The sequence below is a fragment of the Triticum urartu genome, chromosome 1A, assembly GCF_056163025.1.
Source record: "Triticum urartu cultivar PI428250 chromosome 1A, HENAU_Tu73, whole genome shotgun sequence".
In the NCBI taxonomy this organism is placed as follows: domain Eukaryota; kingdom Viridiplantae; phylum Streptophyta; class Magnoliopsida; order Poales; family Poaceae; genus Triticum; species Triticum urartu.
This window is the reverse complement of record NC_141873.1, coordinates 502328136-502399785: the sequence shown is the minus strand read 5'-3', so window position 1 is coordinate 502399785 and position 71650 is coordinate 502328136. Positions and strand designations below refer to the sequence as shown.

Sequence of the window (71650 nt, the reverse complement as noted above, 5' to 3'; positions counted from 1 at the left end):
GTCTCCTGGATTGTGTTTGTTCCAAAAACGATTCTCCCAAAGGTTTCATTACGTTTGGACTCCGTTTGATATTCCTTTTCTGCGAAACACTGAAATAGGCAAAAAACAACAATTTGCACTTGGCCTCCGGTTAGTAGGTTAGTCCCAAAAATAATATAAAAGTGTATAATAAATCCCATTAAACATCCAAAACAGATAATATAATAGCATGGAACAATCAAAAATTATAGATACGTTGGAGACGTATCAGTCAACGGGTCTGGCACATTCAGATCCGTATGTATTTTGCAAATCTCTATGTCTCCCTCCTTGACTTGATCAAGGATGGAGTTGAAGCGTCTCTTGATGTGTTTGGTTCTTTTGTGAAATCTGGATTCCTTCGCTAAGGCTATTGCTCTAGTATTGTCACAAAATATTTTCATTGGACCTGATGCACTTGGTACTACACCTAGATTGGATATGAACTCCTTCATCCAGACTCCTTCATTCACTGCTTCCGAAGCAGCTATGTACTCCCCTTCACACGTAGATCCTGCCACGACGCTTTGCTTGGAACTGCACCAACTGACAGCTCCACCATTCAATAAAAATACATATCCGGTTTGTGACTTGGAGTCATCCGGATCTGTGTCAAAGCTAGCATCAACGTAACCATTTACGACGAGCTCTTTGTCACCTCCATAAACGAGAAACATATCCTTAGTCCTTTTCAGGTACTTCAGGATGTTCTTGACCATTGTCCAGTGATCCACTCCTGGATTACTTTGGTACCTCCCTGATAGACTTATAGCAAGGCACACATCAGGTCTGGTACACAACATAGCTTACATGATAGAACCTATGGCTGAGACATAGGGAATGACTTTCATTTTCTCTCTATCTTCTGCAATGGTCGGGCATTGAGTGTGACTCAACTTCACACCTTGTAACACAGGCAAGAACCTTTTCTTTGACTGATCCATTTTGAACTTCTTCAAAACTTTATCAAGGTATGTGCTTTGTGAAAGTCCAATTAAGCGTCTTGATCTATCTCTATAGATCTTGATGCCCAATATATAAGCAGCTTCACCGAGGCCTTTCATTGAAAAACTTTTATTCAAGTATCCATTTATGTTATCCAGAAATTCTATATCATTTCCAATCAACAATATGTCATCCACATATAATATTAGAAATGCTATAGAGCTCCCACTCACTTTCTTGTAAATACAGGCTTCTCCAAAAGTCTGTATAAACCATATGCTTTGATCACCTCATCAAAGTGTGTATTCCAACTCCGAGATGCTTGCACCAGTCCATAAATGGATCGCTGGAGCTTGCACACTTTGTCAGCACCTTTAGGATCGACAAAACTTTCTGGTTGCATCATATACAACTCTTCTTTAAGAAATCCATTAAGGAATGCAGTTTTGATATCCATTTGCCAGATTTCATAATCATAAAATGCGGTAATTGCTAACATGATTCGGACAGACTTAAGCATCGCTATGGGTGAGAAGGTCTCATCATAGTCAACTCCTTGAACTTATCGAAAAACTTTCGCGACAAGTCGAGCTTTGTAGACAGTAACATTACCATCAGCGTCAGCGTCAGTCTTCTTCTTGAAGATCCATTTATTCTCTATGGCTTGCCGATCATCGGGCAAGTCCACCAAAGTCTATACTTTGTTCTCATACATGGATCCCATCTCAGATTTCATGGCCTCAAGCCATTTTGCGGAATCTGGGCTCATCATCGCCTCCTCATAGTTCGTAGGTTCGTCATGGTCTAGTAACATGACTTCCAGAACAGGATTACCATACCACTCTGGTGCCGAATGTGCTCTGGTTGACCTACGAGGTTCGGTAGTAACTTGATACAAAGTTTCATGATCATTATCATTAGCTTCGTCACTAGTTGGTGTAGGCATCACGAAAACGGCTTTCTATGGTGAGCTACTTTCCAATTCGAGAGAAGGTACAATTACCTCATCAAGTTCTACTTTCCTCCCATTCACTTCTTTCGAGAGAAACTTCTTCTCTAGAAAGGATCCATTCTTAGCAACAAAGATCTTGCCTTCGGATCTGTGATAGAAGGTGTACCCAATAGTCTCTTTTGGGTATCCTATGAAGACACATTTCTCCGACTTGGGTTCGAGCTTATCAGGCTGAAGCTTTTTCACATAAGCATCGCAACCCCAAACTTTAAGAAATGACAGCTTAGGTTTCATGCCAAACCATAGTTCATACGGTGTCGTCTCAACGGATTTAGATGGTGCCCTATTTAAATTGAATACAGCTGTCTCTAATGCATAACCCCAAAACTATAGTGGTAAATCGGTAAGAGACATCATAGATCGCACCATATGTAATAAAGTACGATTACGACATTCGGAGACACCATTACGCTGTGGTGATCCAGGTGGCGTGAGTTGTGAAACTATTCCACATTGTTTTAAATGAAGGCCAAATTCATAACTCAAATATTCGCCTCCCCGATCAGATCATAGAAACTTTATTTTGTTGTTACGATGATTGTCCACTTCACTCTGAAATTCTTTGATCTTTTCAAATGTTTCATACTTGTGTTTCATTAAGTAGATATACTCATATCTTCTCAAATTGTCTGTGAAGGTCACGAAATAACGATACCCGTCGCGAGCCTCAACACTCATTGGACTGTTGGAAATATGCCCTAGAGGCAATAATAAATTGGTTATTATTATATTTCCTTGTTCATGATAATCGTTTATTATCCATGCTATAATTGTATTGATAGGAAACTCAGATACATGTGTGGATACATAGACAACACCATGTCCCTAGTAAGCCTCTAGTTGACTAGCTCGTTGATCAATAGATGGTTACGGTTTCCTAACCATGGACATTGGATATCGTTGATAACGGGATCACATCATTAGGAGAATGATGTGATGGACAAGACCCAATCCTAAGCCTAGCACAAAGGTCGTATAGTTCGTATGCTAAAGCTTTTCTAATGTCAAGTATCATTTCCTTAGACCATGAGATTGTGCAACTCCCGGATACCGTAGGAATGCTTTGGGTGTATCAAATGTCACAACGTAACTAGGTGACTATAAAGGTGCATTACAGGTATCTCCGAAAGTGTCTGTTGGGTTGGCACGAATCGAGACTGGGATTTGTCACTCCGTGTAAACGGAGAGGTATCTCTGGGCCCACTCGGTAGGACATCATCATATGCGCAATGTGACCAAGGAGTTGATCACGGGATGATGTGTTACGGAACGAGTAAAGAGACTTGCCGGTAACGAGATTGAACAAGGTATCGGGAAACCGACGATCGAATCGCGGGCAAGTACAATACCTCTAGACAAAGGGAATTGTATACGGGATTGATTAAGTCCTTGACATCGTGGTTCATCCGATGAGATCATCGTGGAACATGTGGGAGCCAACATGGGTATCCAGATCCCGCTGTTGGTTATTGACCGGAGAACGTCTCGGTCATGTCTGCATGTCTCCCGAACCCGTAGGGTCTACACACTTAAGGTTCGGTGACGCTAGGGATATAGAGATATTAGTATGCGGTAACCCGAAAGTTGTTCGGAGTCCCGGATGAGATCCCGGACGTCACGAGGAGTTCCGGAATGGTCTGGAGGTAAAGAATTATATATAGGAAGTGCTATTTCGGCCATCGGGACAAGTTTCGGGGTCACCGGTATTGTACCGGGACCACCGGAAGGGTCCCGGGGGTCCACCGGGTGGGGCCACCTGCCCCGGGGGGCCACATGGGCTGTAGGGGGTGCGCCTTGGCCTATATGGGCCAAGGGCACCAGCCCCAAGAGGCCCATGCGCCAAGAGAAGAGAAAAAGGGGAGAGTCCTAAAAGGGGAAGGCACCTCCGAGGTGCCTTGGGGAGGATGGACTCCTCCCCACCCTTGGCCGCACCCTTCCTTGGAGGAAGGGGCAAGGGCTGCGCCTCCCCCTCTCCCTTGGCCCTATATATAGTGGGGGAAAAGGAGGAGCAAACATACCTGAGCCCTGGCGCCTCCCTCTCCCTCCCGTGACATATCTCCCTCCTCCCGCAGCGCTTAGCGAAGCCCTGTTGGAATCCCGCTACTTCCACCACGCCATCGTGCTGCTGGATCTCCATCAACCTCTCCCTCCTCCTTGCTGGATCAAGGCGTGGGAGACGTCTCCGTTCCGTACGTGTGTTGAACACGGAGGTGCCGTCCGTTCGGCGCTAGGATCATCGGTGATTTGAATCACGACGAGTACGACTCCATCAACCCCGTTCACTTGAACGCTTCCGCTTAGCGATCTACAAGGGTATGTAGATGCACTCTCCTTCCCCTCATTGCTGGTCTCTCCATAAATAGATCTTGGTGATACGTAGAAATTTTTTGAATTTCTGCTACGTTCCCCAACAGTGGTATCAGAGCTAGGTTTATTGCGTAGATTCTATGCACGAGTAGAACACAAAGTAGTTGTGGGCGTTGATTTTGTTCAATATGCTTGCCGTTACTAGTCTTATCTTGATTCAGCGGCATCGTGGGATGAAGCGGCCCGGACCGACCTTACACGTACTCTTACGTGAGACTGGTTCCACCAACTGACATGCACTAGTTGCATAAGGTGGCTAGCGGGTGTCTGTCTCTCCCACTTTAGTTGGATCGGATTCGATGAAAAGGGTCCTTATGAAAGGTAAATAGCAATTGGCATATCACGTTGTGGTCTTTGCATAGGTAAGAAACGTTCTTGCTAGAAACCCATAGCAGCCACGTAAAACATGCAAACAACAATTAGAGGACGTCTAACTTGTTTTTGCAGGGTATGCTATGTGATGTGATATGGCCAAAAGGATGTGATGAATGATATATGTAATGTATGAGATTGATCATGTTCTTGTAATAGATGATCATGGAGCCCCAAGATGGAGATCAAAGGAGCTACATGATATTGGCCATATCATGTCACTATTTGATTGCATGTGATGTTTATCATGTTTATACATCTTATTTGCTTAGAACGATGGTAGTAAATAAGATGATCCCTCATTAAAATTTCAAGAAGTGTTCTCCCCTAACTGTGCACCATTGCTACAGTTCGTCGTTTCGAAGCACCACGTGTTAATCGGGTGTGATAGATCCTTACGTTCACATACAACGGGTGTAAGACAGTTTTACACAGCAAAAACACTTAGGGTTAACTTGACGAGCCTAGCATGTACAGACATGGCCTCGGAACACAAAAGACCGAAAGGTCGAGCATGAGTCGTATAGAAGATACGATCAACATGAAGATGTTCACCGACGTTGACTAGTCCGTCTCACGCACAGATCGGACACGGCCTAGTTGACTCAGATCATGTAATCACTTAGATGACTAGAGGGATGTCTATCTAAGTGGGAGTTCATAAGATGAACTTAATTATCCTGAACATAGTCAAAAGGATTTTGCAAATTATGTCGTAGCTCGCGCTTTAGTTCTACTGTTTAGTTATGTTCCTAGAGAAAAAATTAGTTGAAAGTTGATAGTAGCAATTATGCGGACTAGGTCCGTAGACTGAGGATTGTCCTCATTGCTTCTTAGAAGGCTTATGTCCTTAATGCACCGCTTAGTGTGCTGAACCTCGAACGTCGTCTATGGATGTTGCGAACATCTGACATACACATTTTGATAACTACGTGATAGTTCAGTTAAACGGTTTAGAATTGAGGCACCGAAGACGTTTTGAAACGTCGCAAAACATATGAGATGTTTTGAGGGCTGAGATTGGGATTTCAGGCTCGTGCCCACGTCAAGAGGTATAAGACCTCCGACGATTTTCTTAGCCTGCCAACTAAGGGAGAAAAGCTCAATTGTTGAGCTTGTGCTCAGATTGTCTGAGTACAACAATCATTTGAATCGAGTGGGAGTTAATCTTCCAGATAAGATAGTGATGTTTCTCCGAAGTCATTACCACCAAGCTACTAGAGCTTCGTGATGAACTATAATATATCGGGGACATGTATGATGATCCTTGAGATGTTCGTGATGTTTGACACCACAAAAGTAGAAATCAAGAAGGAGCATCAATTGTTGATGGTTGGTGAAACCACTAGTTTCAAGAAGGGCAAGGGCACGAAGGGATACTTCATAAAACGGCAATTCAGCTGCTGCTCTAGTGAAGAAACCCAAGGTTGAACCCAAACCCGAGACTAAGTGCTTCTGTAATAAGGGGAACAACCACTGGAGCAGAATTACCCTAGATACTTGGTAGATAAGAAGGCTGGCAAGATCGATAGAAGTATATTGGATATACATTGTGTTGATGTGTACTTTACTAGTACTCCTAGTAGCACCAGGGTATTAGATACCGGTTCAGTTGCTAAGTGTTAGTAACTCGAAATAAAAGCTACGGAATAAACGGAGACTAGCTAAAGGTGAGCTGATGATATGTGTTGGAAGTGTTTCCAGTGTTGATATAATCAAATATCGTACGCTCCTTCTACCATCGAGATTGGTGTTTGTGTTGAGCATAGACATGATTGGATTATGTCTATCGCAATACGGTTATTCATTTAAGGAGAATAATGGTTACTCTGTTAATTTGAATAATACCTTCAATGGTCTTACACCTAAAATGAATAGTTTATTGAATCTCGATCGTAGTGATACACATGTTCATGCCAAAAGATAGTAATGATAGTACCACCTACTTGTGGCACTGCCACTTAAGTCATATCGGTATAAAACGCATGAAGAAGCTCCATGTTGATGGATCTTTGGGCTCACTCGTTTTGAAAAAGTTTGAGACATGCGAACCATGTCTATTGGTGTATATGCATGAAGAAACTCCATGCAAATGGACCGTTTGGACTCACTTGATTTTAAATCACTTGAGACATGCAAATCATACCACATGGGCAAGATGACTGAAAGCCTCGTTTTCAGTAAAATGGAACTAGAAAGCAACTTGCTGGAAGTAATACATTTTGATGTGTGCGGTCCAATGAGTGCTGAGGCATGTAGTGGATATCGTTATGTTCCTACTTCATAGATGATTTGAGTAGATGTTGAATATACTTACTTGATGAATCACGAGTCTGAATTATTGAAAGGTTCAAGTAATTTCAGGGTGAAGTTGAAAGATCGTCGTGACAAGAGGATAAAATATCTATGATATGATCATAGAGATGAATATCTGAATTACGAGTTTGGCACAGAATTAAGACATTGTGGAAATTGTTTCACAACTGATACAGCCTGGAACACCATAGTGTGATGGTGTGTCCGAACATCATAACTACACCCTATTGGATATGATGCATACCATGATGTCTCTTATCAAATTACCACAATAGTTTATGGGTTAGGCATTAGAGACAACCACATTCACTTTAAATAGGGCACCACGTAATTCCGATGAGATGACACCGTATGAACTATGGTTTAGAGAAACCTAAGCTATCATTTCTTAGAAGTTTGGGGCTGCGACGCTTATGTGAAAAGTTTCAGGCTGATAAGCTCGAACCCAAAGCGGATAAATGCATCTTCATAGGACACCCAAAACAGTTGGGTATACCTCCTGTCTTAGATTCGAAAGCAATAAGGGATTGTTTCTAGAATCGGGTCCTTTCTCGAGGAAAAGTTTCTCTCGAAAGAATTGAGTGGGAGGATGGTGGAGACTTGATGAGGTTGTTGAACCGTCACTTCAACTAGTGTATATCAGGGCACAAAGAGTTGTTCCTGTGGCACCTACACCAATTGAAGTGGAAGCTTATGATATTGATCATGAGACTTCGGATCAAGTCACTCCCAAACCTCGTGGGATGACAAGGATGCGTACTACTTCAGAGTGGTACGTAATCCTGTCTTGGAAGTCATGTTGCTAGACAACAATGAACCTACGAGCTATGGAGAAGCGATGGTGGGCCTGGATTCCGATAAATGGCTTGAGGCCATATAATCCGAGAGAGGATCCATGTATGAAAAAAAAGTGTAGACTTTGAAAGAACTACTTGATGGTCGTAAGGCTGTTGAGTGTAGATGGATTTTAAAAGGAAGGCGGACAATGATGGTAAATGTCACCATTAAGAAAGCTCGACTTGTCGTTAAGATGTTTTTCCGACAAGTTCAAGGAGTTGACTACGATGAGACTTTCTCACTCGTAGCGATGCTAAGAGTCTGTTGGAATTATATTAGCGATTACTGCATTATTTATGAAATCTTGCAGATAGGATGTCAAAAACATTGTTTCCTCGACGATTTTCTTGAGGAAAGGTTGTATGTGATACAACCGGAAGGTTTTGTCAATCCTGAAAGATGCTAATAAGTATGCAAAGCTCCAGCAATCCTTCTGAGGACTGGAGTAAGCATCTCGGAGTTGGAATGTATGTTTTGATGAGATGATCAAAGATTTTGGTATATACAAAGTTTATGAGAAACTTGTATTTCCAAAGAAGTGAGTGGGAGCACTATAGAATTTCTGATGAATATATGTTGTTGATCGGAAATGACGTAGAATTTCTGGAAAGCATATAGGTTTATTTGGAAAGTGTTTTTCAATGGAAAGCCTGGATTAAGCTACTTGAACATTGAGCATCAATATCTATAAGGATAGATCAAAATGCTTAATGGTACTTTCAAATGAGCACATACCTTGACATGATCTTGAAGCTGTTCAAGATGGATCAGTCAAAGAAGGAGTTCTTGCCTGAGTTGTAAGGTATGAAGTTAAGACTGAAAGCTTGACCATGGCAGAATAGAGAGAAAGGACGAAAGTCGTCCCCTATGCTTAAGACGTAGGCTCTACAGTATGCTATGCTGTGTACCGCACCTGAAGTATGCCTTGCCATGAGTCAGTCAAGGGGTACAAGAGTGATCCAAGAATGGATCACAGGACAGCGGTCAAAGTTATCCTTAGTAACTAGTGGACTAAGGAATTTTCCCGATTATGGAGGTGGTAAAAGAGTTCGTCGTAAAGGGTTACGTCGATGCAAGCTTAACACCTATCCGGATAGCTCTGAGTAGAGATACCGGATGCATATAATGGAGCAACAATTTAGAATAGCTCCAAGTAGAACAGTTATTTGGAATAGCTCCAAATAGAGCGTGGTAGCTACATCTAGGAGATGACATAGAGATTTGTAAAGCACACACGGATCTGAAAGGTTCGGACCCGTTGACTAAAACCTCTCTCACAAGCAACATGATCAAACCTAAAACTCATTGAGTGTTAATCACATAGTGATGTGAACTAGACTACTGACTCTAGTAAACTCTTGGGTGTTGGTCACATGGCGATGTGACCTGTGAGTGTTAATCACATGGCGATGTGAACTAGATTATTGACTCTAGTGCAAGTGGGAGACTGTTGGAAATATGCCCTAGAGGCAATAATAAATTGGTTATTATTATATTTCCTTGTTCATGATAATCGTTTATTATCCATGCTATAATTGTATTGATAGGAAACTCAGATACATGTGTGGATACATAGACAACACCATGTCCCTAGTAAGCCTCTAGTTGACTAGCTCGTTGATCAATAGATGGTTACGGTTTCCTAACCATGGACATTGGATGTCGTTGATAACAGGATCACATCATTAGGAGAATGATGTGATGGACAAGACCCAATCCTAAGCCTAGCACAAAGGTCGGATAGTTCGTATGCTAAAGCTTTTCTAATGTCAAGTATCATTTCCTTAGACCATGAGATTGTGCAACTCCCGGATACCGTAGGAATGCTTTGGGTGTATCAAACGTCACAACGTAACTGGGTGACTATAAAGGTGCATTACAGGTATCTCCAAAAGTGTCTGTTGGTTGGCACGAATCGAGACTGGGATTTGTCACTCCGTGTAAACGGAGAGGTATCTCTGGGCCCACTCGGTAGGACATCATCATATGCGCAATGTGACCAAGGAGTTGATCACGGGATGATGTGTTACGGAACGAGTAAAGAGACTTGCCGGTAACGATATTGAACAAGGTATCGGGATACTGACGATCGAATCTCGGGCAAGTACAATACCGCTAGACAAAGGGAATTGTATACGGGATTGATTAAGTCCTTGACATCGTGGTTCATCCGATGAGATCATCGTGGAACATGTGGGAGCCAACATGGGTATCCAGATCCCGCTGTTGGTTATTGACCGGAGAACGTCTCGGTCATGTCTGCATGTCTCCCGAACCCGTAGGGTCTACACACTTAAGGTTCGGTGACGCTAGGGATATAGAGATATTAGTATGCGGTAACCCGAAAGTTGTTCGGAGTCCCGGATGAGATCCCGGACGTCACGAGGAGTTCCGGAATGGTCCGGAGGTAAAGAATTATATATAGGAAGTGCTATTTCGGCCATCGGGACAAGTTTCGGGGTCACCGGTATTGTACCGGGACCACCGGAAGGGTCCCGGGGGTCCACCGGGTGGGGCCACCTGCCCCGGGGGGCCACATGGGCTGTAGGGGGTGCGCCTTGGCCTATATGGGCCAAGGGCACCAGCCCCAAGAGGCCCATGCGCCAAGAGAAGAGAAAAAGGGGAGAGTCCTAAAAGGGGAAGGCACCTCCGAGGTGCCTTGGGGAGGATGGACTCCTCCCCACCCTTGGCCGCACCCTTCCTTGGAGGAAGGGGCAAGGGCTGCGCCTCCCCCTCTCCCTTGGCCCTATATATAGTGGGGGAAAAGGAGGAGCAAACATACCTGAGCCCTGGCGCCTCCCTCTCCCTCCCATGACATATCTCCCTCCTCCCGCAGCGCTTAGCGAAGCCCTGTTGGAATCCCGCTACTTCCACCACGCCGTCGTGCTGCTGGATCTCCATCAACCTCTCCCTCCTCCTTGCTGGATCAAGGCGTGGGAGACGTCTCCGTTCCGTATGTGTGTTGAACGCGGAGGTGCCGTCCGTTCGGCGCTAGGATCATCGGTGATTTGAATCACGACGAGTACGACTCCATCAACCCCGTTCACTTGAACGCTTCCGCTTAGCGATCTACAAGGGTATGTAGATGCACCCTCCTTCCCCTCGTTGCTAGTCTCCCCATAGATAGATCTTGGTGATACGTAGAATTTTTTTTAATTTCTACTACGTTCCCCAACATGGACCGCATACATCGGTATGTATTATTTCCAATAAATCAGTAGCTCGCTCCATTGTTCCGCAGAACGGAGTTTTAGTCATCTTGCCCATGAGGCATGGTTCGCAAGCATCAAATGATTCATAATCAAGTGATTCCAAAAGTCCATCTGGATGGAGTTTCTTCATGCGCTTTACACCAATATGACCTAAACGGCAGTGCCACAAATATGTTGCACTATCATTATCAACTTTGCATCTTTTGGCATCAATATTATGAATATGTGCATCACCACGATCGAGATTCAACAAAAATAGACCACTCTTCAAGGGTGCATGACCATAAAAGATATTACTCATATAAATAGAAGAACCATTATTCTCTGATTTAAATGAATACCGTCTCGCATTAAACAAGATCCAGATATAATATTCATGCTCAACGCTGGCACGAAATAACAATTATTCAGGTCTAAAACTAATCCCAAAGGTACATGTAGAGGTAGCGTGCCGACAGCGATCACATCAACCTTGGAACCATTCCCGACGCGCATCGTCACCTCGTCCTTACCCAATCTTCGTTTAATCCGTAGTCCCTGTTTCGAGTTACAAATATGAGCAACCGAACCGGTATCAAATACCCAGGCACTACTACGAGCATTAGTAAGGTACACATCAATAACATGTATATCAAATATACCTTTGTTCACTTTTCCATCCCTCTTATCCGCCAAATACTTGGGGCAGTTCCGCTTCCAGTGACCAATCCCTTTGCAGTAGAAGCACTCAGTTTTAGGCTTAGGTCCAGACTTGGGCTTCTTCCCGGGAGTGGAAACTTGCTTGCAATTCTTCTTGAAGTTCCCGTTCTTTCCTTTGCCCTTTTTCTTGAAACTAGTGGTCTTGTTAACCATCAACACTTGATGCTCCTTCTTGATTTCTACCTCCGCAGCTTTCAGCATTGTGAAGAGCTCGGGAATAGTCTTCTCCATCCCTTGCATATTATAGTTCATCACGAAGCCTTTATAGCTTGGTGGCAGTGATTGAAGAACTCTGTCAATAACACTATCATCTGGAAGATTAACTCCCAGCTGAATCAAGTGGCTATGATACCCAGACATTCTGAGTATGTGTTCACTGACAGAACTGTTCTCCTCCATCTTGCAGCTATAGAACTTGTTGGAGAATTCATATCTCTCAACTCGGGCATTTTCTTGAAATATTAACTTCAATTCCTGGAACATCTCATATGCTCCATGACGTTCAAAATGACTTTGAAGTGCCGATTCTAAGCCGTAGAGCATGGCACACTGAACTATCGAGTAGCCATCAACACGCGACTGCCAGGCATTCACAATGTCCGCAGTTGCTGGAGGGGGTGGCACACCTAGCGGTGCATCAAGGACATAACTCTTCTATGTAGCAATGAGGATAATCCTCAAGTTACGGACCCAGTCCGTGTAGTTGCTGCCATCATGTTTCAACTTAGCTTTCTCTAGGAATGCATTAAAATTCAAGGAACGGTAGCACGGGCCATTGATCTACAACATAGATATGCAAAAACTATCAGGACTAAGTTCATGATAAATAAAGTTCAATTAATCATGTTACTTAAGAACTCTCACTTAGATAGACATCCCCCAAGTCATCTAAATGATCACGTGATCCAAATCAACTAAACCATGTCCGGTCATCATGTGAGATGGAGTAGTCTTCAATGGTGAACGTCTCTATGTTGATCATATCTACTATATGATTCACATTCGACCTTTCGGTCTCTAGTGTTCCGAGTGTTGGGGAACGCGGTATTTCAAAAAAAATTACCTACGATCATGCAAGATCTATCTATGTGATGCATAGCAATGAGCGGGAAAGTGTGTCCACGTACCCTCGTAGACCGAACGCGGAAGCGTTAAGTAATGTGGTTGATGTAGTCGAACATCTTCGCGATCCAACCAATCAAGTACCGAACGCACGGCACCTCCGCGATCTGCACACGTTCTGCTCGGTGACGTCCCTCGAATTCTAGATCCAGCTGAGGCCAAGGGAGAGTTCCCTCAGCACGACGACGTGGTGACGGTGATGATGAAGTTACCGGCACAGGGCTTCGCCTAAGCACTACAACGATATGACCGAGGTGGAAATCTATGGAGGGGGGCACCGCACATGGCTAATGAAAGTGCAACTATCCCTAGGTGGTTTTGGTAATTCATAACAACATATAGCTCATTGAGCTAATGCTGTTCCAAGATGATTATTTCAGGAAAGCTCAATGATTGGCATGGCATGGATGTTGAAAGTGGATCCCTCAAAATGCTAAGGACAAAGGATTGGCTCAAGCTCAAAGGCTCAAGACTCTTCATTTTATATTTTAGTGATCCAAGATCACATTGAGTCTTTAGGAAAAGCCAATACTATCAAGGAGGGATGAGGTGTTGCTTAATGAGCCTCTTGCTTCATGTGCTTAGTGATATGCTCCAAAACCCTCAACTACTTTCCCATATCCACATTTGACCTAAACCCAAAGCCAAAATCGGCCCTACCGATTCTTTCAACCCGGCGCCACCAAGTTTCACTTGTCATAGCCATTGCTAAACCCTAGCAAATCGGTTCTACCGATAGGGATCTCGGTCTCACCGAGATGGGATTGCAAACTCTCGGTTTCCCTTTCGTAACTTTTCGGTCTCACCGAAAGAGCGGATCGGTCCCACCGAGATTGCAATGTAAACTCTCTGTTTCCTTTTTGTAACATTTTGGTCTCACCAAAAGAGCAAATCGGTCCCACCGAGTTTACGTGACCAACTCTCTGGTTAGCTTATTACCAAAATCGGTCTCACCGAGTTTGTGTAATCGGTCTCACCGAGATTACGTTATGCCCTAACCCTAACCATATCGGTCCGACCGAGTTGCATGTCAGTCCCACCAAAAATCTCTAACGGTCACTAGGTTTACTATTTCGGTCTGACCGAGTTTGTTGATTCGGTCCCACCGAGATTGGTAAATTGTGTGTAACGGTTAGATTTTGTGTGGAGGCTATAAATACCCCTCCACCTCCTCTTCACTCATGGAGAGAGCCATCAGAACACATCTACACTTCCAACTCATATGTTCTGAGAGAGAACCACCTACTCATGTGTTGAGACCAAGATATTCCATTCCTACCATATGAATCTTGATCTCTAGCCTTCCCCAAGTTGCTTTCCACTCAAATCTTCTTTCCACCAAATCCAAATCCTGTGAGAGAGAGTTGAGTGTTGGGGAGACTATCATTTGAAGCACAAGAGCAAGGAGTTCATCATCAACACACCATTTGTTACTTCTTGGAGAGTGGTGTCTCCTAGATTGGCTAGGTGTCACTTGGGAGCCTCCGACAAGATTGTGGAGTTGAACCAAGGAGTTTGTAAGGGCAAAGAGATCGCCTACTTCGTGAAGATCTACCGCTAGTGAGGCAAGTCCTTCGTGGGCGATGGCCATGGTGGGATAGACAAGGTTGCTTCTTCGTGGACCCTTCGTGGGTGGAGCCCTCCGTGGACTCGCGCAACCGTTACCCTTCGTGGGTTGAAGTCTCCATCAACGTGGATGTAGGATAGCACCACCTATCCGAAGCACGGGAAAAACATCCGTGTCTCCAATTGCGTTTGAATTCTCCAAACCCTTCCCTTTACATTCTTGCAAGTTGCATGCTTTACTTTCCACTGCCAATATACTCTTTGCATGCTTGCTTGAATTGTGTGATGATTGCTTGACTTGTCCTAAAGTAGCTAAAATCTGCCAAGAACTAAAATTGGGAAAAGGTTAAGTTTTTATTTGGTCAAGTAGTCTAATCACCCCACCTCTAGACATACTTTGGATCCTACAAGTGGTATCAGAGCTTTGGTCTCCATTTGCTTTGATTTCCATAGCTTTTGGTGGTCATAGCCTTGGTTTCACAACCTAGGAGAGTATGGCGTCTAGCGAGGGAAATTATCACCGTAGAGGTCCTTACTTTGATGGTACTAATTTTGCTAGTTGGAAGCATAAAATGAAAATGCATATTCTTGGACATAACCCCGCCGTTTGGGCTATTGTGTGTATTGGTTTGCAAGGTGACTTCTTTGATGGGAGAGAACCAAACCGTGAAGCTACCGCGGACGAGTTGAAGATGTTGCAATACAATGCTCAAGCTTGTGATATTCTCTTCAATGGATTGTGCCCCGAAGAATTTAACAAAATCAGCCGTCTTGAGAATGCAAAGGAAATTTGGGACACTTTGATTGATATGCATGAAGGTACTGACTCCGTCAAGGAATCCAAATTGGATGTGCTTCAAAGTCAACTTGACAAGTTCAAAATGAAGGATGGTGAAGGTGTCGCTGAAATGTACTCTAGGCTTGATCTCATCACAAATGAGATTGCCGGCTTAGGGAGTGAAGAGATGACCGATAGATTCATCCTCAAGAAGATTCTAAGAGCCTTGGATGGAAAATATGATACCGTGTGCACATTGATCCAAATGATGCCCAATTACAAAGGTCTCCAGCCAACGGAGGTAATTGGAAGAATTGTTGCTCATGAGATGTCACTTAAGGATAAAGAGGAACTTCACAACAAATCAAGTGGTGCCTACAAAGCCTCATGTGAGGCCCCTACATCATCAAGTGAGAAACAAAACTTCAATGAAGAATTGAGCTTAATGGTGAAGAACTTCAACAAGTTCTACAAGAGTAGAAGCAAAGATAGAAGCTCCAAGTCAAGGTCCTACAATGACAAAAGATCTTCTAGTTGAGAGCGAAACTGCTACAATTGTGGAAGACCCGGACACTATTCCAATGAGTGTACGGCTCCCTACAAGAGAAGAGAAGACTCTCCAAAAATAAGAAGCAAAAGAGAAGAATCACCACCAAGAGAGAGAAGGAGTAGAGATGATCGTTATGAACGAAGATACTCACGGAGAAGCAAGGATTCGGCAAGGAAGGAAAAATCATCAAGAAGCTACATAAAACGAAGACATCAAGCTCATGTTGGTGAATGGGTATCCGGCCCTGACTCCGACGACCACTCCGAGAGAAGTTATCACTCCGACTCCGAATATACTCAAGATGAAGGTGTTGCCGGTCTAGCACTTGTGACAACCAACTCCTACGATATATTTGACTCACCAAATGAAGGAATTGGAAGATGCTTCATGACCAAAGGTCCTAAGGTAACACACCCCGAGTATGTTGATTTTAATAGTGATGAAGATGACTTGTTAGGTGATGATGATTTACTTGTTGACAACTCTAGTGATGAATACTATGATGAAACATCAATTAATCATGCTAATCAAGATAAAACGAATGACAATGATAAGGAGAAGATTGAGGCTCTAACTAAAGAACTAAACACTCTTAAGTTAGCTCATGAAACTATCTTCGAAGATCATCGAGAACTTTTAAGAGCTCATGAGAAGTTACGCTTTGAAAAGCTCAATCTTGAGCAAGAGCATGAGTTTTTAAAGGCAATCAATGATGATCTCCGCAAGAAAAGTTCTTCTTACATTGCCAAGCGTTTACTCTTATCCACTCACATGCCTCAAGTCAAGTCTAGTAATAAGAACAAGAAAGATTCTTCCTCTAGTAGTAACGATGATCATGATAAATCCAATATTGTTGCTTCTAGTAGTTCTCTTGATTCCACTAATGATTCTCTTAGCCAAGTTACACTTGAGCAAGAAAACAGCTTATTGAAGGGAATTATAGAGAAAGGAGTGTACAAAAGCCTTGCCGGGAGTAAGCAATTCGAGGAAATTGTGCGCAAGCAAGGAATGCACAGGAAGAATCAAGGTGTTGGTTTTGAACGAAAGTTCAATGCCAATGGAGTTGAGTGGGAAGAAGATCAATACCCCAAGACAAAGTTTGTTCCTCAACAAGAGAAGTATCCTACTTCCTTCAAGGGGACACAAGCTCAAGATGATCTTCCACCACAAGACTACAAGCAAAAAGGCAAGGCCAAGCTTCAAGAAGAAATTGATGCATTTGAAGAAGCTCCTAAGACCTTAGTCAAGTGGCTTCCCAAGACCACTTCAAGTTCCACTTCATCAAGTACGACTACAACTCCAAGGATTCCCATCAAGATGGTGTGGATCCAAAATAAGAAGAACTAGAGAGTTCTTGAGGGTGACTCCGCCAACATACTTCTCTCTTATCATTTTGGCAAGAACAAGTGCAATCAACTTCCACATCTTGCACTAGTTCAAGGAGTCACAAACCCTCTTGTTGGTAAGACAAGGGACAAGGTAACCTAAAAGTTTTCATGGACATCATCTTGTGTGTGCATCACTCTATGTCTATGGATATCCTTGTTTGTTCCTTGTGGGACTAACCCATGTAGGTATTGAACGTGCAATTCACTCAAATGGATAGCTCCAAGTGATCTACATCAACATTGAGCATCCACATCTTCAACATCTACATGAAGTCATCATCGACAAAACCCAAGGTTAGTTCATCCCTCTTAGGGGGGATATCACATCTAGGGGGAGCTTTACTCTAAGACTTGAGCTAAAGCAACTCTAAAGATGTGAACACAACAATGCTTTATGTAAAAGTGGTAACCCCACTTGATCTTAAACGATGAGTATGACCTATGATCAAGTGTTCTCACTTGACTCCTAAGTCAATATACTCATATATAGATGACCTAGTCATCGCCAATTGCTTGATAGATGCTAGAATTGGTTGTGCATGCTTTGTCACATATTTCAATTGCCATTTTATTGTGTGAGCATGTTGGTTGCATATTTTACTCATTCGAGGACATCCACTTGTTGTTTTGATTGTTTGGTTTTATTTCCTTTTGCCAAGTGGATGGACAAGAATGCCTAAGAACCTCCTCTAGCTATCTATGCTTTTCTCGTATCAAACTCTATTCATGCTACATCACAAAATTTGATCAAGTCAGATTCGAACCACTCTGTGTGAGGAGCACTCGGAGTCCCCGATTCGTCATAGACTTAAACTTCCAAAACCTCTTTATGATTCTCGGTCTGATCGATATCCTACTTTCGGTCCTACCGAGATCATTAAGTTGATCTGAATTTTCGATCTTGGTGCAACCGACTTGAACCATTCGGTCACACCGAGTTGCAATAACTATATACAGTTTTGCATCTCGGTGCCACCGAGTTGTTCCACTCGGTCACACCGACAGGGTTGGGCTATATATAGTCACGGGCAAAAATTTGGAAATTTCTCCGAACCCCTTGGCCTGCGCGATAGCTCGCTCTGCCAATGTGGTCTCCGGATCATCTCCTCGCCGCCAGCCGCCTCCAGTCGCTGGTCTCCATCGCCGTCAACGGAATTCTACCCCGCCGTTGCCGCCGTAGTGAGTCTCGGCCGAACTAGGGTATGGACTCGATCTTTGTGCTATCCCCAATCTGATTCCTAGCACATTGTGATCATATTGATTCTAGCCACGATTGAAACACTCCTATCCATTCAATGCGTTCGTAGAATAGGATTGATTCGAAAATTTTAGGGTTAGGTTTCCGCCGAAACCATCTCGGACCCACCAAGTTGAAAAACTCGGTCCCACCGATTTGGCTCATGCCATTGCACAAGTAAGACTCGGTCTGACCGAGAATTACTAATCGGTGTGACCGATTTTGGAACTTTGTGAAACCCTAGCAGTCTCGGTGCCACCGAACTGTGACTCGGTCTGACCGAGTTCACTAGTTTAGGTTCCAAAACTGCTTCGGTATCACTGAGTTTAAAAATCGGTAGATCCGAGATGATTTCTGTGGGAAACTAAAACTAAGATTTTGAGTCATTCTTTTGCAAAAATCTCTGCATTTTGTGATGCTCATCTATTCTACCTCATCTATAAACTGTTCACAGGGTCAGCAGTCAGCTTGTTCATCATGTCTGATTAGAGTGACAGCCAGAATGTGTTAGAACAGCAAGTGCACATGAGTGAGGGCACTAGTCCCTCCAGTTTTTCTGATGAAGGCAGCAGGAGCACCCCTAGCAATCTGCCAAAAGCTGCCACCAGACAAAGGAAGAAGAGAACCTCAGACTCAGAGGATGAGGACTATGTGGCAGAAGAGGAAGCTACTTCCAAGAAAGTAGTGCTCAAGAAGGAGTATGGCTCAGCTCAAGGCACAAAGCCAGGATTGAAAATCAAAAGGCCAGCAGGTAGACAGCCTAGGCCAAAGGCCAGAGCTTCAACTCAGATTCCTGAAAGGCCTGCACCCATAGAGCCAGTTGCTGCTGAAGGGAAGAAGAGGAAGGAAAGGGTCAAAAAGACCACTGCCAGAGTGCTTGGGAGATCCTCAATCATGAGAGACTCGGAAGAGGAAGAGGAAGAAGAGGTTGCTGCACCAGCACCTAAGGCACCTAAGCTTATGGGTGATGCTATCAGGACAGGGGCTGCTGCATCCAAGCCCAAAGAAGCACCCAAAGCTGCCTCCAAGCCCAAGTCAGCTCCAAAGAGGAATACAAGGAGCATACCAGCTGCTGAGAAGAACAAGGCCCCAGTGCCTAACATTGCTGAAGAAGAAGAAGGTCAAGTGCTCAGGAAGCTTAAGCCCAAGATCCCAGACCACAATGATGTTCATCCTGTGGCTGAGGACATGAAAATCAGAAGAGACTCAGGGCTAAGGAAGTGGAGAGAAGCAAATCCATATGCTTCAAGGAGAAGAACTGCTGTTGATTATAGGTTCCACACTAAGGAACAGCAGGACTTCTATTAGATAGTTTTGTTGGACAAGAAGCCCATTGTTTGTGACATGAGATGGGTCAATTGGGAGTACATCAAGGACAATGAAGAACACTATCCTGGAGTGTATGACAGCTTCAATGCTTGTGGAGTAGCAGACTTTGTTGGGCAGAAGCTCACAAAGTGGAATGAAGAGCTCATTATGCAATTCTACTCCACAGCACACTTCTACCCAGATGGAAGGATCACATGGATGTCTGAAGGTACAAGGTACCAATCTACAGTTGCTGAATGGGCTCAGTTGATCAATGCCCCAGAAGAGCAGGAAGATGACTTGGATATCTATGCCAAGAACAAGATGGACCACAACTCTATGTCCAATATGTACAAGGAAATTCCAAACGAGGCACTTGATACTTTCAAGTTTGGGTCTGTGCATTATCTTCTGTCAGGGCTGCCAACCATTAACTGGATCCTTAGGCACACTCTGTTGCCCAAGTCAGGTGATCACAAGATGATCAGAGGCCATGCAATCAATTTGCTTCATGTATTTGATGTGCCACAAAAGTTCAAGGTGATGAGCCTCATGGTAGAGACCATTAAGAGGACAGCAGCTGATCAGAAGAGGAGCTGTGGATATGCCCCACAAATTCAGGAGTTAATCAACTCGAAGATGGGCACAGGCACATACTTGCTGGACAAAGAACACCTGCCCATCCATCCAGATTTTGAAGATAATTAAGTTGTGATGAATGAGAATGAACCATCATCTACACAAGCACAAGCAAAGAAGGAGAAGGCAAGGAAGGAGAAAGCTGCCAAGATGCCAACTCAAGAGGAGGCATCTGAGTATTTCTTGAAAACCAAACAAGAGCAGCTTGGTTACTTGATTGCATCCACATTGAGGATTGAGCAAGGACTAGCCACCCTCACTCAGAATCAGCAGAGCTTAGAAAGAATCATGGAACAAAAGTTCTATGACCTAGATGTGAAGGTGACAGAATCATGGAACTATCCCCAGGTGGTTTTGGTAATTCATAACAACATATAGCTCATTGAGCTAATGCTGTTCCAAGATGATTATTTCAGGAAAGCTCAATGATTGGCATGGCATGGATGTTGAAAGTGGATCCCTCAAAATGCTAAGGACAAAGGATTGGCTCAAGCTCAAAGGCTCAAGACTCTTCATTTTATATTTTAGTGATCCAAGATCACATTGAGTCTTTAGGAAAAGCCAATACTATCAAGGAGGGATGAGGTGTTGCTTAATGAGCCTCTTGCTTCATGTGCTTAGTGATATGCTCCAAAACCCTCAACTACTTTCCCATATCCACATTTGACCTAAACCCAAAGCCAAAATCGGCCCTACCGATTCTTTCAACCCGGCGCCATCGAGTTTCACTTGTCATAGCCATTGCCAAACCCTAGCAAATCGGTTCTACCGATAGGGATCTCGGTCTCACCGAGATGGGATTGCAAACTCTCGGTTTCCCTTTCGTAACTTTTCGGTCTCACCGAAAGAGCGGATCGGTCCCACCGAGATTGCAATGTAAACTCTCTGTTTCCTTTTTGTAACATTTCGGTCTCACCGAAAGAGCAAATCGGTCCCACCGAGTTTACGTGACCAACTCTCTGGTTAGCTTATTACCAAAATCGGTCTCACCGAGTTTGTGTAATCGGTCTCACCGAGATTACGTTATGCCCTAACCCTAACCATATCGGTCCGACCGAGTTGCATGTCAGTCCCACCGAAAATCTCTAACGGTCACTAGGTTTACTATTTCGGTCTGACCGAGTTTGTTGATTCGGTCCCACCGAGATTGGTAAATTGTGTGTAACGGTTAGATTTTGTGTGGAGGCTATAAATACCCCTCCGCCTCCTCTTCACTCGTGGAGAGAGCCATCAGAGCACATCTACACTTCCAACTCATATGTTTTGAGAGAGAACCACCTACTCATGTGTTGAGACCAAGATATTCCATTCCTACCATATGAATCTTGATCTCTAGCCTTCCCCAAGTTGCTTTCCACTCAAATCTTCTTTCCACCAAATCCAAATCTTGTGAGAGAGAGTTGAGTGTTGGGGAGACTATCATTTGAAGCACAAGAGCAAGGAGTTCATCATCAACACACCATTTGTTACTTCTTGGAGAGTGGTGTCTCCTAGATTGGCTAGGTGTCACTTAGGAGCCTCCGACAAGATTGTGGAGTTGAACCAAGGAGTTTGTAAGGGCAAGGAGATCGCCTACTTCGTGAAGATCTACCACTAGTGAGGCAAGTCCTTCGTGGGCGATGGCCATGGTGGGATAGACAAGGTTGCTTCTTCGTGGACCCTTCGTGGGTGGAGCCCTCCGTGGACTCGCGCAACAGTTACCCTTCGTGGGTTGAAGTCTCCATCAACGTGGATGTAGGATAGCACCACCTATCCGAACCACGGGAAAAACATCCGTGTCTCCAATTGCGTTTGAATTCTCCAAACCCTTCCCTTTACATTCTTGCAAGTTGCATGCTTTACTTTCCGCTGCCAATATACTCTTTGCATGCTTGCTTGAATTGTGTGATGATTGCTTGACTTGTCCTAAAGTAGCTAAAATCTGCCAAGAACTAAAATTGGGAAAAGGTTAAGTTTTTATTTGGTCAAGTAGTCTAATCACCCCCCCTCTAGAAATACTTTCGATCCTACAGCTAAACAATCAACTTGTGTGTCTATGGGGTGCCCCCGTCCTCGTATAGAAAGGAGGGAGGGAGGAGGAGGCCGGCCTAGGAGGAGGCGCGCGCCAAGGGGGGGCAATCCTACTCCAAGTAGGTTCCCCCCTTTCCTATTCCTATTAGGAGAAGGAGGAAAGAGGAGGAGGGGAGAAGGAAAGGAGGGGCCGGCCCCCCAAACCCTAAACCAATTCGGTTTGGGTCTGGGGAGCGTGCCCCACACCTTGCTTGCTACCCTCTTTCTCCACTAGGGCCCAATAAGGCCCATAGACTCCCCAGGGGGTTCCGGTAACCTCTCGGTACTCCGAAAAATACCCGATACACTTCGGAACCCTTCTGGTGTCTGAATATAACCTTCCAATATATCTACCTTTATGTCTCGACCAATTCAAGACTCCTCGTCATGTCCGTGATCACATCCGGGGCTCCGAACAACCTTCGGCACATCAAATCACATAAACTCATAATAGTAATCATCATCGAACGTTAAGCGTGCGGACCCTACGGGTTCGAGAACTATGTAGACATGACCGAGACACCTCTCCGGTCAATAACCAATAGCGGAACCTATATGCTCATATTGGTTCCTACATATTCTACGAAGATCTTTATCGGTCAAACCGCATAACAACATACGTTGTTCCCTTTGTCATCGGTATGTTACTTGCCCAAGATTCGATCGTCGGTATCCTCATACCTAGTTCAATCTCGTTACCGTCAAGTCTCTTTACTCGTTCTGTAATGCATCATCCCGTGACTAACTCATTAGTCACATTGCTTGCAAGGCTTATAATGATGAGCATTACCGAGAGGGCCCAGAGATACCTCTCCGACAATCGGAGTGACAAATCCCAATCTCGATCTATGCCAACTCAACAGACACCATCAGAGACACATATAGAGCATCTTTATAATCACCTAGTTACGTTGTGACGTTTGATAGCACACTAAGTGTTCCTCCGGTATCCGGGAGTTGCATAATCTCATAGTCATAGGAACATGTATAAGTCATGAAGAAAGCAATAGTAGTAAAACTTAACAATCATAATGCTAAGCTAACGGATGGGTCTTGTCCATCACATCATTCTCTAATGATGTGATCCCGTTCATCAAATGACAACTCATGTCTATGGCTAGGAAACTTAACCATCTTTGATTAACGAGCTAGTCAAGTAGAGGCACACTAGGGATACTCTGTTTGTCTATGTATTCACACATGTACTAAGTTTCCGGTTAATATAATTCTAGCCTGAATAATAAACATTTATCATGAAATAAGGAAATAAATAATAACTTTATTATTGCCTCTAGGGCATATTTCCTTCAGTCTCCCACTTGCACTAGAGTCAATAATCTAGTTCACATCGCCATGTGATTTAACGCCAATAGTTCACATCTTTATGTGATTAACACCCATAGTTCACATCGCCATGTGACCAACACTCAAAAGGTTTACTAGAGTCAATAATCTAGTCCACATCGCTATGTGATTAACACCCAAGAGTAATAAGGTATGATCATGTTTTGCCTGTGAGAGAAATTTTTAGCCTATGGGTCTGCAACATTCAGATCCGTATGTATTTTGCAAATTTCTATGTCTACAATACTCTGCACGGAGCTACTCTAGCTAATTGCTCCCACTTTCAATATGTATCTAGATCGAGACTTAGAGTCATCCAGATCGGTGTCAAAACTTGCATCGACGTAACTCTTTATGACGAACTCTTTTGTCACCTCCATAACCGAGAAACATTTCCTTATTCCACTAAGGATAATTTTGATCGATGTCCAGTGATCCACTCCTAGATCATTATTGTACCCTCTTGCCAAACTCATGGCGAGGTACACAATAGGTCTGGTACACAGCATAGCATACTTTATAGAACCTATGACTGGGGCATAGGGAATGACTTTTCATTCTCTTTCTATTTTCTGCCGTGGTCGGATTTTGAGTCTTTACTCAACTTCACACCTTGCAACACAGGCAAGAACTCCTTTTTTGACTGTTCCATTTTGAACTACTTCAAAAACTTGTCAAGGTATGTACTCATTGAAAAAATTTATCAAGCATCTTGATCTATCTCTATAGATCTTGATGCTCAATATGTAAACAGCTTCACCGGAGTCTTTCTTTGACAAACTCCTTTCAAACACTCTATGCTTTCCAGAAAATTCTACATTATTTCCAATCAATAATATGTCATTCACATATACTTATCAGAAATACTGTAGTGCTCCCACTCAAATTCTTGTAAATACAGGCTTCACCGCAAGTCTATATAAAACTATATGCTTTGATCATCTCATCAAAGCATATATTCCAACTCTGAGATGCTTGCACCAGTCCATAGATGGATCGCTGGAGCCTTGCACACTTTGTTAGCACCTTTAGGATCGACAAAACCTTATGGTTGCATCATATACAACTCTTCTTTAAGAAATCCATTAAGGAATGCAGGTTTGACATCCATTTGCCAAATTTCATAAAATGCGGCAATTGCTAACATGATTCGGACAGACTTTTAAGCATTGGTACAAATGAGAATATCTCATCGTAGTCAACACCTTGAACTTTGTCGCAAACATTTTTGCGACAATTCGAGCTTTGTAGATAGTAACACTACTATCACCGTTCGTCTTCCTCTTGAAGATCCATTTATTCTCTATGGCTTGCCGATCATCGGGCAAGTCAACCAAAGTCCATACTTTGTTCTTATACATGGATCCTATCTCAGATTTCATGGCCTCAAGCCATTTCGCGGAATCTGGGCTCATCATCGGTTCCTCATAGTTTGTAGGTTCGTCATGGTCAAGTAACATGACCTCCAGAACAGGATTACCGTACCACTCTGGTGCGGACCTTACTCTGGTTGACCTACGAGGTTTAGTAGTAACTGGATCTGAAGTTTCATGATCATCATCATTAGCTTCCTCACTAATTGGTGTAGGAATCACTGGAACTGATTTCTGTGATGAACTACTTTCCAATTCGGGAGAAGGTACAATTACCTCATCAAGTTCTACATCCCTCCCACTCACTTCCTTCGAGAGAAACTTCTTCTCTAGAAAGGATTCATTCTTAGCAACGAATATCTTGCCTTCGGATCTGTGATAGAAGGTGTACCCAACAGTCTCCTTTGGGTATCCAATGAAGACACATTTTTCCGACTTGGGTTCGAGCTTATCAGGTTGAAGCTTTTTCACATAAGCATCGTAGCCCCAAACTTTAAGAAACAACAACTTAGGTTTCTTGATAAACCACAGTTCATACGGTGTCGCCTCAACGGATTTAGATGGTGCCCTATTTAACGTGATGCAGTTGTCTCTAATGCATAACCCCAAAACGATAATGGTAAATCGGTAAGAGACATCATAGATCGCACCATATCCAAAAAGTACGGTTACGATGTTCGGACACACCATTATGCTGTGGTGTTCCAGGTGGCGTGAGTTGTGAAACTATTCCACATTGTTTCAAATGAAGACCAAACTCGTAACTCAAATATTCACCTCCACGATCAGATCTTAGAAACTTTATTTTATTGTTACAATGATTTTCCACTTCACTCTAAAATTCTTTGAACTTTTCAAATGTTTCAGACTTATACCTTCGTAATCTCCTCACGCCCTCGCACAATGCAAGATGTTGTGATTCCACTAAGGGGCCCTTGAGGGCGGTCACTGAACCCGTACAAATGGCAACCCTTGGGGGCGGTCACCAAACCCGTACACTTTGGCAACCCTTGGGGGCGGTCAACGGAACCCGTACAAATTGCTCGGGGCAATCTCCACAACCTAATTGGAGACCCCGACGCAAGCCCGAAGCTTTACACCACAATGATTGAGCTCCGTAGCACCACCAACTGTCTAGGGCACCCAAGCACCCCAAGAGGAACAAGCTCTAGGCTACTAGGCACCCAAGAGTGATAAGCTTCTCAACTTTCACTCCCACGTATCACCATGGAGAACTCAAAACGATGCGCCAAATACAATGGCAAGGGAACATGGAGTGCCCAAGTCCTTCTCTCCCAAATCCCACCAAAGCAACTAATGCTATGGAGGAAAATGAGAGGAAGAACAAGAAAGATAACACGGAGAACTCCAAGATCTAGATCCAAGGAGTTCCCCTCACATAGAGGAGAAAGTGATTGGTGGAAATGTGGATCTAGATCTCCTCTCTCTTTCCCCCACACCCACCCCCCCCCCCTGAAAAAACTAGCAAGAATCCATGGAGGGATTGAGAGTTTGCAAGCTCAAAGAAGGTTAACAATGTGGGGCAAACACGATCTCTAGAGATAGGGACCATTGGGGAAGAAGACCCCTTAAATAGGCACCCCCCGAATCCAACCGTTATTCCCACAAGTCATGCACAAGCAGTACTACCGCTTGGGGAGGGGTACTACCGCTTAGCATGGTCCAAACAGCCCAACGAGACAGAAAAACACAAGTTGTCGATCTGCTACAGAGGTAGTACCGCTCGGGGGAGAGGTAGTACCGCTTGAGTGGTAGTACCGCTTGGCGGAGAGGTACTACCGCTTATGAGAGGTACTACCGCTCGCTATTACCGCTCTACTACTGTGAAATTCGTGACGACTTCCAAAGGTATAAATATAAGCAGCGGAAGTAGCAGGCCGGTAGTACCGCTTAAACGCGGCACTACCGCTCTACTGCCACTCTACTACCGCTTAGAGCTGAAAACCCGCCCAAGCAAAACAGAAGGATGCTCCAATACTGAAACGGGTATAACTATTGCATATGAGCTCCGAATTGAGCAAACTCAAGCTTGTTGGATAGATGACGACAAGTACTATCCAAACAGCGAATGGTTGTAGTAAGAAGAGGCAAGGGGGTATGCCTAAGATATAGAGGAGTGAAACCTCTATCGGTGAAGAACTGTCAAAAACTCCAGCATCGAAATCATCATAGAAAATGCATACCTGAACTCTGTTTTCGATGGACTCAAGCTTGTCATGAAGATGAACAAAAACTCTAAAACTCACACAGAGAAAAACCAAGAAAGAACCAAGAAAGATGATGCAAGGATGCAATGTTTTGAGCTCTCTACATATGGTACGATCAAGCTACTTACTTGAGAGCCCCTCTTGATAGTATGGCAATCGATCCTATAACCCGGTCTCCCAGCTACTACCAAGAGAGTGGTAAAATAGAAAACCTATCAAGGGCAAACCTTTGCCTTGCACAAAGTCCACTTGAGCTCGATGATGATGATCTTGACTTTCTCAGGTTGGACCACCTTTCTTGATTGCATTGGCTCGGTGAAGACTAGTTGATTTCTCCCCCATACTCCACTATGGGTGAGCCACTCTTCGGCATATATTCACAAGTCTGTTGTCACCGCAATGGACAGCAAGCTTCAAGCATGATCTCTTCGTGATGCTCCACTTGAACTTGCACTTCACAACCTTGATGACGATCACCACTTGGTGTCATCCTCCATGGGTTGTATTAGATCTTCCTCTTGACACAAGCCCATGGGAAACACACCTAACCCCACATTGAACCTCGCGTAGAAAATGGGTTAGTACACAAAGCATAATGGACAATGCTTACCATACCATGGGTCACTTGATCCCACTCGGTACATCTTCTACGATTTGTGTGTTGATCAACTTGAATCACTCTCTATACTTAGTCTTGATCAACCTTGAATCTTTCCAACTCTCTTCATTAAGATGATGTCTTGAAGAAAAACATGAATGTTCACACAATCTTCTTCTTCAAGACATGCTTGCAATGAGCTCAAGTCTCGCATGACCAATCTTTGGATAATTCCTTGAAAAGCACCTTTGCCAACACATAAACTCCTTGAAACCAACAAATGGACTTCAAGAAAAGCCTATGGACAAAACCTACAAAAATAACTCAAGGCAACCACTAGTCCATAGAGAATGTCATCAATTACCAAAACCACACATGGGGGCACCACATGTTCTTTCAGTAGCGACGAAGAGGAAGGAGCAGGGGTGAGGTGGGGTACACGATGGCTAGGGTTCATTGCCTCCTCAGTTACCCCTAGCGGAGAGATGTGAGAGTAGGGAGAAAGGTTATTAGAGATCAATTTGTCCATGTTGATGCTCGCTTGGCATATAGTTTCAAGTAAACGCCTACCATTCCCCCTTCACGCTCATTCCTCGCCCCACCGTCCTCATTCCTCCTGCAATGATGTCCTCCGCGTGATACTCATTCCTACTATGCCCACTCTGCACTCCTACTCATCTTGCGCCCTTCACGCATCACCATGGACCGACCACTCACTACATCCGTGAGCACATTGCTCGTCTTGCCGGCCTACAAGCATCATCTGATCATGTTGCCCCGTGCCCGATGTCACGTCGCCGAGACGTGTCGCCACTCCAGTTTCCATCCCGTGCCTCCCCACCACCATCGTCAGCATGGAAGGTAAATTCTTTTTATAGGTTTGAATGAAAATATGTAGATATCAATTTGTTAATGTTTTGTAAATTGTATTATATCAATGCAAATGCCAATTTAGTCATTTTCTATTTCAATGTCAATATAATTTTGCTATGTCAATTTTTTATGCCAATTAAATGGGAGGCGATTACATGGAGCAGTACTTTAAATGAGGCCATGTCCGTCTCCTCCACCAAAGTGAAGAAGTCCTCCTCCAACAAGTACCCAGAAAGATATCCTCATCTGATGACATGGACGTGAACATGACCATTGATGATGATGAATAGAAGATGTCCTCACGTTGTGCCCCCACCCTCGACCCCGAGGTTGGGCCTTCACCTTGGGACATCCCCGCATGGTACAGAGGTAGACAATTGATACCCTGGGTGATTAGCACACACAATAGGGGAGTATAAGAGCATCTACAACAGTGGTCACCTACTTTATGGCCCTATACACCACGGACGCGTCCTAGCACATCTGCTAGAAGTGACCGAGAAGACCCGTTTTGTCCCGCTTTACAACCACAACCCCCATTTATCCACCCCAAATCTGTACAAACCCATGCAAACTACGTAGATCATCATATAACACATGAACATAGCAATCCAACTTAGATAGAGCATATAAACATATCAATCCGACATAGATAGGGGACTAAAAGTTATTATAGTATGATCCAAAAGGGCCTCTCGGAGTTCGTCACTTAACTAACGATAGATAAAGTTTTAAATTGGGAGAGAGAGAGAGAGAATCTCACCACTTCCTTGTTGTACACTTCCCCTTGGGGGTCTCGGGAGCGATGGCATTCCTTAGTGTAGGTGTTGGCGGTGGGTAGAGTGTCATCATCCGTCATGTCGTTGTCCGAGGAGGAGGAGGAGCTGATGATCCCCACCATGCGCCAGACGGTGTGGTCCTGCTCTGCCATGAGCCGCACACCTCTCTCCGCCGCCGCCACCACCACCGCCTTCTGCATCGCCAACTGTTGGGACTTCTCGAGACCGATGTGGAGCGTTGTCGCATTTTTACGGTGACGTTGGCGGGTGTCTGTCTCCCCAGACCTGTAGAAGCGATGGATGTCATCGCAGAGGGCCTCCTCATCGTCACTGTCGTTTGCGGGGGGGCGCTCCAGAGCGGATCTACAAGACCCGCACTTGGAGCGACTCGCGACGCCTCCTGTGCCCTCTTCCTTACGCATTGATACTCACGGCCCTCGGACTCCAGCTCCCTTGTGGGCGCGAGCACCCAACGATGCTCGGGAGGAGCAGTTGCTGGTGGTGTCGAACGCCACTGGTGCCCCTGCCGCCTGTCTGAGGAAGGCAGGGACCACATCGTGCATCCGCGAGGCGCCATAGAGCTGCAGTTGCCCACCGGGCTGCCATTGACACCATGGATGAGTAGCCCCCGCCCCGGTCCATGCACGAGTGGTGGTGGGTAATGCAGAGCGCTATCTCCTCGTTGTCCGGTGTGGACGAGCTCGAGGAGACCGCAACAAGCTTCTCCCAGTCGATGGAGTCAGAGTTGCCGCCGGATCCGTTCTCGACCATGGACGAGGGGATGGGATAGGCCAGAGAGAGGAAGGGGAGGAGATGGAAGTGAAATGGAGCAGAGAGGTTGAATAGGATTTGGTGGTCCGACTTTGGGTGTTTGTGGGAACATGATGGGGACGACGTGGGCCATAGTGGGCTGGTCCGACGTGGCAGACGCGTCCACGGCCACCTATGGGGCCATGAGCCCCTTGTGGTTCGGCGGGGGAGGGGGTGAGCACGTTGGACAAAGAGTGGAGAGCGCCGGGCAGCACGGTAGAGATCACACAAGAAGTTTTACCCAGGTTCGGGCCGCCGTGAGGTGTAAAATCCTACTCCTGCATTGGTGGATTGATGGTGGATTGTGGTGGAAACACAACGCTCTAGCCCGGCAGGGTCGCCTCGGGGCGAGAGCAGCTACACGCGTACGAGTGTACAAGGGTCCGAATCCTTTCTATGGTTGCCATGGGCCTCCTTTTATAGATCATGGGGTCACCATAGTGGCAAATCAGTCATTGTGTACTGATTAGATAGCAAACAGTGCTATTATACCTAACTCTGCGATAGGGCAGAGCGCATTAAATTCGCCGCTTAGTGTCACATGGCCTGCCCGGCAAGCCTTGTCGGGTTGTTCGGCCACCTTCTCTCATGTCTGCATGACACGTCGCTGGACAGGTGTCATTTGGAGGTGATTTCCATAGGAAGTGGCTGCCATGTGGCAAGATATAGCCACTTAGTCACTTGGGGGCTTGACACCGCACTGATTGATGACTTGCATCGCTGCGAGGTGGTGCGGTGGAGCCTTGGCGGGGTAGTTTGTCTTCGTAGGGCCTGGCAGGCCTGCTGGGACGGTCTCGAGGCTTGCTTCCGGAGTAACCTTGACCTCGCCAGGCTCGCTTGCCCGGCAAGGGAGGTTTTCCCTTAGTGGTGTCTTGCTCCTTTATCTTGACTTGATCTTCTTAATTTGCACTCTGATTCTTCAAAGAGCTGATCTCTTGTGCTTGGTCTGGTCCTGGATGTTGTAATCTTGCCAGGTTGGTGGCTTGCTGTCCCTGCACAAGTAAGGGGAAAACAGACGCCCTTGTTTGTGTACCCCGTCAGAAGCCCCCGGGCCTGAGCCATACGTGTCGTTGGGCACGTTGGGTTAGGCCCCAAACAGTGCACGGACACGTGTTGCGCATGCAGCGATTTGTCATGATAATCAGTCAATCCAACGTCCACTTCGCGTATTTACCGCGGGTCATGGGGTAGTGGGACTATAGTAGTTAATGTGAAATGGCAACTTTCTGAAGAGTCACACCCTCCCCCACGTTCTTTCCTTAAGAAAGGAAAATGCGGAAGGGCACTGCTCATTCGTTGCCCGCTCCGCTCCTCCACCATCTTCTTTCGCAAGCCAAACAACCGCTCTTCCTCCCCACCCATACTCGTTGCCGGTCCTCCATCCTACTTCCTTCCCCCATCCCCATTGCAACTTGAGGAGATGGGGAAGAAAGCCGCCGCCAAGGGAAGCAGACGACCACCGCAAAGGAGGCGGTCGCTGAGGGGAGCAAGAGGGCAACGGAGCTGGACAAGAGACAGAGGGGAGATCATTTTCTTCCCGTCGAATCTGGACGGCGGGGTGCTGGAAGCAAGGTACGGATATCTGTGGTGGAGGGAAATCCCGAAAGGGCATGGCGCACCCAAAGTCCTGGCGGAGGGGAAAGAGGACCCGCCAGATTCATATCGATTCTTCTGCATGTATTTCATCTGCGGCCTCTGCCCTCCCTTCTCGGGTTTCTTTGAGGCAATGATGGTGATCTATGGATTCCATCTTCTGGATTTCACGCCAAATGCAATGGCGTGTATGGCAATTTCTCTTCTAAATCATGAATGAGGGTTGATCTGTCCTTGGTCTTGACCACAATATCATCCATGTAAGATGCAATGTTTCTGTGCGAACTGCGACTCAAAACCAATCTGGACTGCCCTTGCAGAAGTGGATTCGGCGCTCTTCAACCCGAAAGGCATCCGTACGAAGCAGTATGTGCCACACGGGGTGATGAACGCGGTCTTCTCTTCATCTTCCTTGGACACAAAGATATGATGGTATCCAGAGTACGCATCCCGAAAAGAGAGCAAGTCAGGGCCTCCCAATATCCGCCCCAGATATGGGCTGGATATGATGGGTGCCTGTTAGACGGGACGTATAGGGCCCATATGAGGGGTGCAGCTGGATCGAGTTTTTGTGACTGGTCACTAACCGGGTCTTCTGCTCAGACGTATAGGGAGTGTTTGGGGAGTCCGAGTGTAGATGCTCTAAGCAGTGGCTTGACTTGTTCAAGGGGAAGTAGAGAAGTGATTCCTTTGGACTTTGATGATACTTTTGTTGAGCTGTTTCATGATGTTAAATGAGTTGTTGAATTATTGCACTATGTCTCTTCATGTCACTTAATTAGGTTCACATCTATGTGCGAACTTGTGTCATGATGTTTGAAATGAAGTTCAAATCGTGTCATGAGTGTCATAATATTTGGAAGTTACCGTAGTTAACTCATACTATTTTGTTGATGAGTAGAACACATACTTATAGTTTTCACAAAAAAACACATACTTATAGTTGAAACACTCTGAACATGACTGAACTCTTCTACCGACGATTTTTTGGCCGCCAGAGCTTACGTAAGAGGCTGGGAACCGGAGCAAGAGCATTGAACCATGGCAGGGCCGATGGCTCTCTAAGGCAGCCCGGACAGTGCTCATTAACTCGTCCCTCTCCAGCTTGCTCCTATTCATTATGAGCTTCTATAGCCTGCCTAAGACTCTGCACCATGAGATTGCCACAGTCTAAGGGCGCTTCTTCTGGGCTGGCGAGGGCGATAAGCAGAAGTACCACATGGTTCCATGGTCGGAGATCTGTAAACCTCGCGATGGGCGGACTCGGGATCATGTCCTCCAAACGCATGAACATTGCTCTCCTGACTAGGTGGCTTTGGAGGATTGCGAACGAAGAGGGTGGCTTGTGGCTTCGCATCATCCAGCAGAAATACCTCCGTGGTCAGCCACTCGCCTTCTGCCAGCGGTCCGATGGCTCCCAGTTCTGGCAATCCATCATACAACTCCTCCCAATCCTCGGCATCGGGACCTCGATTGCGGTTGGATCTGGCACCGCCACACTGTTCTGGTTCGATAGATGGGATGGGGACACCCCTTCGCAGCTCGCTTCCCTGACCTGTTCTCCATCGCGGTAGATCCGCGAATTTCTGTCGCGGTGGCCCTTATTGACTTAATTAGGGCATCTCGCATTCCGGAGACCATTTAGGCCGGTAGAGAATGCTACGTGGCAGGACCTGCTCGACTGCATTGCTTTGCACGAGCCGGATCCGGAGATAGAAGAGGACCGCACCAGGTGGCGGCTAGAGCCATCTGGGCAATTCTCCTGAGGCTCTCACCACCATCTTGGCAATCCGGCTCCCCTTAAAGATTAGGATCTTCTTATGGCAATGGATTCGCGACTGCCTTCCGCCCGACAGAGGTCCTGAAACGCAACGGCCCTAGTGATGGGCGGTGCCCGCTCTGCGGGCCTGAAGAGGATACGAACCATATATTCTTCAACTGTGTGCCCGCGCAGTTCCTCTGGAGCTGTTTCCGCGAATTACTGGGTGGAAGCTGGGACCACAACAACTTTCCCGCTCTCTTCGCCGAACTTCAGGCGTTACCACCCGCGTCTCGTCACATTGGGTGGTTGACCATCGGTATGCTAGCCTGGACGCTGTGGACTATTAGGAATAAGCTTGTGATTCAGCATGTCCCTCTTTGTCGCGCTACTAACGCTTTGTTCAAATGGTCTGGTTACTTGCAGCTTTGGCGGCCGCTTAGCCGCCCCAGGGAGATAGACGCCATCACCTCCATCATCACCCAGCTTCGCGCGATGGCTCTTCGGATGGCTCCTCCGCTTCCCCCACCACCACCAGAGCCGGATTAGATCTTCTCTACCTCGCCGCCACCACCGTTTATGTGTTGTGCGTGCTTCATTTCTGTGTTGGGCTTGTTGTGTTGTGCCCACAGCTGAACCTTGTGTATTGTTTGTGCGCGTATGTGTTGGACCTTGCCTGCGGTGGCGTTGTGTGTGTGTTGTTCGGATGGTACCATGTTGATTTTGTGCTCGGTGGTTTGTTTTATTTATAAAGCAGGACAAAAGCCTTTTTCAGTAACCGGAGCAAGAAGTAGAAGTTGAGAACATAGTCTAGTCAGTGAAACATTGAGTGGTTCCCATGAGATTTTTTGTGTCACGTCACAAAAAGATTTGTGCGGCAGCTGTTTACCAGGAAATGGAACACTGACGGAGACAACGGAGCAAAGAATGCCAAGTGGCGTGTTGAGCAAAGAATGCCAAGTGGCGTGTCGCTTGGAAGGCCGCACCCAACCGGATGTGATCATGCGACAATCCTTGTGAGCCGCTAATGGCGCCGAGCCTGACTGCCAGACCGTCCCCCCTTCCATCTCCTCGCCTCTCCTTCGCCAAGGTGATTATCGCTGAACCTCTAAGCAATCGCTGCCCATCTTTGCTTGATTCCCTCCTGGTTGTATCCTCTCCTCCCCCTCACCGTCTTCCTGCAGAACCATCGCCTCCTCCTCGGCGTCAGGTGCGGCTCCGGCTCGCCCGGAAGCGGCGATGACGACGCATCGCCGGTCGTCAGGGCGGCGGTCAGCGCCGTCACTGAGCTCATCAGGGCCCTCTCTCCCAAGAAGCCAAGGCAAGCTGTCGAAGCCGTCGACGCAGAGTCGGAGTCGCTTCGCAGCGTCGACGACGTGGTGGCTGTTCTTGAAGCCGACTACCGGCGTGCTTATTTCCTTACTGGTACGTGCTCTGCAGTATGGACACTGAATGATTTGCATTAGCATTTTTTTCTTCTTTTCAATGCGTGTGACAGTCAAAGGAAACTGAAGCAAGTTAATTTGCACATTCAGAGCAATTGTCTTTTGATTTTTGTGGCATTTGAGTAGCCAATGTGCTCAATACTGTATCGATTTCAGGGAACTTCACTCTGGGCATATATGCTGAAGATTGCTTGTTTGAAGACCCGACGATAAAGTTCCGTGGTATGCAAAAAAATGCAAATAACACTAGAATAGTACCTAGATCGATGCACCCTTATCTGCCAAGAACTAACTTTCGTATACCATTGTACTCCGTAGGAAGGTCTAGATACGCCCAGAATCTGGATTTGTTAGTGCCCTTCTTCGACAGCCCTTCGCTCCAACTTGAAAACATAGACAAGGTAAGTATTTTTTTTGCCTTCCCATGCAGTTTCGCTTTGCCTAATTATATTGTACATTCTCCGTTTCTAAATATAAGAACAGAGGTAGTACCAGTTAATAAACTGCAAAAGGAATTGTGATGTACTCCCTCTGTAAACTAATATAAGAGTGTTTAGTGTCTAAACACTTATATTAGTTTACAGAGGGAGTATCAAATATGTGTCTCGTTTTTTAAGTACTTCTCATTTGTGCTAAACTATAAACATAAAACTATCTTCTTGTTTGGTTAATGTTGGCATTTGTGAAGTTTCTCATGGTATGTGGCTTACACCAAAGTTTGTTTAGCACGCGCTTTTTCACTACTCTCTGCACTCCTGAAAATCATGAATGCAGGGTTCGAGGGTCGACACAAAGTTTATCATAGCAACATGGACATTAAGGTGCCTCATCGACATCACATTATGATCCATCACGGAATACATTACTAGATATGTCTTTGTTCCTTCTGATCATGACCATTATTTTTTACCTTTGGCTTTTGAGGCTAATGTTTCTGCACTACTTTCAGGACGTATTTGAAGCTCCCGTGGAAGCCCCTCATCGCCATAAGAGGGAACACAACATACGATTTAGATGAAGAATATAAGGTAGTAATTAAGGGGGATAAAATAAACCATGTAAACTCATTTCATCCATCCCTTATTTCACACTATCATTCAGATTTCAAAGGTTGCACTACGTTTCAGGTCGTTAGGCACGCAGAGAGTTGGGACGTCTCTCCGCTGGAAGCGATTGGACAGTTATTCGTCTCGGCTCCAAAGCAAACGGGCAGCTGAGCTGGCAAGTGAACTTTGGAACAATTGATTATATCACAAAACCCACGGAAACCCACGACGAGCTTGTGTGCATAAGTAATTCTGCAGTTATCTCTACTATTAAAGGGGAGTTTGTAAGTCATTCGTCTCCCTCCCATGGCCCCACCAATTGAACGATCTTTCCACGATTCTCGGTTTCTTTTTACCAACCGCAACCCCACCGAGTTCGGCAAGTGATGATTCAATCACGTCTTCTTTCTTTCTTAGGATGCTCATGTGATCGAGTGCCATAAAAACAAATTTGTCATCAACCGAAAATTGTCTCCAGCAGCCCGTGGATTCACAACCATACATGGCAAATCTATCTATCTACACCACATCATACCTTTGGGAGGAAGGTTGGCCTGAACTAGGACATCTTGGCCATCCTGGTCCATGACCTCTCAAACCTTGAAGTCTATTTTATGAGCAGGAGATCAAGGATGCGGTGTTCGCTCTCTCCTCTTCCAATGCTCCAGGACCTGAGGATCGGAAACCCATTTGTGCATGGACTGCATCTTGCTGGATTTCCCTCTTCACGGACGATGTTGGTATTTTTGCCAACCCGAGCAAGGAAGAGCTCAATGCGATCTCCTCCATCCTTTTGGCCCTTGGTGATGTGAGCAGTCTGGTCACTAACCTATCAAAGTCTGAGATCTTCCCCATTTGTTGCCACGACATGGATCTACATGACATCCTCTCTGAATTCGCCGCCAAGATTGCTTCCTTCCCTAGAAGGTACCTGGGGTTGCCTATGCACTCTCGCCGCTTTTGCAATATCGATTATCAAGGCCTCATTGGGGTTACCCGATCAACAGGCCACGCGCACTTGTCGAGGCTGGGGAGGTGGGTAAGCTCAATGGAGTGCGCTAGCATGTGGCTCAAAGTGCGTGGGTGGTAACCATGGGCGACCAAGTGGGTGTTGGGCACCATGAGATGCGGGTGCGGACCTAGAGGTCGTCGGCTCAATCCCCATCCCCATGGATGCCCATGTGACTTTGAAATACTCACCTCCCTCAAGAGGTGTTCCTCCATGCCAACCAACTAAAATCCCACGAGCGCGCGATTCCTTGGTGCCCAGCACCACGCCAACAAAGTGATGAACCAGCGAGAGTTGGTCGGAGGAGTTGGGTAAAGAACATGAAATTTTTAGCTTTGGTCATTTTGCATAACTTTTAGAGACAAGTTAAACCCTAAACTTCTTTTTTTAACTAAAATGGTACACTTAAACCAATTAGTAGACTAAAGTGTGCAGTTTTTAAGTTAATGAACTAAAGTGTGCTTTTGTGTGAGTTTATGGAACGTGGAGTAACTAAGCATTTCACTCTTATTAGGGCTTGTATAATGTATGGTGTTTAGAGAAGGTGCTTAGAGAAACAGTCTCCTCTTAAGAATCAATGCTTATTTGTTGAGGATAGACACTTAATTAGACACTTGTCCTGTCGAGATAAGCACCAATGCCTAAGATAATCGGCTTATTTTACTGAACATTATACAAGGCCGTGGAAGATTATGGAGAAAAGAGGGACAGAGTCAAGCGGACAACGATTTGCTTTGGTCATTTGCAGAAACCACCCCCATAGAAACAACTTTCATGGGTGCCATCCTTTACATACACACGTGTCCGACAAGAAATTACAGCAACGACCTTTTTTTTTACCAAAGCGGTACACTTAATAAACCAGTTAATAGACTATAAACTGTGTGATTTTTTAGTTCATGAACTGAATTGTTTATCCACCGTCAATTTAGTTCATCCACCGTTAGTTTATGGGCTAATAGGCATTTCACTGTTAGAGAGAGAGGAGGGACATATAGTCAAGCTGACATCGATTTCTAAAGCGCAAAAGGTCCAACTAGATGACACAAGCCCGGCCAAGTGGCGGCAGCTCGAAACAACAGCCAGCAGAAAAAATCAACGCAAAATCGCGTCTTTTCGCAAACGAAAACCTCCCAGCACCGGCAAGAACCAGGGGATCGTCCCTCCCCTCCCTCTCCCCCCACCCTCCTTTCCCACTCCAATCCAATCACGTCGCCCTCCATCTCCTCCGCCCCTCTTTCCAAGATTCTCCCCACCATCGCCAAAAAGATCGGCGGCGAGACGAGAGAGGGAAAGGCCGGCCGGCGAAAAGGGAAAGCCAAGCACCCTGCAAGGCGCAGCTTGGTGCCGTGAGCGGAGAGGAGAGGCCGGTCCGTCGATTGATCGATTCCGTTTCCATATCGCTCCCCGGACCCCGAGATGGGATTTTGATGCCGGATTCCTCCCGCTTTCTTTATCTCCAGTTTGGTTCTTCTTGCTATATCCCTCGTGGGGTTTCCAGCTTCCGCCTGAACTTTTCGTCGTTATAGAGGCTTCGCTTCTGCCGTCCTTCCGCCCCTTCAATCTCGTAGTCCAACCTCCGGCCGTTAGCTGTGTTCCTCCGATTCCAGAGCAGCTCGCCATTTTCGCCGGAGACTGCTGCTGCTGTCGTCCGACATACTCTGTTCTTGATTCCAATTTCTTTTCCGGGCCGGGCGACTCTGCTGTGCAACTTGCCCACTGACTGCACACAAAGTGATTGTTTCTTGGCATAATTCTGGCACAAATGGATGACGGGGTGGACCTCCCGAGCCAATTCCTCTTCCCGCACCCGGAGATGCCCGGCGCCTTCAGCGACCTCCTGGGCGACGCCGCCGCGACCTGCACCCACACGCACACCTGCAACCCTCCGGGCCCGTCGGCCGCCACGCACACGCACACCTGCCTGCACACCCACACCCACCAGCTCTTCGCCGCCGGCAGCGAGGACGACGACGCGGCGCGGCCCCGCCGGCCGCTGGGGAACCGGGAGGCCGTGCGCAAGTACCGGGAGAAGAAGAAGGCGCACGCCGCGTTCCTGGAGGAGGAGGTCAAGCAGCTGCGCGCCGCCAACCAGCAGCTCCAGCGCCGGCTGCAGGGCCACGCCACGCTTGAGGCCGAGGTGGCGCGGCTGAGGGGCCTCCTCTTCGACGTCCGGGCCAAGATCGACGCGGAGGCCGCCGGCGCGTTCCCGTTCCAGAAGCAGTGCAGCGTCGGCTCCGTGGCGTGCGCCGACCCGACCCTCTGCTTCAACAATGGCAACTCTGAGGTCGGTGGCGCCTGCTGGGAGGACAGCTCCGGGCCGGCGGCTGCGGATTACAGGTTCGATGAAGACGGCAATGGCAATGGCGGCGCGTCGCGGGAGATCGATGCTCCGGAACAACCGGTGCGTTCCATGGATGTCGTTGAGCTCTGCTGCTTCCCTAGCTGAATCTATGAATGTGATCAAGGATTGTTTCGGCAGTTGTTGCATGAGAGTTGTTTTACATTTTTGGTGAAAACACACACTCATGGAATGAAAGGGCGATCAGTGAGTATAACTGATATGATGTTCTTATGTTTTGATACTATGCTTATACTCATATATAATAGCAATAGAAGGAGGTTACAGTTATACTCAGGAGGATGTGTTCTGGTACAAAATTGTAATGCCAATATACGCTTGATCTCTGAACCTCCGGTTTGGGTTCGTTAGTATTCAGGCAATCGGATGGGACCATGATACTGATAAAAAAATGCACCGTCTTCGGTTCTTTCTCGTTGTTCCATATCAATTTCTTAGTTAACTTTAGCATCGATCCAGAAAAGTTCTTCCACACATAACCTGATGATACAAGCCTCAAGCAAAACGGAGTGCTGTTTTTGTACATTGTCTGCTTTCGTATCTCCTGGTGCAGATAGAGATAATGATCTAACCAATGGGATTAAGAATGCTCGGTATAAGTATGGAAATGCGGGGCTTAATATTTTGTGGAGTATAATTCAAGAGGCGCACTTTTCAACCTCTCCTTTTCCTTCTTCTTGTTGGCAAATATAACAACGGAATAGCATCTGCATCTTTCTAGCTTCACTACATTTTTCTTTTTTGCGACGCCATTCAGAGACGCCATTATTTCTTTCCGACGGCGATGTAATGGATCATCTGGGAAAGGTGCCATTCAGGTTAGCATTCGGACAATCAGACGGGGCGGTGGTACTGATAAAATGCACTGCCTCTGGTTCATTTTCCCCTTTCTTTTTCTGAAAGAGAGCTCCCTGCATTTTTCCTGTGAACAAGAGCTGGTAGTGCTAATGATGCAGAAATGTTTGGCACTTGACATGGCTGTGATCAGTGCACTATATGCTTGCTGTTCACTACTACTCCCTCCATTCCTACGTATAAGTCCTTTTAGAGATTTGAATATGAACTACATACGGATATTAGAATCTCTAATAAAACTTATATTTAAAAACGAAGGAAGTAGTAGCTTCTCATGTAACTTGAGCACCGCTTCCTGATACTTTGCAATGACACAAGGCTGTGTGCACCAATCGATGCCGTTAAGAACGTTCGGTGCACGACCACACGCAGAGGAGGCCGGGTTTGAAATTTTGTAGAGTAGGATTCAAGAGGCAAACTTTTGAACCAATTTTTTGGGGAGTGTAAGAATGGAATATTGACGATAAAGGGTTTTTCCCGGCCTTATATTATAAAACAAACACCCGATACATCCAGCTCGCTGGGGCCACGGCAGAGAAAAGCTCAAAAGAAAAACAAGAAGAAGAAAAAGAAATAAATGCCGACACCGGCAGATCAACGAAGAAAGGAAGACCGGCAACCGCTGCATCCTCCGAAGAAGTACCACCACGCTCCCAGTATCCCGAAGCGCCGTGCACCAAGAAACACCTTTAAAAAGGAATGCGACGATGCCGCCGCTGTTGCCCGAACAAGTTCTAGGGTTTCCCCGGTACGCGAGGAATAGTGGGGAAGGGATATACCCAATGCCCCTCAGGAAGGTCCGACGGCGCCCGCGGGCGTCATCGCATCGGTGCCGACAGGCCGACAGGGATTTCTCCCGATCCACAACCACCACCACCACCACTCCAGACACTTCGTAGTGCATCACCCACAGAGCCGCCCACCAGCATGTGCCACCACAGTTACCGAACCACCCTCGCTGTAACACCCTCGATGCGACTATAGCTCCCACGTGTCGAGGCACGACTTAGAGACATAATCGCATTGAAGGCATATGTCGCAAGTTAGGCAATCTTCACAACATCCCATGTAATAATAATAAAAGGGGAGATAACATAGTTGGCTTACACTCGCCATGTCAATCAAGTACATTAATAACATTACATCATCCATACACTCAAGGCCCGACTACGGCGCCAAAATAAAAGAGAACCCAACATGCGACACGGTCCCGATCACCCCCAACTGGGCACCACTACTGATCATCGGGAAAGGAAACATAGTATCGTTGAGAGTCTTCGTCGAACTCCCACTTGAGCTCATACGCGTCTCCTGGAGCGGAATCATCAGGCCCTACATCTGGTGTAATAGTAATCTGTGAGCCACAGGGACTCAGCAATCTCGCACCCTCGCGATCAAGACTATTTAAGCTTATAGGTTTGGCAAGGTAAAATGTAAGTGGAGCTGCAGTAAGCGACTAGCAAGTGTGGTGGCTAACTTATTCGCAAAAGAGAGCGAGAAGAGGAGGCAAAGCATGAGCGGGAAGCTAGAGAACAACCTGCGCAAACATTACTCCAACACCGTGTCCACTTCCCGGACTCCGCCGAGAAGAGGCCATCACGGTAACACACTCAGTTGGTTCATTTTAATTAATTAAGGTTCAAGTTATCTACAACCGGACATTAACAAATTCCCATCTGCCCATAACCGCGGGCACGGCTTTCGAAAGTTCAATCCCTGCAGGGGAGTCCCAACTTAGCCCATGACAAGCTCTCACGGTCAACGAATGAATAGACCTCCTCCCAAGACGTTCCGATCAGACTCGGTATCTCGGTAACTCAAGACACTTCGACAGGTTAAAACAAGACCAGCAACACCGCCCGAATGTGCCGACAAATCCCGATAGGAGCTGCACATATCTCTTTCTCAGGGCACACTCAGATGAGACATTCTACGAGTAAAACCAACCCTCAAGTTGCCCCGAGGTGGCCCCGCAGTCTACTCGGTCGGACCAACACTCAGAGGAGCACTGGCCCGGGGGGGTTAAAATAAGATGACCCTTGGGCTCCGGTAACCCAAGGGAAAAAGAGGCTAGGTGGCGAATAGTAAGACCAATGTTGGGATTGCTGGAAAAGCTTTAATCAAGGCGAACTATCAAGGGGTTCCCATTATAACCCAACCGCGTAAGAAACGCACAAATCCGGGAACATAACACCGATATGACGGAAACTAGGGCGGCAAGAGTGGAACAAAACACTAGGCGAGAGGCCGAGCCTTCCACCCTTTACCAAGTATATAGATGCATTAAGATAACATAGCAATATAATGATATCCCAACAAGTAAATAAAGGTTCCAACAAGGAACGGCCTCCAATCTTCACCTGCAACTAGCAACGCTATAAGAGGGGCTGAGCAAAGCGGTAACATAGCCAATCAACGGTTTGCTAGGACAATGGTGGGTTAGAGGTTTGACATGGCAATTTAGGAGGCTTGCAAGCAAGTGGTAGGCATCGTAGCAATGGCATAGCAAAAGAGCGAGCAAACTAGCATAGCAAAGATAGTAGTGATTTCGAGGGTATGATCATCTTGCCTGCACAGTTATCAGAGTTGACTGGATCCTCAAAAGCAAACTCAACGGGCTCCTCGTTAGCGAACTCGTCTCCCGGCTCTACCCAACAAGACAAACAAGCAACAAGGATACAATCAAGCACGTGCAAGACCAAGCAATATGATGAAATGATGATATGCTATGCGGGATGCGATGCGGGATGCAAAAATGCAAGATATGACAGGAAATGCATGAACCTGGCCTCAACTTGGAATTCCAAGGGTGCCACTGGAAAGATGAGATGAAATCGCTTGAAAACGATATAAAGAACGCCAGAATCGGAGTTACGGTTTGGAAAAGGCAAGCGATTCAAAAATGACACCGGTCTGCGATTTACAGCAAGTAGGCATCTAAATGCAATGAGATGAACATGCTACAACACCCAAACATGACAACAAAATACATGGCAGGGATGCACACAAGATGCTTAACAAAAGTCTAGCACTGAGCTACGGCCAAATCCTCCATTAACAGGTTCAAACAAGCATGGCAAAAACGCAAATGGTAAACAGATCTCAGACTTAGTGAAATTAACACTTGTCTGGAATTTCAGATCATAGTGAAATTAACACTTGTCTGGAATTTCAGATCATATAGCCCTCTTCGGAGCAACAAAACAATATGCTACAGGATCTGAACATGACAAAGAAAGACATGGCATGGAGCTACTCAACAAGCTTAACAAAAGTCCCTTAGTGACCTTGAGCCAAAAGGGATCACAAAATATACTAACAAGCACACGAACATAGCAAAAATATAATCAATTTTCAGACAGTGAAAACTGGGACATGCTGAAACATAACTCACGAAGGCATGTTTACGAGCTCGATGCACTCACTACGGTGCAAGTCATGGTAAGACAAGCATACATCCATCAAGAAGGCACAAAATACAAGCTAGACATGGCAAGAACAATAGCATAGCATGCACGGATCAACTACAATAACATCGGCAAAATCGCAAACAAGTTGACGATCTGCCCAAATTCACAACGAAGCAAAAGTAGAGCTTGATTGACTCACGCTAGGGTGCTCCATAATTGCAAACAAAGACATGGATGGATAAAGCACTACAAGATTAACAAAACTCCCTTACTTATCATCCTCAAAAGAGGCACGGATCACTAGGAAACAACAAGAACATATGGCATCGTGAACTAAACAATCTCAGGACTTAGTGAAATCACTAAGTCCCTGAAAACAGAATTACCGGGTGCCTCACTTTGCAAGCTTGCACAAGTCACCACACACATCACAAAAATGCATGGGTGGCACCTCTGGAAAGATAACAAAATCCTTAACAAAACATATGTAGAACTCACGGACATAGCATGCACACATTAATCATGGCAAAAATGACAAATGTCTAAGATGAACTAGCAGATCTGACAATTAACTCACGAAGCCCTCTTCTCACAGCATTTCGGGCATTAGGATGAACTCAAATGAAAATGATGCAATGGAATGAAATGATGTGCTCGTCGAGGCGAACATTTTGATATACTATATGTCCAAAACGGAGCTACGGATGCGGAGATATAGCCGGTCAAAGTTAGCACAAAAATTAGGGTTCGGAGGAGAAAAGTCAACCGTCAAATTTCAGATCTCAGATCTGCACGCTTCCCGAGGCTCGCCGGCGCACATTGTTCACTGGAGCACGGAAGTCGAGGTTCGTCGGAGAGGAAGAAAACCGAGGCGGCGCCGGGGAGGTCGGAGGAGGCCGGAGCGGCCGGACGGAGGAGGCGGCGGCCGGCGCGGTGGCGCGCGGCGGCGGCGGCGGTGGTGGCCCGCGGCGGCGGCGCCCACCGGAGCTGAGGGAGGCGGCGGCGACCGAGGCAAGGAGGCGCGGGGGCGGCTCGGGCTCGCGGGGGCCCGATCTGGGCCTTCCGGGCCGCGGCGGCGGCGAGGTGGCGATGCCACGTGGCGGCGAGCCACTGGCTGCGGGCGGCGTCGGGTCGGACACGTCCGGCGCGGGTCGGACACGTCCGGCGCGGCGGAGAGGGATTTAGGGTTTCGGGGAGAGGGAGAGATCCGAAATTTGGAATGGGGGGTGTATATATAGGCATAGGAGGAGCTAGGAGAGTCCAAATGAGGTGTGGTTTTCGGCCACGCGATTGTGATCGAACGCTCTAGGGCATGGAGCAGAGTTTGGTGGGTTTTGGGCCAAATTGGAGGGGTGTTGGGCTGCAACCACACGAGGCCTTTTTGGTCCCTCGGTTAACCGTTGGAGTATCAAACGTAGTCCAAATGGTACGAAACTTGGCAGACGGTCTACCGGTAGTAAACCAAGGCCGCTTGGCAAGTCTCGGTCCAATCCGAAAATGTTTAATCCCCACACACGAAAGAAAGCTAGAAATGGCCACCGGAGGAGAACGAAGTGCCGGAATGCAAATCGGACAACGGGGAAAATGTTCGAATGCATGAGACGAACACGTATGCAAATGCAATGCACATGATGACATGATATGAGATGCATGACAACGACAACAACACACGGAGACAAAACCCGAACCCGAGGAAATAAATATAACTTAACGCCGGAAACGGCAAGAGTTGGAGTACAAATTGGGAAAGTTACATCCGGGGTGTTACACTCGCCATCTCTCTGGAGCTGCCAACACGAGGCCTGAAGAGGGAAAGGAGACAACGGCCACGAGGGCGGGCACTACTCGACCGGTGGGAGGGAACAGCCTCCATCGCAAGAGCGAAGCCGACCGGACGCGGCGACGAGGACTTGCTGGGCCCTACGGCCTGGTCGGGCCCACGTGGGCCCGGACAGTCCCTGTCACCGCGCTGCAACACGCAAACCAACGAAGTACTCGTCGCCGCCTCGCCACTGCCACCAGGAAGCGACGCCGTCGAGCGCCGTGCCACCGGCCCGACCCAACCCAGATGGGGCCCAAACGGGCCAAGATCTGGGCTCGGCGGGCGCCGCCAGCCAACAGCGTCACCGTGTCGCCCCACGACCAACGGCCGCGCCGCCGCATCGAGGGCCACCGTGGCATGCGGCATCACCGCCGCCTTGCCACACCACAGCCGGCCACCACCGCCCGAGCAGGGCGGTCAACGCGCGAGGAAGGACAGGCCCGCCGTCGCCAGCCGCACCACGCGAGCAAGGCCTGGCGGCGCCCTCCGGCGGCGGCGGGAGGAGGGAGGGCGATGGAGGCGCTGGACGAGGAACGAGGAGAAGCCCCCAGTCGCCTTGCTCGGGGAGGCGGCGCGGGGGAGGGAGGCGGGACGGGGGCGCGAGTGAGCGGTAGTCGGCCGCGGCGGGAGGGAAGGGCGGCCGGCGGCCGGCGGCGGCAGGGGGGGAGTGGTGGGGAGGAACCCTAGCCCAGGAGCCATAAGAATGGAATAGAGAAGCGCATCTGACGCTTTCTAGCTTTATCAGTTATCGCACATTCTATTCCGTTCCGACCGCGACGCGGTGGATCATTTGGGAGAGGCGCCATCCAGGGTTTACTCTGTCCGAGCAAGTTGGCCATGGCAGATCCCTGACCGACTCCCAGCCAAGCACAGGGAATGTACTTTGATCCGACGTTTTGCCCTGTCACAAGTCCACATGTACCCTTTTGAAAAAGCAAGGATGCATCGCCGTCAATCAGGGTTTGAACCTGGTATGCACTGTTGCAATGCCAAGTCCATCAACAGCTGCACCACCATCTAAAGCAGCATTTGCCATTTATTTTTCCCTGAAAGCGAAGTCTGAATTGAGCTGAACACTTGTTCTTTCACATTATTAAGCTAATGTAATGATATGCATTCATCATTGACAGCTCCGGAAGCTGCAGGCTGGTCATTGGCCAGCCACTCCCTTTCATCTCGACAAGTATATTGATATTTGCTATTGTCGCGAGTCCTCTTGTTCTCAATTGCAACTCAGATTTCATTCTCAATTGCAACTCAGATTTCATTCGTGCACGCTACATGATTAAACATAAAAGATGCCCCATGCCGTTTTCAGCTCCATCCGTGGGTTGTTATGTTAATCTTTCGCTGGCGGGGGGTCTATGGATTATCTAGGCAGTTGGCAATCCTGACGTTGTTTTGCGCGAACTGCGCACGTCTCCGCTGATGGGGACGGTATTTTTCTTAAGCTACATCTCACCACAATGAGGTGAAGGCGCGTGAAATTTCATTGGCAACCTTTGGAATGCCACTGTGAGACTAACTTGGCAGAGCAATCAACTTCTAATAGAGATCTTGTAAATCTCCACATTCCAAATTAGGCTTCAAAAAGTTGGTTGAGCACAAGGAAATCATTTGCTCACATGTAATTTGAGGCAAACTTTTGGCATGGATCAACACTGGCCGCACGCATCAACATCACACGAGGACTATCAGAGACGGGTCCCTGTCCAAGGTATAGGGGTTGAACGAAAGGTTACAATGTCTATTTCTCAGACAAAGAAATAAAAGGGTTACAAAGTCCCAAAAACATATAATAGTTCTTGGTTGTTTTACTCATTTCCTTGGGAAAATAATAATTCGCTACAATCAGGCAGAGGGAATTTGTCAGTACTTAAGACTAGGGACTATTCACATTAATGAGTAACCATCACAGGTCTCGTCGCGTTAGTTCAAAAGTCGCTTGTGCGTTTTCAAAGTAAAAGGACAGGAACGGAGAAAGACCTCTCTTCATGCAAAATCTGGAGAACCGACTTCTTGTTCACGGTAGCGAGCAATCTCTATCTACATCATTTCATATACTGCGCTCTCCAGTCAACAGCAAAATCTGTGCCGTCTTCTTCGTCGTCGCTCGATGAGTCGCTGGCGCTGGAATCCGTGTCCATGCCGATGGGTTTGCTGTTCGCCTTAGCAGTCCGTGCGGCTTTTGACTCGGTGAGCTGTTTCTTCAGCATATCTACTCGCTGCCTGTACTCCCTGTGCACAGATAAATAATGCATGATGAGTTGACGACAGAAAATAAAAAAGAAAATCTTCACTTTGCTAAGCATGGGTATATGAACAGAACAATATGTAGAAAGGAACATACTCTTGCTCTAAGGTCAAGTACTCTTCCCTCTCAGCAGCAGCATCAATCTACAAGGCACGCGCACAAAATTCGCTAATATCAGCAGTGCACAACAATACGTGCAAGGTAATAATGTAGAGAGGTTAACCTAACCTCCTCTTCTTCGAGGCGGTCATCAACTTCCTGGAGGTCTTCCTGAATTTCCTTTTCAAATTCTTTGTATGCATCGCTGCGCAGAAGTTTAACATGTTTCAGATGAGAATATCAGTCACAGAAAAATTCAAGTCGAACTGAATACAGATCTTACGTAAAGATCCAAAGAAGCAACTTTTATTACAAACATAAGAGGAAAAAATGCATGGAAACAACAGAGGAAATGCAGAATTGCACAGACAAGACAACGCAAAAAACTAAGCATAAAAGCATTGTTTTTAGCAAAATGGCAGGAGTCCTACCCATCCATCCATTTAAAAACAGAAGAGTTTATGGTACAGAAGCTTTCCAACAGCAAGCACAAGAGCAGAAAACAATGATTATTGACCCTTCCAGACTCTACAGTTTTGTAACTTGACAGCACCTGTGCAAAAATGCAACATGGTTGTAGAAGTAACATGGCTTATTTAGGACCTCATTATTCTGTAACAGTAGAGTGAAGCTAGCTAAGGTCATAAAAGGCTCCTTACACATCCAAACAAAGGCCTATAAGGGTATGTTTGGATGGTGGCCAATACTCATGCTACCAATTTTTTAGTCCTGACCAAAAATTTGGTTTTGGTTTGATTGGTTACCATTGTTTTGGCATGTCAATGTCTCTTTGTCTAATCTAGTTCATTTTTCTTGCCAATGTCGGCCGTCTCATTGGCAACCAAAAGCTCAACCAAAATTTTGGCTAGCCAAATATTTGGTAGGGCTAGCTTGGACTAGAACCATACCTTAAATCCTAACAAAACTTCATTAAGTCAGATTAATTATTGTGGAAACAACAGGACTGCAAGAATAGCAATTCTTTTATGGAGAGGCAATACACTTGCAAGATCTTAGTGAAGAAACCTTACTTGATGTCAACTTTTGGAGGTTGAATACCGCGTGCGCGGAGATCCGCATCTTTGTTATCGAAGAATCCTTCGGGCAGAGCTTTTACTTGAGCAGTTTCCACATTATTCGCCGCTTGAGACGATGCACTGGTTTCACTGGACTGTGTGTTACTGCTATCAAAGAAGCCATCTGGGACACCTTTCACCTGCACGGGATTGGGGTTGGTGGTATTGCCCGAAGTCCTATTGGGCTCCTTTGGAGCTGGAGCAGGAGTTGGAACTTCATCTTCATCTTCTTCTGCATAATCAAAAAAATTCCCTGGAAGAATTCCTTTCACGTCGGTACTGCTTTTATTCCCTTTATTGGGTGCTTGGTCCATCCTGACAGATGGTTTATTTGCACTTGCTTCTTTGGTTGCTGGTTGAGCATTAGCCACTTGATGACGTACAGACCTTCCCTCAGAACCAGTACCTACCCATCAAAGTTGTTATATTAAGGACTCAAGTCAACAAGACCTTCAGGTACATCACGACTGCTAAATGCACATTTTAGCTGCCACTACAACATAATACTGCTAGCAGGAATCTTCACAGAAAATACATAAAATGTTCACTATAGATGGAAGCTCTAGTGCTCTACAGAAAATAGAACAATATTGATAGTACTTACTATCCAGAAATTAGGATGTGTTCATGCAGCTTTACTAGTTCTAACATCATTCTTGCTTAAATGATACCCCCTCTGTCCCAAAATAAGTGTCTTAACTTCAGTACAACTTTGTACTAAAGTTAGTTGAAAGTTGGCGTCGCTTACTTTGGGACGGAGGGAGTGGCAATTTTGTAAGAAAAACGGTTATTAGGTATAGCCAGGAGGAATGTAAACTGTCATGTATGAAGGCTTTGACTGGATGGCCTCCATAGGCAAGCTTTTCCTTGCTCGTATGATAAAGGTTGCAATGCAAAGTGAGGGTTTTTTAGCACAAAAGCATACCTTGCTAAGCAAGGTTAGGTGGGTAATTGCTTGGTCTAGCAGGAACCAAATGTGCTCTATTATTACTGCTCTATACAACATGCTATCTGACTATCTTGGTGAGAATACAATCAATGGTAAGCATAACAGACAACCAGTGGCAGGCCAAAACAAGAAATTAGATGTGAGCAATTCCTTAGCCATGATACTGATAATTTACCTAGACTAACCAAACAAAGGAAGATGACACAGAGCAGAATACAATCAAACAAATGAAGTATAGACAAGGCTAACCAAGTTCAGTTTACACTATGAATCTTTAGCTTGTGGGGAGGAGGGAGGGGGGCGTTTTGGCATTCTCACCATCACTTTGCCTTTTCGTTCCCTGATTGTCAAAAAAATTGGCAGGCATCGGAGAGGATTTTGCTTTCTGAGGCTCAGCTGGTCGTTCATGACTGACATTATTGCCACGAGGAGCTGCAGCTGGTGTAACTTTAGCGGCTGCAGCGGCTTTTGCCTGGACCATAAATCGGAAAAAAATTAACACAGCTCACAAAGAATGTACACAGACACCTTCGCAGCAAATATACTCCAGTCAGATGGCTACAATACATAAATGAGATGAACCTTTTCATCAGGAAAAAAGCATGCAGCTTAACAGTAAGTAGCAAAACTATACTTGAAATGAACAGAAAAAAAATGAAACACCATGGTTATCAGCAAACCACGAAAAATGAGTTATTATTGATACCCAACATGTTTCTTCACCAGAGCTTTTCTATCAATAAACTGCATTGAAGTAAACCTTAGTGGTTGTCCAATTTGCTATGGGGTCATATATTCATATCAAGAATAACTACCAAACAACATGACAGCATACCCAGTAAAGCTGGAGACTGAGTGCTAACACTTTGAATTTCCATATGAAAACAGACCTAGACCGGCATAGAAATCCCCACATTCACGTTTCTGTCGTACATACAATTCTCCTTATTCAGTAAACACTAACATGGCTTTATTACTCTGCTTACCTCATGATGTTTCCGTGAAACCTGGTGCGCAGGCCAAAGTGCTTCGGATTTCAACGTAACGTTGCAGACCCTACAGATGGGCTGATCATATTCATTATACCTGCAGAAGACAATGCAACCGGCTATTAGATACTGCTATTGCTTGATTATCATACAGATGAGCTGATCACACTCAACTGGTTCAAAATTCAAGTCACCCGGATTTAGCTAAGCAAATAAGCAATGGATAAGGGGGGTAATGAAAGGGAGCCAGAGTAACATACGACTTTACAAGGTTCGAATGCACAGAGAATTTGGCAGGAAACTGTAAGTCGGTACTTCCATGAAATCAAATTAGAACACTACAATGTTCCACCCTCTACTCGAGAGCAGGCACAGTAGCGAACCCGGTTTCACAGTGCGCACAACAGCACCAAACACCCAGTAATTTCAGGCCTACGCACCGAACCCCTGACGCCTGCGCCGGCCGCCCGCCCCCATCTTGCTAGCTAGGGTTACATCAGGCGAACGCGCGCCCCGGCCCAAACCATCACGGCCGTGGAAACCGAGTAGGCGGAAGGGATCCGGGCTCCCGAGGCAGCACTCTAGCAGGGAGGCGGGAGGGGAAGGGAGGGGACCTGACGAGCGAGGGGTCGATGCGCTTCTCCTGCTTCTCCTTGGCCTCGCGGAGCTTGGCGCGGAACAGGGCCTTCCTCTGATCCATGCGCGCCGCCGGAGGGGTAGGACCGGGAATCCAGGCGCCGAGGCTGTGGCGGTTTCGCCTCGCCTCTCTTCCTTCTAGAACCTTCTTAGCTCTCGCGACGGGGGGCGGCGTCGGACGTCGAGGTCCAGCGAGAGAGAGAGACGACGAGTCAGCACGGCGTCTGCTCGGATGGCAAATGGGCCCGAGGGGCCGAACTTGTGAGCCGCACAAGTGGGTAAAGCGACTGGCCACTGAGCGACGGACGGGCAGGCCGAGCGGACCGCAGAAAGGCCGGGGAGTTGGGCCTGCACAACTGGCTGGACAAGTTCCACGAAAAAATCTGGACGGCGCCATCCGGGAAATAAACTTGAGGTCGCTCTAAAAAAAACTTAGAGATCAACATCTGGCCATCTTGTTTGAAGCTTTGTTTCCAAGGTCATTGCCCGGTTAGCCTCTGCGACATTGTAAACAAGCTTGTTTCCAAGGTCATTGCCAATAGGTGAAAGTTCATCATGCGGGAGATCATATCAAATAATCAAAGTGCATTCTTATCGGTGAGGCTTATCTCAGATAACATCGTGCTCGCTTACGAGATGCCCCATCCTAAAACAAAAGAGCTCGAGTGGTGCGCGTTTCGCAGCCCTCACGTTTGACCTAAGCAAAGCTTACGAGTCACGACTACGTCAAGTGGAGTTTGTTTGTTTTTTTGAAGAGGATTTTGTTGCGGTTAGGGTTCCAAAGTAACATTAGTGAGATTGACCTCCAAATGCATTAGATGTGTGACACATAAGTTCAAAGTGTACACACCATACACGGAGACGGTGGTCTCATGCCGGGGTCTTGGTCAAGGGGATCCAATATCCTCGTACATGTTCCTATTGTGTGCGGGGAGAGGTTATGTGCGTTACTTCATCGGGTGGAGGTTGCAGGACGATTGCGTGGGACTCAGATCACGCCTATGGCCCCTATAATAACCCACCTCTTGTTCGCGATGATTCACTCCTCTTATTTGAAGCTACAAAAATGGGGCAGCAGAGATCAATGAAATTTTACCAATAAATGAGTAGGTTCTGGGCAAGTGGCAAATCGAGATAAATCGTCCATTCTTTTGAGCGGGAACATACCGAATGATAACAAGCAGTCTACGGGTGCTCGCTTTACAGCAGGAAAATTTAGAAGGAAAGTATTTGGGGCTCAAAATGTATGTTGGGAGTTCAAAGAACAATGTTTTGGAATACCATAAGGAACTGTTATGGGCTCGGATACAAGGGTGGATTGAACGTTTTCTCTCGATGAAAGGAAGAAGCTTCTTAAGGCCGTTGCACAAGCAATTCCCACCTACGTGATGGGATGTTTTGACCTCACAAAGAGTCTGTGTGAAGAGCCTGGTAACATGATTTGTGGTTATTGATGGTCGCAACAGGGTAAGGAGCATAAAATGCATTGAATATGGTGGGAGAAGATGAAAACTTGCAAAATCAGAGGCGGTTTTGGGCTCAAGGACTTGCACTCTTTCAGCTCTTGTGATGCTACCGAGGTAGGCCCGACGTCTGTTGCAAACTCTAGAATTCTTATGTGGAAGTGTCTTGCAAGCCAAGGTAAATGTTTTCTGGATGGTACCATTCTGGGAGCTACACCCACAATTGGTATGAAGTACTCCCTCCGTCCGGAAATACTTTATTGACATATAATGTGTTGTCTAGTCTTTTCCATCAGATCGGTCTTTTGGTTGCATTGGTTAGAGCATGCACTTCTAACATGGTATCTATCGCAAGTCGATCCTAAACCCTAGCCGCCGCCCTCGGGGCGGTCGGCCTCCATGACCGCCGCCGGGGGCCGCGCCGCCCGTACCTAGGGTTCGTCCGCCGGCCGTGTTGGCCGGCTGCCCTAGAGAGTCTTTTTCCCGAGCCCTTGCTTTGGGTTTTTTCGCTCTCTCGCCGGTCGTTTTGATCGGCGTTTTTCTTTTTGGTTTTCCGATCTAATCTTGATCGGTTTGCGTCGCCCGCCGCCATCGTCGACCCCCGTGCGCCTCTACTCCGACCCCGGCGCGACCAGCCGGCCTCTCCTCCAACCCAGCGGCCACGCACGCCGAGGCGGCCCGTCCAGGTCAGCCGCCGTCCGCGCGTCGGTCCGCCCGTTGCCCTGCGTCGGCCGTCACCACCCTGCTCCGATCGGGACACCTGCATCGCCCCGACCCGGCGGCCTCGCGCCATGCGGCGGCCAATCATAGCCGTCGCTTGCACGTCGGCCCGTCCATCGATCCACATCACCCGCCTCCGCCGCGTCTGCACGGCGGCCCGGCGATCTACCTCGCCGGCATCGTCCTCGGCTGCGTCGGGACGGCTGCGTAGGCTGCCTCAACTCGGGCGTCGTTGCTCCGTTGGTCGCTCGGGCCTCGTTGTCCGGGTGCCGGCGTTGCTTTGGCAGCCCGGGTGCTGGTGCTGACAAGCTCGTCCGCACGACGTCCCACGCCGGCCGTCGTCGCCGGCTTCATCTCGGACTCCGCCGCCACCATGCCTCCACCGAGCAGCGTCCCCGACCTCGCGCGCGATCGGCTTGATCACCCGCTCGCCGCCGCGATCCGCCTCATCTACGCTGATACGTCTCCAACGTATCTATAATTTTTTTATTGCTCCATGCTATATTATCTACTGTTTTGGACATTATTAGGCTTTATTATCCACTTTTATATTATTTTTGGGACTAGCCTATTAACCGGAGGCCCAGCCCAGAATTGCTATTTTTTCCTGTTTTAGGGTTTCGAAGAAAAGGAATATCAAACGGAGTCTAAACGGAATGAAACCTTCGGGAACGTGATTTTCTCAACGAACAAGACCCAGGAGACTTGGACCCTACGTCAAGACACAAAAGAGGAGGCCACGAGGTAGGGGCGCGCCTACCCCCCAGGTGCGCCCTCCACCCTCGTGGGCCCCCTGTTGCTCCACCGACGTACTCCTCCCTCCTATATATACCTACGTACCCCAAACGATCAAATACGGAGCCAAAACCCTAATTCCACCGCCACAACTTTCTGTATCCACGTGATCCCATCTTGGGGCCTGTTTCGGAGCTCCGCCGGAGGGGGCATCGATCACGGAGGGCTTGTACATCAACACCATAGCCCCTCCGATGATGTGTGAGTAGTTCACCTCAGACCTACGGGTCCATAGTTAGTAGCTAGATGGCTTCTTCTCTCTTTTTGGATATCAATACAATGTTCTCCCCCTCTCTTGTGGAGATCTATTCAATGTAATCTTCTTTTTGCGGTGTGTTTGTTGAGATCGATGAATTATGGGTTTATGATCAAGTCTATCTATGAACTGATTTCTTTTATGTATGATTGGTTATCTTTGCAAGTCTCTTTGAATTATCAGTTTGGTTTGGCCTACTAGATTGATCTTTCTTGCAATGGGAGAAGTGCTTAGCTTTGGGTTCTGAAAGTGCTAGTGATCGACTAGAGGGGGGGGTGAATAGGCGATTTTTATGAAAGTCTTCAAAACATGTAAGTTTCGAAGACAAACGATAGAAATAAACCTATTACCATGCAGCGGAAGGTAGACTACAGTAGGCAAACCATAGTCAAGTATTCAATGAAATGAAAGCACAATGACTAATAGCAGCTAGGCAGTAAGGATCAGGTAGGAAGATATTGTGAAGCCGATCAGAACAAGTAATCACTCAGTGAAGCCAAATGGTGTTGCAATCGTACAATGACTTCACAAGGACCAACAATAAGTAAAGGGAAGGGAAGGACGAAACCAGTGACTCGTTGAAGACAATGATTTGTTGGGCCAGTTCCAGTTGCTGTGACAACTGTATGTCTGGTTAGGGAGGCTAAGATTCAACTCAGAAGACCTTGTCTTCACCTTATTCCCCTTGAGCTAAGGACACCCAGTCCTTGCCCAATCACTCTGGTAAGTCTTCAAGATAGACTTCCAAACCTTCACAGACTTCGTTCACCGGCGATCCACAATGACTCTTGGATGCTCAGAACGCGACGCCTAACCGACTGGAGGATTCACAATCCTCAAGTGTAATAAGTCTTCAGATCACACAGACAAGAAGACTTAAGTGATGCCTAACACTCTTTGGCTCTGGGTGTTTAGGGCTTTATCCTCTCAAGGAATTTTCTCTCAAAGGCTTCGAGGTGGGTTGCTCTCAAACGACAAAAGCCGTACTCTAACTCCAACTCTGCTTGCCAGTCATGTGATTTGTACACCCACTATCAATAATCCATTCTGAAGCAGCTGGTGTCGTACCCTACAGTGCAGTTAGGGGGATAGGCTTCACGAAGAGAATTGTGAAGCAAAAACATTTGACGAACTAGTGGATTATTAAAGCTTAGATCGAGATTAGGACTGATAGGGCAAGTAGCAAGCGATTCAAGAACAAAGTACATAATAAGACCATTTGGGCATTTGATCTTGCGCCCTACAAGATATTTAAGGTCCCCAGCAATAGTGTCAGACGATTTTGGTTTTCGGCTGGAGACCTTTCCCTGCAAAAGAGAGTTAAGCTTTCTTAGCCACCCACATCTTCAAGGGTGGCTTCGAAGCAATGAGTCTAAATGCAGCATCTGAGAACTTTGGCTTTGGAGCCCTAGCAAAAAGTCTTGCAGGTGGACAATAGTACTCATAAGAATAAGCAGAATAGTTCTTGGTCTTATGAACATGGCGATTTGATGAAACGCGCTCATATTCACAGGTCTGAGTATGGTTTCCCTGCAAAACATTTGCGTTAGTGCGACTCAGGTGAGTCCTCTGTCTGTATGAAGCCTTTGGACCGTATGAAGCCTGTGGTCTGGGGTTTGTCTTCTTCACTTGTGGTGTCATGATGACATTCACATGAAGATTCTCCAAACACCTTTTCGGCACCCAGATCTTCTTCATAGGAGGTCCATTCCTGCGGTTAGTACCAATATACCTGGCAAACACTTCACCATTCTGATTTTTAAACAGTTTATAGTTTGCATCAAAGGATTCATCAATAACAATGAGATTAGCACAAGTGAAGCCAGATAGAGTGGATGGATCCGCTGAAGGTTCCTTTGCAGCAACCCATGTGGTTTTGAGGTACCGCTCAGGTTTCCAGTAAGAGCCATCAGCATTCATTTTCCTTTCAAACCCGACACCCTCTTTCCTAGGGTTTTGGTTCAGGATCTGCCTTTTGAGTACATCACATAGTGTCTGATGCCCTTTGAGACTTTTGTACATCCCTGTTTCAAGCAGTGTCTTCAACCTGGCATTCTCATCAGCAATAGCAGTGGTATCCTCAGCAGAGGGGTTAGTTACCACATCAATAGTTGAAGATATTGCAACAGTAGCAGCAGTAGAACATTCAGCAACAGAAGTAGCGTTATCACGCTCAATGCATTTAAGACATGATGGTTCAAATCCTTCCTGAGCTGAACTGATCTGTTTGGCGCAAAGTGACTCGTTTTCCTTTTGAAGATCTTCACGAGCCGCTCTCAATTTCTCAAGATCTTGCTTCCTTTGAAGATAATCATAGGAAAGCCTTTCATGAGTTGTTGAGAGCGTTTCATGACGACTTTCAAGTTCCTCATACTTAACGTGAAGATTTTTTATGTCTTCAATTAAGGACTGAGATCGAGTCATTTCAGCGTCTAACAGATCATCACTTTTGTCTAACAGTTTTTGAATGTGTTCCATAGCTTTCTGTTGTTCAGTCGCAATTTTAGCAAGTGTTTTGTAGCTGGGTTTGGAACCACAATCAGAGTCATCGTCACTAGATGTTTGATAGTGAGTAGTGCGTGTGTTTACCTTGGCACTGTGTGCCATGAAGCAATAGGAAGGAGCGGAGTAGTCCTTGTCATTTGCATCGGTGTCGGTGATGAAGTCATTGTCTTCAGTGTTGAAGATGGACTTGGCAACGTATGTTGTAGCCAGACTCGCAACGCCAGAATCGGACTCCTCCTCAGACTCCACCTCCGCCTCCTCAAAAGCAGACTCCTCCTCGGAATCCATTTCCTTGCCAACAAACGCACGTGCCTTGCTAGATGATCTCCTTTTGTGTGATGAAGACCTTGAGGAAGACTTGGAAGAAGACTTTGAGTATTTCTTCTTCTTGTCGTCAGAGTCATACTCCTTGCTCTTCTTCTTCTTCTTCTTCTTGTTCTCATTGTCCCACTGTGGACACTCAGAGATGTAGTGGCCAGGTTTCTTGCACTTGTGACATGTTCTTTTCTTGTAGTCATGAGCAGAAGCTTCATAATTCCTTGAGCTTGATCGTGAAGACTTTTTGAAGCCTTTCTTCTTGGTGAATTTTTGGAACTTCTTCACAAGCATAGCAAACTCCTTTCCAATGTCTTCAGGATCATCAGAACTACTGTCAGATTCTTCTTTAGATGAGGAGACAGCTTTTGCCTTCAAGGCATGAGTTCGCCCATAGTTGGGACCGTAGATGTCTCTTTTCTCAGAAAGCTGAAATTCGTGTGTGTTGAGCCTCTCAAGTATGTCAGACGGATCGAGTGTCTTGAAATCAGGGCGTTCTTGAATCATCAGGGCTAGGGTGTCAAACGAACTGTCAAGTGATCTCAGGAGTGTCTTGACGACTTCATGCTTGGTGATCTCAGTGGCGCCGAGGGCTTGAAGCTCATTTGTGATGCCAGTGAGTCGATCAAACGTGAGCTGGACATTCTCATTGTCATTTCTCTTGAAGCGGTTGAAGAGGTTGCGAAGGACACTGATTCTCTGATCTCTCTGGGTTGAGACACCTTCGTTGACCTTGGAGAGTCAGTCCCAGACTAGCTTAGATGTTTCCAAAGCACTCACACGGCCATACTGTCCTTTGGTGAGATGGCCACAGATGATATTCTTGGCAGTAGAGTCCAGTTGAACGAACTTCTTGACATCAGCATCAGTGACACCTTCTCCAGCCTTGGGAACGACGTTCTTGACGACATACCATAGGTCGACATCAATGGCTTCGAGATGCATGCGCATCTTATTCTTCCAGTAGGGATATTCAGTTCCATCGAAAACGGGGCACGCAGCGGAGACTTTAATTATCCCTGCAGTCGGCATAGCTAAAACTCCTGGTGGTTAAACCGAATCACACAGAACAAGGGAGTACCTTGCTCTGATACCAATTGAAAGTGCTAGTGATTGACTAGAGGGGGGGTGAATAGGCGATTTTTATGAAAGTCTTCAAAACATGTAAGTTTCGAAGACAAACGATAGAAATAAACCTATTACCATGCAGCGGAAGGTAGACTACAGTAGGCAAACCATAGTCAAGTATTCAATGAAATGAAAGCACAATGACTAATAGCAGCTAGGCAGTAAGGATCAGGTAGGAAGATATTGTGAAGCCGATCAGAACAAGTAATCACTCAGTGAAGCCAAATGGTGTTGCAATCGTACAATGACTTCACAAGGACCAACAGTGAGTAAAGGGAAGGGAAGGACGAAACCAGTGACTCGTTGAAGACAATGATTTGTTGGACCAGTTCCAGTTGCTGTGACAACTGTACGTCTGGTTAGGGAGGCTGAGATTCAACTCAGAAGACCTCGTCTTCACCTTATTCCCCTTGAGCTAAGGACACCCAGTCCTCGTCCAATCACTCTAGTCTTCAAGGTAGACTTCCAAACCTTCACAGACTTCGTTCACCGGCGATCCACAATGACTCTTGGATGCTCAGAACGCGACGCCTAACCGGCTAGAGGATTCACAGTCCTCAAGTGTAATAAGTCTTCAGATCACACAGACAAGAAGACTTAAGTGATGCCTGACACTCTTTGGCTCTGGGTGTTTAGGGCTTTATCCTCTCAAGGAATTCTCTCTTAAAGGCTTCGAGGTGGGTTGCTCTCAAACGACAAAAGCCGTACTCTAACTCTGAGCAGCCAACCGTTTATGGTTGTAGGGGGTGGGCTATTTATAGCCACTAAGCAACCCGACCTGATTTGTCCGAAATGACCCTGGGTCACTAAGGAACTGACACGTGTTCCAACGGTCAGATTTCAAACACACACGACAACTTTACTTGGGCTACAAGCAAAGCTGACTTATCCAACTCTGGACAAGATTTGCTCTCATAGTCTTCACTCAAAGACATAGGATTTTGGTTAAGCATCACTTCAGTCATTCTGACTGGTTCTCTTGGATCTCACTTAACAGTACGGTGGTTCCTATGACTCAACAAAGAAAAACACAGAACGACGAAACCGCTAAGTCTTCGCGCTCCGTAGTCTTCGCACGATGTCTTCTCTTGTCATAGTCTTCAATGTGAATGTCTTCACATACCACCTTTGACTTCAATGTCTTCATACATTTTTAGGGGTCATCTCTGGTAGGAAAACCGAATCAATGAGGGACTTCTACCTGTGTTATCCTGCAATTCTCACAAACACATTAGTCGCTCAACTAGGTTTGTCGTCAATACTCCAAAACCAACTAGGGGTGGCACTGGATGCACTTACAATCCCCCCCTTTTTGGTGATTGATGACAAACTAGTTGAAGTTTTCAACGGGGAATATAATATATGAAATTGTAAAGGATAAGGGAATTGTCTTCATAAGTTGCAAGGGCTCCCCCTGAAGATGTGCATATAAGTAATTTGCTTTTGGAATGCAAATGCACATGGAAGGTTGTACTTGTGGAGATCCTCTTCAACTTGTGATGACAATTCATCATGTATGAAAAGTATGTGAAGATAATGACATGCATAATGAAAAATGGACGTCCGCAAAATGATCTAAGTGCAGAATTTATCGTCGCACATGCGGAATTTATCATCGCATCACATAATAGCAAATAAGTAGCAGACGACCATCGAGTTTAAGTGTTACAACTCAAAGAACCAAATGTATCAAAACGAGAGTTGTAAACACTAGGCAAAACATAAAGCAACCGCCCATATGGACCCGCTTGAAGACTATCAAACTCATATGCTTCTCCCCCTTTTGTTAGTAAGGACCAAAAAGGTTTGAAGACATAGAGCATCTACTCGTTCCCATGAGGAGTAGGGGAAGCAGCAATGTCGTGGTGTTGTTCGGCGGTGCAGACGAACTCGGGGCAGTGTCGATGCGTGCAGAAGTAGGGAGCGGTGAAGTGGCATCGGCTTCGTCCTCGATCACTCTGGCATTCACAGTTGCCGCAGAGGAAGAGAACTCAGAGTCTTCAAGAGACGGAGTTCGTCGCAGTACAGTCCTTCTTGGAGGTGTGGAGTCAAACTTGAAACGTGCAGAGAAGCCATCCTCTTGAAGATCATCTTCAGAACACATAAGCGTCAGCCCTTTCCATGTACGCCGACAGGTTTCATGGGCAACAAAGGCATTCTTGGTGGCAAGATTGTGAATGCGATTGACATTCACCAAGAGGCTTTGCATTTGACGCTTCAGCCAGTCATGATGCCTATCCTGTTTCTGATGAAGGGCAACCAGAAGCTCTCGGTCATTGAGAACACGAGATCGCTTCTTGGGCCGTTGGGCAATGGTGCTTTCAGTGGCTTCAGTGAGGGCACGATGAGGTGCACGTGTAGTGCCAGCCAGAGGATAAAAACGAGTGACTACTTCAACTCCTTTAATGTTTTGCGAGAAACTTTGATGCTCAGCATTCTGAAGACTAAGAGGCTCCTTGGCAGGCTCTGGATAGATGGCTTCAATGGACATATCAACGTCAGGCAGAAAGATCCGATGATTGCGAGCAGAGGGCTGATATGAGACAGTTGAGTGTAGTTTGATCAGCCGCATTATCCATGGAGCGTAAAACTTCAAGCCAAAAAGATCAGATCCTGATGCAGCAAGTTGGCGGATGAAGAAGTCTTGTGCATTGAAGCATTTGCCATGAAGAATATAAAAGACCAAAGTCTTCATTGCACCTTCCAGCTTTGCATGTGGAGAATGTCCTTTGATGGGCCAGAGAGTTCGCCTGATAATGTGATAGATAGTGCGTGGCAGATACTCAAGGTCTTCAACAAAGAACTCCTTAGGATATGCAGCATCTGGAGGCAAAGGCTTCATCATGCTAAGCATCTGACTCATGTTCGGTTCAGGCTTCTGAAAGATGCTCTCCATAGCTGCACTATGAAGCTGACAACCAGGTTCATAAAGATCTCTAGGAGTGGGCAGACCAGTGAGCTCAATGATATCAAAGGCTTTGGCTTCGTGATGAACATTGCCGGTCATCCAATCAAGGACCCAAGTCTTCGGATCTCTGTTGTAGCCACGAATGTGAAGAGTGGCATAGAATTGGAGCAACAACTCTTCGTTCCAGTGCTCTTGGTCGGTGACAAAGGGCAACAATCCAGACTCTTTGAAGCAATCCAGAGCTTCTTCCAAGCAAGGCAGACCAGTTATGGCTTCAGTGTCAAGACGCATATGAGGGAAAATGCAACCTTGATTGTACAAAATGCATGAGTAATAACTTCGCTGCGGATAGCTCCAGAACCGATCAGAAGATATTCTTTCCCTTGAGTAGGGGTACTTGGCGCTATTGAAGGTCGGTGTCAAAACCGGCGGATCTCGGGTAGGGGGTCCCGAACTGTGCGTCTAGGCCGGATGGTAATAGGAGGCAAGGAACATGATGTTTTACCCAGGTTCGGGCCCTCTTGATGGAGGTAAAACCCTACGTCCTGCTTGATTAATATTGATGATATGGATAGTACAAGAGTAGATCTACCACGAGATCAAGGAGGCTAAACCCTAGAAGCTAGCCTATGGTATGATTGTTGTATGATGAAGTTGTCCTACAGACTAAAACCCTCTGGTTTATATAGACACCAGAGAGGGTTAGGGTTACACAAAGTCAGTTACAATGGTAGGAGATCTTGAATATTCGCATCGCCAAGCTTGCCTTCCACGCCAAGGAAAGTACCATCCGGACACGGAACGAAGTCTTCAATCTTGTATCTTCATAGTCCTGGAGTCCGGCTGAAGGTATAGTCTGGCTACCCGAACACCCCCTAATCCAGGACTCCCTCGGTAGCCCCTGAACCAGGCTTCAATGACGACGAGTCCGGTGCGTAGATTGTATTCGGCATTGCAAGGTGGGTTCCTCCTCCAAATTCTTCATAAAAGTTTGTAAACACCAAGAGTAGTGTCCGGCTCTGCAAAATAAGTTTCCACGTATTGCCACAGAGAGAATAATATTAACACAAATCTAATCTGCTGACGTATTCCGCAGCGTGACATCACACTACGGCCAAGCCTTTATTCGAATCGTTTTCACTTTTCCACCTTAGCGTGTTTTGCGAGGCGGTTTCCTTGGCACGTCTTGTCAAAGCAGAGATCGTGTCCCCCATTTACGGGATTCTCATCAATACGGACGTGGGTAACCCAACCGCGCCATTTATCACGACGCTTGGGAGGCAAGCGAGTTTTACTAGGCTGGTGGGGACGCATAGTCGCATCCGCTCATATAAGGGGATAAGGATCCACCTTTTTACCTACGCCTTCTTCCTCCTTTGCCTATCCATCTTCTGCGCACCCGAGCTCCAGCGCCCAAGCCTGCACTTCCTACCTCAACCTTCTCCAACAATGTCCGGAGCGGGAGGCAAGTGGATGGTCTCCTCCGTCACGGAGGGCCATGTCAAAAGGCTAAGGAAGGCCGGATACCTGTCCAAAGACATCGCGCACCGGCTTCCTGAGGAGGGGCAGCTTCTCCCCACTCCAAGGCCCCATGAGAGGGTAGTATTTCTTCCCCACTTCCTCCACGGACTGGGTTTTCCTCACCCATTTGTCCGCGGGCTCATGTTCTACTATGGCCTAGATTTCCACGATCTGGCCCCGAACTTCATCCTCAATATCTCGGCGTTTATCGCCGTGTGCGAGGCTTTCCTCTGCATCCGCCCCCATTTCGGCCTCTGGCTCAAGACCTTCAACGTCAAGCCAAAGGTGGTGCGCGGCAACCAGGCGGAGTGCGGAGGTGCCATGGCGGGCAAAATAGCCAACGTCCTATGGCTCGAGGGCTCCTTTGTGGAGACCTTGAAGGGGTGGCAGTCAGGGTGGTTTTACATCACCGAGCCACGCGATCCGAAGTGGATCGCAGCCCCTGAATTCCGATCCGGATCCCCTACGCGGCTTATGTCCTGGAAGGAGACGGGCTTGTCGTGGGGCGACGAAGAAGAGGTGACTGGACTGCAAAAATGCATCCAGTCCCTGGTGAACAAGCAGCTCAAGCTTGTCAACGTAGTCCAGGTCATGCTCATCCGCCGGATCCTTCCGTGTCAAGAATGGGACTTCAATTTGTGGGAGTTCAACCCGGCGCAGCACCGAACTCTGAGCAGGCTCTTCGACACGACGTACGAAGATGTCTGGAAGGGGCTAACCAAAGGCGCCGAGGCTCCCACATCCGCCTCCGAAGACTGCGGATTCAGCTCGCAATGTCTTGCTGGCAAGGTAAAATATTTTCATCTTTTACAGGATGTTAAGTTTTCTTCATAGTTTGACTCTATGCGAGATCTAAACTCCCTTACCTTTGACAGGATTGGCAGGCGAAGTACGGACTGATTAACTGTCCGGCTCCCTTGCCCGAAGACCCAGCCCCTGCTCTCCTAGTGAAGCTGCTGGTTCCGGCACCTTATGTGGTGCCGGAGAATAAGGCCAAGAAGAAGAAGGCCACGGGGACTCGAAAGAGTTCCCGACATATGGTGGTGTCGGACTCGTCGTCCGATGAGTCCGAGACGCACTCCTCTCGTGAAGACGAGGAGGAGGAAGAAGAGACCTCTCCCCCTCCAGCGGGGGGAGGAAAGAAGAGGAAGGCCACCCTAGTAGGGGAGGCCGAAGGGTCCAAGAAGAGGAAAACCCCTCCGCCGGACTATGCCCCCGACGCCGACGAGGACGAAGAGGAGTGGCCGGACAGGGCCAAGCGTCCGGCGAAATCGTAAGTGTTCGGATACCAGAGTAACTCATGATATTCCTTTTGTTGCGCAGCTTTCCCTAATGTCGAATATAATCATGCAGCCCGCCCAAGGATGGGCTCGACGAGTCGTCGAGCGGCTCCCTGGATTCATCGAACGTGAATTCAGTTCCGCCCGCTGCCTCCCCCTGTGCTGCGGATGACGCCGAAGTGGCGTCGCGACAAGCTCCGGAGCAAGAGGAGGTGGTCCAGAAGGAGCCGCGAGGCGACCTCCCGGACTCCAGGAGTAAAGGGGACAAGACCCCCCAGGGCTCCAAGTCCGGCTTTAAGCCAGACACCGTGCCGGAATCATCAACGGTTCCGGACCGCGGCAGGCGAACTCCTGCCAAGAGGAGCAAGCCTATTGAGCCAGCGTCCTCCATCCAACCGGAGGCGCCGGACAATCTGCTGGAGGTGCTTAAGGGCGCCTCCATCGACGAGGAGCACCGTACCATCATGAGTACGGTGGTCCAGAAGGTTCGGTCCGCCAAAAGCGGACTTACTGAAGCTTGTGCTAGCCTTCTAACAGGCTTCGAGGTAAGGAGAAGTATGTAAAAATATTACCGCATAGATAGTAGCCCCTGATGCTCTGTTTGGCGTTCGGAAAGAAAAGCCGAATAGAGGATCTACTAAATATCGCAGGAGTCTAACTAAAAAGGAGTCAATATACATATGCAGGCTTCGCTGCTGGCCACCGCCGCACTGACTGCGGAGGTGGGTACCCTGAAGCAGGGCCTCGAGCGGACCGAGCAAGAGCTCGGCCTTGCCAAACGGTAGCTCGAGGAGAAAGAAGGTAAGAGATACCTTATAGAAAAAATGCCTATATGAAGACGCAATTGCAAAAAATGACAGGAATATACTGCTTATTGTAGGGGCCACAACTAAGGTGGCGACCCTCAAGCAGGCGCTGTCCGAGGCCAAGAAGAGAGCGGCCACGGAGCGCATCGAGCGGGAGAAATTTGAGGCGCAAGTCGGCGAGGTGCAGCAAGAGCTTCAGGCTCTCATGAAAAAACATGAGAGTTTGGAGCTCGACTCGAAGACGCGAGCGTCCGAGCTTGCTGCGGCCCTTAAAACTGCCAAATCTGCCAAGGCCGAAGCCTAGAAGGCCCTCCAGGAATTGGATGCGGCGAAAAAGATAGCGGCGGGTAAGGCATTCTCTACGCAAAGCAGACATATAAAAGTAAACTACTTGTTACTTACCGAATCCGGAGCTCTCCAGGGGCATTCGCAGATCTTCCCCGCAGCGTATCCGATGCCGCCGCATTCTACCGTGCCGAGGAAGGCAGCTCGATGGAGAAGGTGTTCTGGTCTCAGTACGCTGAGGCCGGACACCCTGTGCCCTTGAGCGACCAGCTGAAGCAGCTGGTCGAGCTCCACAAGGCGGCCGAACTGGCCCTGAAGGGCTTCATAGTTCGGCTGTGGCCTGGAGAGGCCTTGCCTGGGAGCTACTTCGGACTGGTGCGGCGGCTGGTGGAGGCTTGTCCAAGGCTCGAGGTCATCAAGCGCTCCGTCTGCATCGAAGGTGCCCGTAGGGCCCTTGCCCGTGCAAAGGTGCACTGGGGTAAGCTGGACGGTGAGAAGCTTGTGAGGGACGGGCCGCCACCGGGGAAGGAGCATCGCAAACCCGAGAACTATTACAAGGATGTTCTGGCCGGTGCCCGCCTTATGGCGGATGAATGCACCAAGGATGTAATTTTTGAATGAACTCGCTCGTGTTATCCTGTGCGCTGAAAACTTGTTCATATGCACTAAGCAATGCTTGAATTTAAAATATTACTTTCTGTGCGGCCGTTTATCAAAAAATTGAGAGATGGCCAGTCGTCGGCTTCTGCCCCCATGCCACTAGTGCTGGGGTGTTCGGGATAAACCTGAGCGCTCTTTTTCCCATGATTGGGTCCGTCCAGGGAGGCGCTCAGCACAACGAACAAGGCAATCGGACTATAATGCTTGAACACTCTCACTTAGCCATAGAACTCTATAATTTTAAATTTTGGCGAAGCCCCTAGTATTCAGAAGACCGAGTTCGGGGCGCTATCCACGCCTTGGCCGGACAAAGCCGGTTCCTCGCTCGAAGTGGCATAAGTCTTTAAGGACTCGAAAAACCTCTCGAACAGCGACCGGTCTCTCGCCTCATCATGACAGTCAGTTTTAGCTTTCTCTACTGAGGTGCTCAGCCCAGCTCAACTGGGGCACAATCACAGTAGTTCTCCTAGTGCTACCTTAGCCGATATAGCGGAACGTAAGGCACCAAAACATAGGAGCCGGGCAAACCCAACTATTGACCCAAATCATGATTTGGAGCCGATGCATATAGTGCTATAAGTTCGGGGTGCCGCACTTGTGAAAGTGTACGGACTTCTCACGCCATATTGATGGGTACTGAAGCCCCTGGCGTATTTTTGCCGTACCATAGTGTACGGATGCAACATGTTATTGATAAACATATATATAAAAAGAGGATAATGCAAAAAATAGACAAAAAGCTATGCATTGTTTATAGAAAGGCTGCTATGAAAGCGGAATGATACAAATAGTGCGATAAGCAAAAGAAATTGGACTATTTAACATGTCCTGGCCAGGGGCAGGCCGCGGAATTGTATTAAAAAACAGGTATAGTGCTCGCAATAGAGACCACCTGGGAGTTCCATAATGCGGCGTGGCTTGTCTGCTTTCCTGGATCTTGCATCATTTGTGCGGCAGTTGAATTGCCGAACGGGTCATCCGAAGTATGGAGTCCTGAGAGTAAGAGAAAAAAAAGAAAAAAAGGAATCCGGCAGCCCCTAGTGCGGTTTAAGCCGTATTTCGGGCGTGCCGTGATAGTGCCCCTTCCCCTGTGCCCATGGTATTTCAAGAGCGTAGTTATGTACGCGAAGCACTGGTTTCGCTATATCGCGAGGGCTAGGGTTGGGGCCGCATTGCTACGCTAGCTCAGAACGTGCCAGGCGGTCTTGTTGTAGGGTACTCCGGGCGCGCTTGACAGTGTCCGGGCTTTTGAAGGCCGAACTGGAGAACTGCCTAGAAAGGCTGCTTTGTACTTCTGTTGTGAGCGCTGCCGTGTGCTCCTCCGTTCGGAGGGAGCGTTCAGTGTTCCCATTGACCGTGATTACTCCTCTAGGGCCTGGCATCTTGAGCTTGAGGTATGCATAGTGCGGTACCGCGTTGAATTTTGCGAATGCGGTTCGCCCGAGCAGTGCATGATAGCCACTACAGAACGGGATTATGTCGAAGATTAACTCCTCGCTTCGGAAGTTATCCAGAGATCCGAAGACCACTTCCAGTGTGACTGAGCCTGTACAGTTGGCTTCTACACCTGGTATGACGCCTTTAAAGGTCGTTTTGGTGGGCTTGATCCTCGAGGGATCTAGGCCCATTTTTTGCACTATATCCTGGTAAAGCAGGTTCAGGCTGCTGCCGCCGTCCATGAGGACTCTTGTGAGATGAAATCCGTCAATGATTGGGTCTAGAACCAATGCGGCGAAGCCACCGTGACGGATGCTAGTGGGGTGGTCCCTTCGATCAAAGGTGATCGGGCAGGAGGACCATGGGTTGAACTTTGGGGCGACTGGCTCCATCGCATATACGTCCCGTAACGCACGCTTCTGCTCCCTCTTGGGGATGTGGGATGCGTATATCATGTTCACGTCCGCACTTGCGGGGGAAATCCCTTCTGTCCACCGTTGTTCGGCGGCCTGGGCTCCTCCTCGTTGTCTCTATACAGCCCCTTGTCTTTGTTTTCGGCTCTTAACATGCCTGCCTGCTTGAACACCCAACAATCCATGTTGGTGTGATTGGCTGGCTTTTCGGGGGTGACATGTATCTGGCACAAGCGGTCGAGTATTCGGTCCGAACTGGACGGGCCCTGAGTATTTCTTTTGAATGGCTTTTTCCGTTGACCGGATTTGTATCCTCGGAATCCGGCATTAACTGTTGTATCCTCGTTGCTGTCGCTGTTAACGCGGCGCTTTTGTTTGTTCCGACGTGACCTGTCGCTTTTGTCCTTGGTATTCGAATTACTAGGGTTCTTGGTTAAATTGTTGCTGCGAGCTAGCCAGCTGTCTTCTCCCGCGCAAAAGCGGGTCATGAGTGTCGTGAGGGCTGCCATAGATTTCGGCTTTTCCTGCCCCAGGTGCCGGGAAAGCCACTCGTCACGGATATTATGCTTGAAGGCCACTAAGTCCTCTGCGTCCGGACAGTCGACTATCTGGTTTTTCTTTGTTAGGAACCGTGTCCAGAATTGCCTGGCCGATTCCTCTGGCTGCTGAATTATGTGGCTTAGGTCATCGGCGTCCGGTGGTCGCACATAAGTGCCCTGGAAGTTGTCAAGGAATGCGGCTTCCAGGTCCTCCCAAGAACCGATTGAGTCTGCTGGCAAGTTGTTAAGCCAATGCCGGGCCGGTCCCTTAAGTTTGAGTGGGAGGTATTTGATGGCGTGTAGATCATCACCGCGGGCCATGTGGATATGAAGGAGATAATCCTCGATCCATAACGCAGGATCTATTGTGCCATCGTACGATTCGATGTTTACGGGTTTGAAGCCCTCAGGGATTTTATGATCCATTACTTCATCTGTGAAGCATAGTGGGTGTGCGGCGCCTCTGTATTGGGCTATATCACGACGCAGCTCGAAGGAGCTTTGTCTGTTGAGTTCGGCCCGGCCGGATTTATTGCATCCGGAGTGACGATCACCGTCACGTGCCGTGGGGCGCCTGCGCGATCCGTAGATCGATCTTGTTTGCCTTGGCTTGTCCTCCAGTATGTCGCGTAGGTCGGGCGCATTTTCCCGTGCCTTAGTATGCTTGACGCGGCGTCGGGGCATGGCTTGAGTGGAGGGCCAAGAGGCCTCTCTGTCGCAGCCACGAGGTGGCCGGTCGGCCATGTCATGCCCTGGTGATGTAGGTGCTTCCTCCTCTAGTCGGGGTAGCAGCCTGCGCTTTGGGTAACTCTTGGAGGGGCGTTCGAGTTCATACTCTTCGGCCGCAAGGACTTCAGTCCATCTGTCAGCTAGCAAATCCTGATCAGCTCTAAGCTGTTGCTGCTTTTTCTTGAGGCTGCTTGTCGTGGCCATAAGCCTGCGTTTAAAACGCTCTTGTTCAGCAAGATCCTCTGGCATGACGAACTCGTCATCGTCGAGGCTTGCCTCGTCTTCGGAGAGAGGTGTATAATTATCGTCCTCAACCTCTTGGTCCACCGCCCTCTCGTGAGGGCTGGCTTCTCTGTCCTCCTGTGCTGAATCTTGCTGGAGGGGGTGTTCTTCGGCGCTATCCGGAGTAGTATTATCTCCCGTGCCGGAATCACCGTTTTTGCTTTGGCGGGATTTAGAGCGGCGCCGCTGACGCCGGCGCTTGGGCTGTTTCTTAGAGGTATCGTCCCCCGTTGTTCCATCGCCATCTCCATCCTTTGGAGTGTCCACCATATATATGTCATATGACGAGGTGGCCTTCCAGCGCCCTACAGGTGCTGGTTCTTGTTCGTCTCCTGCATCGTCGTCCATGCCGTCGATGTCTTCGGAGTCGAAGTCAAGCATGTCGGTTAAGTTGTCGACAGTGGCTATGAAGTGGGTGGTGGGTGGGTTTTGAATTTCTTCATCGTCCATATCCCAACCTTGCTGACCGTAGTCCGGCCAGGGCTCTCCTGATAAAGAGAGAGACTTTAGAGAATTCAGGATGTCGCCGAAGGGCGAGTGCTGAAAGATGTCCACGGCGGTGAACTCCATTATCGGTGCCCAATCGGATTCGATCGGCAGGGGCGCGGGGGGCTCGGAGTTCGGAGAGGAATCCGGCTCCTCAGAGTCACGGGCCATGCAGAGTGCGGGGCTGGAGTTCGGCTCGATCGCCTCTGAGATCACAGCCCCTGAGGCAGCGTCCAACCGCTGATCCTCGATCGGCGCAGTAGGCTCCGAATCAATGGTCGGGACCTGTCGGGGATATACCCCGCGGTATGACCCAGCCAGATGTATAACCCGGCCGGACTTGGCGACTCACTAATGACCCGCCCTGACTGGACAACTCACTAAGTGACCCGCCCGAGCCTGGCGACTTATGGGTGACCTGGCAAGTGGATCAAAGGAGCGACAAGACCCGGGGGCCCAAGAGGCTCAAGGCCCAGAAGGCCGGCTACGTTATGGTAGGCCGGCTTAAGAGGAAAGGCGTGAGGAATATCTCCTTTACGAGGAAGCAAGACCCGGACTTGTAATCAACTTGTAAGAGAAGATAGACTAATCCTAGTCCTACTAGGACTCCACATGTAACCCGCCCCTCTAACTTATATAAGGAGGGGCAGGGCTCCCCAAAGAGGGACAGGCAAGAAGAAACAATATCTAGGGCTAGACACAAAGAGGAGAGCCGGCTTACGGCGACTCCCTCATGATCATAATGAGACCTAGCCACAAACAGCACGTAGGGTTATTACCGGATGATGTTTCCCGGGGCCCGAAGCTGTCTAAATCCTCGTCTTGTGTGTTGCGTCTCTCGATTCCGCTCAACCCCTTCAAGCTACCACATGGATGCGTTGGCCTCGCAACTAAGTCCTTACACTAGGACATCTGCCGTGACAATTCCACGACAGTTTAATGAGCTGGCCCTTGGGGGCTATCAATTTCTCCTGTCAACAATTCAAGGTACACAAGTTTTCGTCCATAATATTGAAGGATCCATTACTCAATTGGTAAAGCACAAAGCTCTTAACCTTGTGGACGTGGGTTCAAGCCCTACGATGGAAGCTACATTATAAGATGTTATTTTCATTGAAGTATATATCAAGTCCTGGTTCAGTATTATCTTACTAAGCCGGCCCTTGGGGGCTAATGCAAAGTCATTTTTATTGGCCTTATTGAAGACCCGACTCATCCCATTGTAATGAGCCGGCCCTTGGGGGCTACCAATTGCTCCTGTTAAAATTCAAGATACACAAGCCTTATTCCATTATATATTGAAGGATCTACTGCTCAGTTGGTAAAGCATAAAGCTCTTAACCTTGTGGACGTGGGTTCAAGCCCCAGGATGGGGGTTACATCATATGATATTATTTT

General features: G+C 47.3%; 3 protein-coding genes across 4 annotated transcripts; 2 read left to right on the top strand and 1 right to left on the bottom strand.

The window, feature by feature from the left end:
• The first annotated feature begins 34701 nt into the window (after nucleotides 1–34701).
• LOC125522695 (adenine phosphoribosyltransferase-like protein, putative (DUF2358)) lies at nucleotides 34702–36618 on the top strand. Of its 2 annotated transcripts, none has more exons than XM_048687744.2 (7): nucleotides 34702–34862; nucleotides 34957–35197; nucleotides 35374–35439; nucleotides 35536–35618; nucleotides 35992–36038; nucleotides 36167–36245; nucleotides 36345–36618. In XM_048687744.2, the coding sequence occupies exons 1-7, from the start codon at nucleotides 34800–34802 to the stop codon at nucleotides 36432–36434; spliced, it is 669 nt and encodes a 222-aa protein (XP_048543701.1). In that variant the 5' UTR covers nucleotides 34702–34799; the 3' UTR covers nucleotides 36435–36618. The 2 variants fall into 2 exon arrangements, with proteins under 2 accessions (XP_048543701.1, XP_048543692.1); XM_048687735.2 differs by having other exon boundaries at nucleotides 36328–36618.
• Nucleotides 36619–39035: 2417 nt separating this feature from the next.
• On the top strand, nucleotides 39036–39910 carry LOC125523051 (basic leucine zipper 24-like). The gene has a single exon (XM_048688091.2). It carries the CDS (start codon nucleotides 39038–39040, stop codon nucleotides 39719–39721), a length of 684 nt encoding a protein of 227 aa, XP_048544048.1. The 5' UTR covers nucleotides 39036–39037; the 3' UTR covers nucleotides 39722–39910.
• Nucleotides 39911–47447: 7537 nt separating this feature from the next.
• Nucleotides 47448–51977, bottom strand: LOC125522684 (zinc ion binding protein). Its single transcript, XM_048687728.2, has 7 exons — nucleotides 51703–51977; nucleotides 51086–51185; nucleotides 50418–50571; nucleotides 49106–49556; nucleotides 48204–48279; nucleotides 48072–48118; nucleotides 47448–47959 (listed from the first exon to the last, which is right to left on the bottom strand). The coding sequence occupies exons 1-7, from the start codon at nucleotides 51786–51788 to the stop codon at nucleotides 47773–47775; spliced, it is 1101 nt and encodes a 366-aa protein (XP_048543685.1). The 5' UTR covers nucleotides 51789–51977; the 3' UTR covers nucleotides 47448–47772.
• Between the last annotated feature and the right edge of the window lie 19673 nt (nucleotides 51978–71650).

Bases quoted from the DNA above. Each gene is read 5' to 3' on its own strand.
- LOC125522695 (XM_048687735.2), top strand. From the start codon at position 34,800: ATGGCGCCGAGCCTGACTGCCAGACCGTCCCCCCTTCCATCTCCTCGC. The intron at 35,440-35,535 runs GTATGCAAAAAA...TGTACTCCGTAG, and splicing joins CCCGACGATAAAGTTCCGTG to GAAGGTCTAGATACGCCCAG. The intron at 36,039-36,166 runs GTGCCTCATCGA...CACTACTTTCAG, and splicing joins ATAGCAACATGGACATTAAG to GACGTATTTGAAGCTCCCGT.
- LOC125522684 (XM_048687728.2), bottom strand. From the start codon at position 51,788: ATGGATCAGAGGAAGGCCCTGTTCCGCGCCAAGCTCCGCGAGGCCAAG. The intron at 50,572-51,085 runs GTAAGCAGAGTA...TTTATGGTCCAG, and splicing joins TTTCACGGAAACATCATGAG to GCAAAAGCCGCTGCAGCCGC. The intron at 48,280-49,105 runs GTAAGGTTTCTT...ACTTCTGCGCAG, and splicing joins CCTCCAAAAGTTGACATCAA to CGATGCATACAAAGAATTTG.
- LOC125523051 (XM_048688091.2), top strand. From the start codon at position 39,038: ATGGATGACGGGGTGGACCTCCCGAGCCAATTCCTCTTCCCGCACCCG.